General features: G+C 29.9%; 6 protein-coding genes across 6 annotated transcripts; 1 reads left to right on the top strand and 5 right to left on the bottom strand.

Annotated features, from left to right (window-relative positions):
• Window positions 1-7226: 7226 nt before the first annotated feature.
• Window positions 7227-9910, bottom strand: LOC114189554 (cyclin-dependent kinase inhibitor 4-like). The gene is made up of 3 exons (XM_028078149.1): window positions 9336-9910; window positions 7793-7996; window positions 7227-7716 (listed from the first exon to the last, which is right to left on the bottom strand). Exons 1-3 carry the CDS (start codon window positions 9740-9742, stop codon window positions 7647-7649), a joined length of 681 nt encoding a protein of 226 aa, XP_027933950.1. The 5' UTR covers window positions 9743-9910; the 3' UTR covers window positions 7227-7646.
• A 23411-nt stretch (window positions 9911-33321) lies between these two features.
• Window positions 33322-39557, top strand: LOC114192821 (polyadenylate-binding protein 1). Its single transcript, XM_028082643.1, has 6 exons — window positions 33322-33539; window positions 33634-33736; window positions 33838-33908; window positions 37930-38121; window positions 38209-38327; window positions 39087-39557. The coding sequence occupies exons 1-6, from the start codon at window positions 33426-33428 to the stop codon at window positions 39130-39132; spliced, it is 645 nt and encodes a 214-aa protein (XP_027938444.1). The 5' UTR covers window positions 33322-33425; the 3' UTR covers window positions 39133-39557.
• A 1775-nt stretch (window positions 39558-41332) lies between these two features.
• LOC114189976 (carboxyl-terminal-processing peptidase 2, chloroplastic) lies at window positions 41333-48988 on the bottom strand. The gene is made up of 12 exons (XM_028078707.1): window positions 48828-48988; window positions 48258-48591; window positions 47986-48135; window positions 46347-46429; window positions 45994-46202; window positions 45558-45626; window positions 45160-45278; window positions 43578-43653; window positions 43463-43504; window positions 42995-43103; window positions 41877-41974; window positions 41333-41796 (listed from the first exon to the last, which is right to left on the bottom strand). Exons 1-12 carry the CDS (start codon window positions 48912-48914, stop codon window positions 41577-41579), a joined length of 1596 nt encoding a protein of 531 aa, XP_027934508.1. The 5' UTR covers window positions 48915-48988; the 3' UTR covers window positions 41333-41576.
• A 2972-nt stretch (window positions 48989-51960) lies between these two features.
• On the bottom strand, window positions 51961-55884 carry LOC114190196 (haloacid dehalogenase-like hydrolase domain-containing protein At2g33255). The gene is made up of 5 exons (XM_028078993.1): window positions 55445-55884; window positions 55332-55374; window positions 54194-54254; window positions 53535-53669; window positions 51961-52464 (listed from the first exon to the last, which is right to left on the bottom strand). Exons 1-5 carry the CDS (start codon window positions 55764-55766, stop codon window positions 52300-52302), a joined length of 726 nt encoding a protein of 241 aa, XP_027934794.1. The 5' UTR covers window positions 55767-55884; the 3' UTR covers window positions 51961-52299.
• A 2335-nt stretch (window positions 55885-58219) lies between these two features.
• On the bottom strand, window positions 58220-60643 carry LOC114190645 (pentatricopeptide repeat-containing protein At3g57430, chloroplastic-like). The gene has a single exon (XM_028079605.1). The coding sequence runs from the start codon at window positions 60641-60643 to the stop codon at window positions 58679-58681; it is 1965 nt and encodes a 654-aa protein (XP_027935406.1). The 3' UTR covers window positions 58220-58678.
• A 5466-nt stretch (window positions 60644-66109) lies between these two features.
• LOC114190754 (myb-related protein 305-like) lies at window positions 66110-67659 on the bottom strand. The gene is made up of 3 exons (XM_028079760.1): window positions 67385-67659; window positions 67068-67197; window positions 66110-66806 (listed from the first exon to the last, which is right to left on the bottom strand). Exons 1-3 carry the CDS (start codon window positions 67539-67541, stop codon window positions 66314-66316), a joined length of 780 nt encoding a protein of 259 aa, XP_027935561.1. The 5' UTR covers window positions 67542-67659; the 3' UTR covers window positions 66110-66313.
• Between the last annotated feature and the right edge of the window lie 4430 nt (window positions 67660-72089).

Here is a 72089-nt window from a genome sequence, read left to right as displayed (position 1 = left end):
CAAATGGCTCAAACGATAATTAATCATTATATCAAATAAGTAAAAAAATATAAACAATTCACATTCATCAAATAAAATGCTAGGCATTAACCAACATAGCTCAACCAAATATAAGTTCCAAGCAGCTCAAACAACACAATGAATCTAGATTTTACTTCCGGATAACTAGTGTATTCAACATACTCGTGAAACTCTTCATTTGTCATTAATACCTTTAGGGTTATCTCATACATATCCCTAGAGAAAAAAATTCATCTTCATCCCCATAGTCAAACTCAACAAGTATCAAGTTTTAATTTCATCTGATCCCCATAGGGTAACATGTATTTACTTGTACTCACATCCATACTCGCTATCTTATTGTTTCAATATCAATTAATTAATTTTTTATAAAAATAATAAAAAATCACGGTAAATATAACATTATTATTAAATATTCAATATTGAAAGGAGTGTTATTTCTTCAATATCAAATATTTATAAATAAATTATATTGTAATTATAAACATTTTAAATTAGAATACCAAGTAAAATTTCATAAGAACCATAACATTTATTAAATTTACAAACATTGATGAAATCTAGTAGATAAAATTTTAAAATATTTGAAAAAAATACAAAAGGAAAATAAATATTCAAAAATTATTTTAAATGTTTATTTACTTTATTTTTTATTAGATTCTAATGAAATATCTTTTTTATATACTAATAAAAGTTATATTACATCACTTGATCAAAATCATACAAACAACAAATATTAAACTAATAATAATAATATTTTAACATAGATATTTCACCCTTTGAACTTCAATATATGTTGGATGGTGATAAAAAATATGCATGACGATTAAATTAAATTATTATATTATAGTAAATCAAATTTATTTATAAAATTATAATGATAAAATTACACATATGATAATGAGTTAGAAAATAAAAATAATTATATAAAAAATATCAAAATAGTATTTTGTATTATAAAAACAAACAACAAATAAAAATATTAACAAAATTATCAAATATGTGTCTTATAAACAATTTGAGAAACCATTGTATGAAATCGCACAAAGAAAAACAAATGTATAATTAAGGGTGTGATAAGATGAAAAATACCTTAGGAATCTAAGAAAAAATTTCAAATATCAACTTAATCGATGATTGATATATAACGAAAATGATTTTAACAAAATACAAGAGTTCTTCAAATAAAATAAAAATTAATAATAATAGAATAAAGAAGATAATTTTTTTTACATTACCTAATAAATGAATGGTTTATATTATGGAACACTTAAATTTATAGCCTTAAACATTCTCAGGTGAAAATAAAATATAAAATAAATAAAAATATTTAAAAAAAGTAAAAGTATTCAAATGTGAGACACAAAAAATATTTAATTGACATACATCATTTTAACATAATTACAATGCAAGAAAAGTTGTGATAAGACGGGAAATATATTGGAGATAAGAATAAATTTCATGATAAACCAAATAATAATATAAATAAATAAATGGATATAAGATTACTTCATAGAAAATGAGTATTTTAATAATTTAAATGAGGACATGTATTATGGTGGATATGGAAACGGAGACGGGGACGGGGACGAGGCGGATATGTACATCCCCATCCCCAATTGTAAAAGTCGGATATTCCCATACTAATGCACATACACATACTCATACTCAGTCAATGCGAGGATTTCTCATTGAAACGGGAACGAATTTTGACAATACACACGAGGGCGGGTTATTTGTCATCTTTAGAAATATAAATGTTAAAATTCTATTATTATTAGTTTAATCTTAGTTTTTTTTTTGTGATTTTAGTAAAATGATGTATTATAACTTTAGTTAGTGTATAAAAAAATGGATTTCACTAGAATTTAAAAATTTTAAATAAACATACATTTAAAATATTTTTTAATTTGAATATTTGTTTTTTATATTTTTTAACAAATATTTTTAAATTTTATCAACTCGATTTTATTAACGTTTGCAAATTTAATGAATGTTTTAGTTTTCATTCAATTTTATTTGGTATTATAATTTAAAATGTATACAATTATAATTTACTTCCAAATATTTAAAATTGAAGAATCAACCATTTTAATAATGAATAGTTGATAATATTATGTTTCTTTTATCATAATTTTGTATTATTTTATAAAAATTAATTAATTGATATTGAAACGATAAGAAAATGGGTACAGGTACTAGTACGAGTATATACTTGTTACCCTGTGGAGATGAGAATGAGACACAAATTTGATACCCGTTAGGTTTTGGTGCAAGGATGGTGATAAAATTGTTCTATATGGATGATAATGGGATAGGAAACTTGTCCCTGTCCTGTTGCTACACATGTGGTTGCTCAACGCGTTTGCTTTGTGGTGTGTGATGTTGGTGTTGTGTTGTGGGTAAACAAACAAAAACTAAGGTTTTTAATTACTCACAGGTTTACGGACTAACCCATTATGCCCCATCTTGCAACCCGATGGGTTAGATGAGTTGGACCATGCTAGGATGGTGGGTTCAAAAATCTAACTCAGCCTATTTAAATATAGTCAGGTTGGCGGACTAGTCTATCAGACTCAACTCACTTTATCAACTATCAGTGACGAATCTTCATCAAATGTTTTAGAAGTGTCAAAATCATTATATAAATGTATAATTTTTTTCTTTAAAAATAGTTTAAATAATATATAAATTTATATAAATATAAAAAAATTATGGACTGGGGCTCCCTATGTCTATATTAAAGTTCGTCCTTGCCATCTATAAATGACAGGTTAAAAATTCCAAATTGATCCATCCTATTTAAATAGAATGACAGACTAATATGCAGACCGCATTTTGTTACCCCTAATTGTGCATTCTATGTAGTTGTAAGAGTAATCACGCACTATATTATATTTATACTATATTGAAGTGGGAGTTCATTGTTTGGCCTCAATGTTATACAATGGAACAATACAATAACCAAGCATACTTTAAAAAGTGTAAGCACATCCATTCTTCCTACAAATAATAGAATCATTCAACTTTTTTTCTTTATAAAAAGACTTTTACATATTTATTTTCCCCATGAAATATATAGAATTCAACTAGCTTTCAATTCAATATCCATCTCTCACCATCAAATGAAATGTAAATGACTATTATCCCTCTTTGAAATAAGGGCACTTCCAATGATGGTACTTGATTTTTTTTTTTCTTCTTCTCCACTTAGAGAGAGTCTTGAACTCTGTGTCTATATATCATATATACCCTACAAAATATAACAATGATGCAAATGCTTCTTACTTTCCACCCTTACAAGGAATGAAGATTTGAAAGTAAGCCAAACAAGTACCCTTTCTGGATCCAAATGTCATAAAAAGGTTCGGTTTGATCCGTGACAATAAAAACGTTGAAGCAAGAAATTAAATTTAAATGTTTCCATCATAAGTCGTTCAGATAATATCATCATGTATGTTGTATGTGAGATATTATCCATTTTGATTTTTATCATGATTTAATCCTTAAAAATATTTCAAAGAAAATATTTAAACTGTTATTAACATTTACTCCTTAATTATACAACAAGACTACTAAAAATATAAAATCAAAACTATTCTTTCTTTTTTCTTCTCATCAATACCCAAATAAAAATACACCCAGAGGATATCTAGGGCAAGGCATGTCTTGAAAAGCTTTTACAGTATCATAATTCTCTCCTTTTGTCCACTTTTCATGTTACACTTGAAAACTAATTTTCAAAACCAAAAGATTCGCCAGTGTTTTTTTCTTGTTATAGAGATATTGGCAAAGAAAATTACACATTACCCAATGTCTCAATGCTGTTAGTGTTTCTATTTTTCACTCTTATTTTGACGTTAAAGAGGGTATTATTGACAATTTATTTTAACAGAAACGTGTGATCATTATTAAATTATGAACAGGGTCCTCCATTTAGGTCCCCAGTGTGTGAGTCCCCATAGAGTCAAAGCAGAAATGATATAAGAGTTTGTTTGTTTGTGAAGTGTTTTCCCGTGGGTGAACAAATAATGAATACACATTTGAATTTACACTTAGGGAATAATAATATTTGCAAAAGGAGCAAGAGATTTCATTGGGAACTGCAGATTCCTCAGTCACCACTAGTACTACACAGATCCATCATCCATAATAACAGCAACAACCACCCACTATTCCAATCACAACACTGCTCAAGTGTGAACCACATTTTCTTAAGGATATGCACCAATAATCGCTTCACTCTTTTTGTGTCTGTTTAACACTGTTAATTAAAAAGTGACAACTTTTTATATTGCAAACAATGCATCTAACTTTTTTTTATTTTATTTGACTATTGGTATGTTTAAGTCCAGATTTTCAACTTGATTTTTTATGGTTTTTCTGCTATACTTTTAGTCCAGACTTTTAACTAAAATTTTTTATCGTTTTTCTGCTGAATTTTGAAAGGTTAAATCATTTCTTTCATTCCATTTTTATAAGAAAATCTTAAATCTATCTCTTTGTTTTTAAGCGTCTGAACTTAATCTTTATTTTTGAAAATTTCATACAATCATGTTATTTTTGTTTATATTGTATAAACAACATGTATTATTTCGTGATTTTTTTATTTAATTTTTTTAATTAAAAAAATTGTCTTAGAGTTAAATTGACGGTGTGACATATCACAATATAACAGTTACAATATCACGTAACAATATTGCATGTCATTGACAAACGGAAAAAATTTAAGTGTATAATTTCTTTTTAAAATATGAATCAAATTGAAATATATGTAAAAAAACCGATATGAGATTTTCTTAAAAAAATATAAATGAATAGAATGGTTTAACCATTTAAAAAAAAACACTTATATTGATATATTAAAAAAATAATATATTTTAAATTATTAAAACCGGTGTTCATGAACATATTTTGAAGATAAAATATAAGAGCACTGAGGAAAACTTGGGTAGAATCTAAATTTACAGTGTTTCAACCTCAAGTTTAATCATTACATTTAAAATCTTATCTGCTTTAGAAATTCGAATCACGAAAAATAAATTAAAAATTTATTTTAATTGTTTGCAGTCTCAACTTCTAAATAATAAGGCAAAATTGGGTATTATCAGTATAATTCGGAATAAAGATTTAGAGAGAACCAGAAATGGTCTGTTAAATTGAATGTCATAACTACTTTCTTGGCGTTCCTGATTCTTTCTGTTCGGTGACTGAGTGGAGAACTTTTGTGTTTGTTTTGGTTTGATTTTGTTCAACCTTTCATTCGATAACGTACTTGAAAAATTATAGCATTCAGTAGATAAGAAAAGTTTGATTCCGCCGTGACCAAAACATCATGAAAACTTTTGTTGGCACTCATTGACATGTCTTCGGTAAAACAATGAATAATGATAATCTAAATCTGCTTATATTAGAAAAAAATTGTTAGAAATTTTTATATCATACATGACCTTGCATATGTGAACCCAAAAAAGTTTTTAAATACTTTCATATTATAAGGTAATTAAATTACATTTTTTTATTCAAAAATGTATATGAATAAAATGCTATTTTTTAACATTTTTAAATTCTTCACATATAAAGGTGATAAATTTTATGTTTTTATTCTATTTGATAAAATTTACTTATTATTTTGGTTATACTTTGAATGTTAGGAGAAAAGCAACAAAACAAGACAATAGAAAAAGGAAAGGTCACATGATCCTATGTCTATTATAGGAGTATATGACTTTGGCATATTTAAAAGTTTTACAATATTTTTCTCATAGCAATATAGAATACAATATTCTTTAATATTATATAATGTGAAACTAAAACTAAACTAGAGCATACTAACGTCGAAGATATAAGTTTTATTTAAATTTATATTATTAGAATTAAAGATGATTTATTTATATTTAATCGCACTGCAAAAACTTCATATTATGTTTCCCTCAAATAGATATAGTATAAAATTGGTATAATATACTCTTAAATTAACTGATAAGTATAAAAGGATATAAAAGGAAATGTTTACATATGTATGCACAATATATCTTATTTTACAGATAACTTATATAACTTATATTCAGTTAAATATAGCTTTTAATTATTTTTTAAACACGTACGGTTTTTATTTAATTGTCAATTGTTAACTAAAAAATAGAAATAGATTTAAGTACACAATTTAGTAAAATAGATTATATGCAGGTAATGTAAGGTAACTGTTAGTAAAAACGAAACAAACATTGTCTGGATGTGAATTAGAATGCTAACAAAAACTAACTTATTAACACTAATATTAATGAATAAAAAATAATTATATTTATTAAATTATAAAAATATAAAGTTAATAGACACTATAAATTATTAATGTTCTCATTCTTCTTAAGTAAAGAATAAGGAATGATAGACACTATAATGCTTATATTCTCTGCTAATATTACTAAAGGAGAAAATAAACATATTAAAGCAAGCAGCAAGCAGATTTATAAAATGTCTGTTTCGATCCCATAAATGCAAACTCTAAAACTAATAATACTAGTTTTTCGGTAAAATCGAATTGAACTTGATTTTTGAATATAATTGATGCTCTATTCAAATTATTTTTTGACAAACTTTTGACACTCTTAACATGACAGCTCCCCACTGGATAGAAGAAAAGTTTTGTGTGACTTGAAAAAAAGAAAAGAAAGATTTGGTGTGACTTAAAAAGAAAACTTCAAAATTTGTCAAAAATATTTTTGTCAAAATATTATGATCTCTTGATGAACTTGCGAAAGTCGCTCTAGTCAAAGTCACCACGACCAAATCTTCAAATCTACAGAAAGAATTACTAACACTTTCCAAAAAATAGTAAAATGAATTATAAGAGACTGTGAGGACTTGAAGAGCTACGCTGTAATTCCATAAGAGAGGATGGTATTATGCTTGGATACTGAATCCGGTCATGCATCATTTTCCAGTGTGTAAATGTCTCCCACAATGTCAGGTTATTAAATGTTATAAAGTGATTCATGGTTATATGATAAGAGAGAAGACAAAACATTCCATGTTAGCTTTGCCCCACCACTTTAGGGCGATTAAAAGACCACAAGATTTAAGCAATATTGGTAAGGGCCACAGAAAGAAACAGCTAGTGTCATCTAAAAACAAATGAAAGATTCAGTGTCCTGATCCAAATAAGAGCAATATATTATAAAGCAGAAGACGAATGACAAAGGAAGTGACAGAAATTTAGGTGGGGGAATCGGGTCTTTATTTCTAAAAGTTTGTTGAAGTTCCATCAGTACAAGTATAGACAAAGATAAAGATAAGTAAAATACAAGAACAAGAGAAAACCTAAGTAAATTCCTGTACCTCATACTGACCTAATTTGACTTATCCCTAATCCTACGCGCTACGGTCCCTTCCCTTTCCTTGCCCCCTTAAAATGATCTGTTAGACAAAGGACTTTGATTTGTATTGTTGTGTAATCATCACCTCTGTAAAGTTACAGATCATTAGTCTACACAGTTTAAGAGTCCTACTTTCTTTACATGTAAATAGAAGGTGATGGAAAAGGGAAATATCGCCACCACCGCTTCAACAAATTCTACCCCTGCTGCTACTTCAAACATGTCTTGATGGAACACTACACCCTCCTTCTAGGGTTTCAACTTTTCCCATTCAAAACGCCCTGGGAGTGGCTTCTCATTCACAGGATCAAAGTTGTACCTGCAAAATGAACTCACGTTATATATTGTAATGAAAACAATGAACCAAGAAAAACAACAAAACCGCTAAAGCATACTTCTCAATGAACTTCCTTTGCTGGGCCTCTTCAACTTCAGCAAAGAATTCATCCATTTCGCGTGAAGTTGGGATTTGCCTTCTATTTGCATGCTCGGTTCTTCGATTAGCATCAGTTGAGCAAGTAGGCCTTGTAGTTGAACCGGGAGTCCTGACAGTATCAGGGTCCCTTATCAAACTGCAAGGTGTGGATTCCCGAGTGCTTCTACACCAAATAATAAACATAAAATTAAACATTGCAAATTCCAATAAATAGCAATTTCAACCAAACTACTGCATAAGAATCACTAAAAAAATAAAAGCGTTTTAATGGCAAAGAATAAGGTAATACCATAACAATATTTCAGGTAAGACTAAGTCAGCCTTCTAACGGAAAAAGAATATTGCTCATAAATTGAAGGCTGACCAGTACAACATTTAAAGCCAAAGAACTCAGTTACAATTTACAAATTCATTGTACATATAACGATTCAGTTATGAGAATATTCAACATAAATAAAATATGCAGGGAGTTCGCAGAGAGTTTGGAGGAAAATGGACATTGCGTAATGACTATCCCCCTTCTCTCCATAGTTTGTGCATGTCCCCTCATTCTCAGTTGATAAAAAGGAAAACTGAATGAGAATGGAGTATTTTTTTTTCTCCATCTACACAGTTGTTATTAATATAATAATAAGAATAATAGTATACAAAATTGATGTCTCATGACAAGAGAAATTAGTGAAATATTTCAATAGATAGTTGATGAAACGAGTAAAAACACCACATTGAAAAAAAAAAAAAAAAGGGGTAACCTTTCTGACATATTATTATCAAATACCAACATTTCCTGTCAATAAAAACAAGCGGGTATATAAAAAACGAAGTATTATGGTGGAATAAATTTTGTAGACTATTTTCTAATTAACATCTTCAAATATGAAGCGTTTTCAGTGGATACCAACAGAACATGTACACTGAAAATGGTTAGGAAGAGAAAACAAGACATATTTCTCCCTTGAAACCCTGAATTGAGGGGAATATCATACAAGATAATAAAGAAAACACTTCAACAAAAAAAAATACAGCCAAAAAAATTCACAGAAATTACACGCATAACTGAAAAAACTGTGAAAAAATCCTCATACCACAAAAAAAGGAACACAACACAACCGTTGGACGAGAAGACAAAATTCCAGCATTCAATCATCTTTAGGGCACATATTCCGGAAAGAAATATTACATTGCGGCGGACAAGGCCATGAAGCTTAATAAATTGCTAAAAAAACCTTTGCCTTTCAAAACACCGTCAACTCAACCGAACAATCCACCTCAAAACCAGAGGGAAAGCAAAAATTGCCCCCTCACACTCCTTCCAACCAAGACAAATCCCAAAAATGAACAATACCCCAAAATATAGGGCATTCACACGCTCTTCGAAATTTCCCCCCCAAACAAATCGCGAAATGGTAACAAAAATTAAGAAAAAAAACCGTAGACATCTTTAATAGTCCAGAAATTGAAACAAATTCAAGTTAAATTTGAAAAATGGAACGAATACTCACCTCTCTCTACCTTCAAAATCCAAAACATTTTCCCCAAACGATGCTTCCTGAACCTCAGCATTCTCATGCAAAGTACTCTCCTCCTTGTGGCTGCGCGCTGTGAGCGTAGCGTCCTGCTCCGAAGCGAGTCCAAGCCTGGCAGGTTCAGGGATGGGAGATTTAGGGTTCGGTTGTTTGTTCCGCCTGGGAGAGTGCAGCAAAATTGGAGGCTTCTGGAGGCGACGACTCCGGAGCTGGAGGTAGGAATCGGAGGAGGGAGCTAGCTCGGGCTGAGGGTGTGATTTCTGAAGCGCTAGGGTTTTGGCGCGGGTTCGAACTCCCATGTAGGAGGTGGTGGCGTTGGTGGTGGTGGATTCCACAAGCGCCAGCTCTCCCTTTGGCTTCGCCTTCTTCATGTACTTCCCCATCTGATACTCAACCGCCGCCAAATCGCACCGCGGAGCGACGGCGACAGCAGCGGAAAACAACGGCGGAAGCTGAAGGAGAGGGAGAGAGTGGTTTGGTTTGTTTTCCGGTTGTTTTTGTTTTGTTTGGAGTGAGAGAGAAAGGAAATAATGGTGAAAGCCGTGGGAAAAGGAATAAGGGAATATTTTTGGTATTTATATTATTATTTTATTATGTATTTGTATTTATTATACTTTACTTAATGCTTAATTAACGTTCTGTAGAGTATAGAGTACGCTGTGCAAGATGGGGATAGATGATTCCTTTTTTATTTATATTTTCCGACAAACGTTCATGTCCCATAATAATTAATGTAAAAAATGTAAATGGAAAATTTGAAATTTCTTTATTTTGTTTGAATTTTCCAAATTAAAAAAAAAAAAAGTTTTTAGGTGGGTGGGTCAAGGGTAGGCATTATTGGAATTTCGCTTGCACAACAAGTTGGACTCACCTTATTCTTTTCTTCTTTTTTTCTTTTTCAATTATTTGAGATAATAATTTTCGCCGAAAAGAGAACTAAGTATATTCAATACTGACTAAAAAGGTGTCTAAATTTGTTTGTGTTATATATTTACAAAAAAAATTCTTAAAGTAAGTTAAACAAAATTAAAATATCTTATAAAAGTTATAAGAATTCTTCATGTATTCAAATAAACTCGATAAAAGCTCCCTCTTAGCGCTCTCCAGAATTTATTTGTTTTTAGTTCTTTTTTGTTATAACAAAAAAAAATGTTCAGATTTCACAGTCAACTAATTTTTATTCTGCCTAGTTAGCGTTAGCTCCACTGAGGATAAATTGTAACTTCATTCACGAACTATAGATGGAACTTCTGGTGTTAAGAAAGATAAGTATTTAATTATTAGTGCTAATGAAATTTAGTATAATTATGTTCTGATTTTAGTGCGCCATAATGATAAAATTGATGATAGTAATTGTTATTATTATAGTCATCATTACTTTAATGAAAAATTAATACAGTCATGTTAAGTCAAATTGGTGTCAAACATTTAAAATTGATGGTTTAATCAAAAATCAGTATAATAAAATAATAAATCATAATTTTATTTTTTTAAATTATTATTTATCATAATATTTTGATAATTTTATCTTGTATAACATCTTTTAAGCGTTTTAGAATACAGAAGAAAATAAAAAAAAATAGAAATTATTTAAAATATGTCATATTAGAATGTTGAAGAAATTTGTCCAAAATTTAATCGTTAAAAAATTATTATTTTTTCGTTATAAAGTATTAATATTTTTATTTTGTATATAAATATTTTATTTAAATATTTAATTACATGTTTTTAAATATTAATTTATATATTTTAATTAAAAAAATTTCATTAATATCGTTCAACTTCAATTCACTTCCGATTAAAACCGGAACCTTCAGATGACAACATGTCCAATTCTAAAAATATTGTCTTAAACACGCAAAAATAACATCAATTGCAGTAATTATTTTAGTAATATTTCGGTTTTTTTGTTTTTTTTTTGTTTTCTTTTACATTTTTTTTATCGTTATCCTTGTTAGAAATCAAATAAAAATTGCAATAACTGATCACTTTTTTAAGGGTGCAATAGACATCAAACTTTTAAATAAATTTCCCTTTTATATATTAATTTTCTTAAATTTAAGATAACAATAATTTTTAAAATGTTATGGCTAAAGGAAATGAGAGCTTCATCAAATTCACTTAATTTTACAATGACGTTTAATACTTTTCATCAAATTAACCCATATTAAAATGAAAATTTAATTAAACATTGTAATAAATCATTTTTATTTAGTCTAATAGTGATGATCATGTAAAATTTTAAATAGTTTTACACTATTATTTAATAATAAAAAATATACAGTCGGATCGGATGGTAATTTTTTGAACATGATATCTTAACTTCAGATAAAATAATATTGTTTTACTTATATGTATTCTTTATAGCAATATAATATATAATAGAATTTTCTTTAAAATGATTTACTCTTTTAATGAATATTAAATTTTTCAAAGAGTTATTGCATCTACAAAATTAGCATACATTAAAAAAAATTATCTTATATTTTATAAATTAACCATGCATTTTATTTCTTTAATGATGAAATCTTTACTAACTAATAAACCAATTAACAAACATAATTGGGCTAATGGGTATGTTTTTCTTAATTGAATTGATTTTTAATGTTGCATTATGATTTGTGTTATAAAACATTTAAAAGGTGTGAAATATAAATGCCCAAAAATCAAATATACCTTTCAAAACAACAAAATTAAACAAAATAACATAAATATTTATAATTTTTTTTTCGTAACCCATACATCTCATATAAGTATTACAAATTTTAATATTTTATGAAGTATATTTAAAAATTATTTTAAATTAATTCAATTAACTATTATCAGATTTTAAAATTTGTGATATTTTTTAATTCAATGTGTATCAATTCAATATTTTTTGAATTTCTATGACTGTCAAGTAGTTTATATTGGTAATCCATAATATCATAATATTTTTTTTAAGGTTGTTAAATGATTGAACAAAGTAAAAATAAATAAATAAATATTTAATTCTTTTTAAGGAAACTTTATCTTTTACTGCTCAAAAGGCTCATAAACTTCATTTTAGATAACTAGGTAGATATAGTGTGGTCTGCAATAGAAAAAGTTAGTAATTTTCATAAAATTGTATTGCTCTAGCAAGCTAGTGAGCTACAAATTTTGTTTGTATCCACGCAAAACTTATCTCAAAGTTGGGAAATAATTGAGATTTTATATATACCTAATTCATAAATAATAAAAAAATGGTGAATCTACATTGATTATCATATACATCAACATCATAATCAAGTTTAATAATTACTGTTATAATTCATTTTTTTTCTACTTTAAAATTCACTATTAAAAAATTATACATATATCCGCATGTTTACGTGAATTTACGAGTACAATGATTTGATTATTAAGCAATGAAAGTGAAAATTTTAGCAATTATATACCATTTAATGCCATTTTATCATAATTCAAGATAATATTTAATGATTTTAATCATATTTATTCACAATTTAAATAAACGTTTAATGAATTTAAATTTGTATTTGATGAAATTTTCTTAAAATGTAAATACATATTAATGAGAAGAAAGTTTAGTTTCTAATGGTGTTTTCGTATTAAATATATTTTTAATTGCAATAAATGTGATCCTAGGTTTACTTTTAGTCCTTGAGGAAAGGTGTTACTTTTAATTTAGTTGTTTATGAATTTATTTAGTCTGCATCGTTAATAATTAGTTCAACAATAAAAATAAAAATATTAGTGATATTTATATTTAAAAATAATTATCATTATTTTTTTAAATATTACTTTTTATGACATAATTTTGAATTCCAGAAATTTTTTTAAGTAAAAAATAATAAATAAATAAATATGTCTAATGAAAAAATCAATACTCGTTTGTTTTACTATCGTTGATACAAAACTAATATAAAACAATATTTTCTTAATATATAAACATTTTTTTGCTACTAATCATTATTTTCTGTAAAATAAAAATTCAATTTAATTAGCTTTTTAAAACGATATTTACAATAAAAAACGCTATTATTTAATAAAATTAATGACAAAATTACATCCAAAATGTATTAAAAAGAAAGAATAAACCATTATAATATTTACATTAAATCGTAATATATTAAATATGAAAATAATTTTGATATAGGTGGTTTAATGATTGATTTTCGTTGTTTGTTTAGATTTTTTTCGTAATATTTATAGTTCTTTTTATGTCATGTGAAATATAAATTTTAGATTTAAATATTACTTTGGTGTTTATTTTTATCGAGTTTGTTTAATGTAATTATTATTTTTGTTCGTGGTCAATAACATCCCAATTTTTATTAATTTTATTTAATTTGGTCATTACTTGGTAATGGTGTATAGATTGTTAACAGAATATGAACAATATAAATGCTGATCACGCATCAATTCGTGTTTTTTTTTTTATATTTCTCTAATTAAAAAAAATGTCAACGTGTCAATTCAATATCATGTCACTAGTTAGTGTAAGTGTCACATGTCAGTGTTTTATATTCAATTTAGTTATAATTTTTGTTAATTTTTTTTAATTCAGTTTACATTTTTTTTTAAATTAAACAATTTTGTCCACCTCCAAATTGAGACCAAATATAATTTTTAAATAAATATTATACTGAAATTTTCATTAAAGTTAACATTTTTGTTAATTTTTTTTCCATATTTTTATACCAACGCTAAATATATTACTATAATATAATTATTAGATTTATATTTAATTTTTGCTACATGTAAAAAATAGGGTTAGAAGACAAGTAGGAAAAATATGATCACATTAAACAAACTCGAAGAGAATAGGAACAAAAGGAATATCTAAACCTAAATTTAATCATGAATTTATGTTTTGTATTCTTTTATTTATTTTTTCTTTTTAAGAAATTTTCATCTGATGATAAATGACCGATGGACTTTGCTTTATGAGTATAGTTGAGATACTAAAAATAGTAATGATTTTTAACAATTTAAAAATGCATTTATATATTATGAGGAATCAAATGACACTTAAAAAATGTTAAATATAAATTGATCACAATGGGAGTTTAATAGAAAAAAAAAAGTAATGTAAATTGTTTATTAATTAATTTAATGTTTAATATTTAACATAATATATATATATATATATATATATATATGTATAATTGTTTTTACTAGATTTGGGATTAGAAGTTTGCAAGACACGTGATGGAATCCCAATAGTGTTTTTGTTTAGTAGGTTATCTTTAATAGAAGAAGATCGCCAATCGTGTTTTTATTTGGTAGGTTGTCCTTGATAGAAAGATCCACATACAATAAATTATTTGATGTTTAAGTAAGTAAGAGCTTATGAATTTGTTTAAAGTATAAGTAAAGTATCAATAATGAATAAGAGTTGCACTTCCTCTTCAAATTGCTTATATGGAATTGTGAGGATATGACCGTTGTGATTGAACGTTTTGACAATAATGGTGAATAATAATCTCATAAACGAGGTCACAACGACTATATGCATATTAAATGTCCGGTTACTAATAAAAATTATATAATTTGTAATGAACATTGAAGCTTTTAATTTGGGATTCGAAATGCACAAGTATAATTCAAGAACATATTCATCAATGTATATAGCAAATATATTCTTAATTATACTTGTGAGTAAAAATAAAGATATCTTTTAACGATATTTTTATAAGTCTCAATTCAAATTTTGTTAATGAAATGTCAAAATCCTTAATCACATATCCAACATATTCAATATACATCAATATCAAACAAGTTTTATTAGAAACTAACATTTATCCTATATGAGTTGGTTCTTACATTTACTTATTTACTTATCAAAGTGTGATGCATAAACTTTATTATTTTTTTATTGTTTGATGTCTTAGTTTATGAGATTAGATCATTAATAAAGTTATAGTATCTTACTTACTTAATTAGTTAACATGTTTACTATTGTCATACAAACTACATGTTATACAAGTTACTCACCACACAAATTAATACCATCCTGAGTATCAATACATCAAATTGTATCATCAAACATATATGTCTTACATCCATATACATATATCTCAATAATGATTTTATCTTTATAATGTTCACAACATGCATATCATACATAATTAATTTTATGGACATATATGTAAGACCCGTAAAAATTAATTAATTAATTAATAAATGTGGGTAGAAAGAGTCTTTATGACATTAAATGTTGATTGGTGTGACGTGGAAAAGTACTAGCTCAAGTGGTTGAGAGTACTTGATTGTATTGAAGGGACTTGGGTTTGAGTCTTATGTATGTCAATTATATGTTGTTTGATTATTTAAATTTTAATATTATGCATGATCATGTTGTGTGATAATAAGATTATAGAATTATAATAGTTATTACTAAATATGAATTAGCATAGTGGTTCAGACCTTAATAGATAGAAATTAACCTTTATTTTTGCCAAAGTTAGTTTGGAGTGAATGTGAAAAGGTAATTACCTTGTAATATGTGCATATGAATTATGTTGTGATTCTGTGTCTGTGTTATTTCCCATTTGATTATGCATGATGCTAAATTCGTATTATAGGCACTATGATTGAAAATGGGTGGAATTGATATTGTGCACCTAGTTTATGGTGAATTATATGGATTGTATAAGGGTTTTTAAGTTGTAATGGTTAATTATGGTCAAACCTTTCTTTTTGGTGATTTAAACTTGTTTAAAACCTGTTTTTGTGGTTGCCTGATCAAATGGAGTGTTTGGTATTGAATGATTTGGTTTTTGGGTATGGTCTTGGCGATTTTAGAGCATGAACATAGGCGAAACTCGGCATGTTTTGCCCAAGCGACTCCTTCTTGCCTAGGCAAGATTTGCAGGAGTTCATCCAGGGTTTAGGCTCGAGAAATTCGCTCAGGCGACCAAGGTTGGGGTTGAGCGAAACATAGTCTCACTCAGGCGAGAGAGGCTCGCCTAAGCGAGGTCGCGACATGACATGTGTGTTCTGAGCGTGAAACCTCGTCCAGGCGAGGAGTTGGGTGGGTTTGAGCGAACCAAGGTCTCGCTCAGGCGAGAAGGTCTCGCCTAAGCGAGATATCGTGATAAATATTGGTGTGTTACTTGCATTGTAGCTCAGGCGAGAAAGAATTGTGAGTTTGGGCGAGAGATGACCTCGCCTAAGCGAGATATTATGGTGAGGCCACTGTTTCACACTCGCTCAGGCGAGGTGAATCAGCTTGGGCGAGACAGATGCACTCACTTGGGCGAACAAGCATGGCTTAAGCGAGAATGGCGAGGAGCCAGGTTCTTATGCACTGTTTGGACTGTTGCTTGGTATTTCCTAACTTATAGGAAGTTATATGAATGTGTTTGTGGTGAGTGGGCTTGAAGGACTAAGTCCATAGGATTCTGGGATGTGCTTGGAATGAGTCGTGAACGAGGAGTTCGTGATGGGGAGGACCGCATGCGGAACGTGAACAGTTAGTTCACCGGAGGTACTCTTGTTGGGATGAATGAGCGAGGAAGTTCATTTCATGCTCAACTTGAGAATGCTATGAGCGAGGGAGTTCATAGTAGGAAAGGCAGTTATGCGGTCCGGGTCCGAGCGAGGAGTTCGGATGACAGGCGAAGAACTCCGTGAAGCAGGACTACAAGCGGGATAAGCTTGTAGGTTGGACCACAAGCGAGGAGGGTCGTGGAAGCACATGAAATCCCAGAGTTAGAGTACATGCATGAACTCATATCGGTTATGAGTGTGGAAATGTAGGTGTTTTTGGAAAATAAACAAATGATTACTTATGAATGGATTGGGGGTTTAATTTCATATTTAATTATGTTTATGTGTATAGCTCATCCTATCTGTTTGTGTGTGGCGATGATTAGGTAATTTATTATCCGGGAGTAGATGATGTTTCAGGTAAGCCAGGAGACGCTTAATGGCGGAGAGGGGGCTCAGCGCACGAGGGGATTTTTGTTATATAACTATTTTTATTTGATTTCCATGTAATTGGATTACAGTTTTTATGGTTTTGGTTTATTAATGTTTTAAAGTTTTAAATTTTCCATATTTTTGGGAAATGGACTATTTAATAAATGAGGTATTACATTTGCCTGTTTATTTTATATTATTTTATTTTATTTTTAAGTAATATCCTACCGGGATGTTACAATATACATCATAAATATTAATAGTTTTCCTCACAACACATGCATAACGATACATGTACACATTTTTACAAACATACGTCACTTGAACTACTTTATCTCTCTTAAACCACCATAACACACACTAAAATTCCACCAAACAATCCATAGACACAATGTTCATTCTAACATTTTCTTTGGGTTTCTTAGAGCCTGAGTGGAAAATATCCACCATTTTCCAAACCTTCAACAAATATTTACATAAAAATTCTAAACGTTACAAAGAAGATTCTCATAGGAAGAAAAAAGGGAGAGACGAAGTTTGTATGAGTGGAATTATTGTGTCTACAAAAGGGCACTGGGCCTCGGGAACTAAAGCGAGAAAAATAGAATAAGTCACCATGGGTCAAGGTTTTGCATGAAAAAAATAGGGTAAGTATCATGGTAGACAAAAAAATTGTATAAAAAGAGCTGTTATGGTGGAAGAATTTGGGAAGAATATTTTAGAGTGTGTTCACTTGTGAATATTGATTTGAAGGAGATGAAGATGATGAATTTGGATGGATTAGATGATGAAGTTTGTATTGTTCACTTTAAAGAGATTTGAAGGTGAAAGTGAATGAGTTTGGGAGTAAAATTTGTGAACGATTTGATTGATGTGATAGATTAAAAATTAAGTTTAATTGAAATAAAAACAAAATTATCAAATTGTCATTAATGTTGAAAGTATTATGAAATTACAGTCAGACAAGTTAGATTTGTTTTATAAAAAATAATTTAATAAAAACATAATAAAATACAATATATGTACATATTAAGATTTTGTTGGTAAATAGTTTATAACTTTAGGATATTAATTATTGTTGTAAGCACAATTTTAAAAGTCATATTTTTACATTATTATCATAATCATGTAACATTATCAGTGATGATTTGTGTTATTAATTCACATAAATTAAGAAAATATGTTCATGAATCAACTTAAATTAAGAAAACAAATAAAGAATGGAAGACATTACGATAATCTTATGCAATTCACCTTCAAATCTCTACATACGAGAGAAGATGGGAAAACAATAGAATCTCTCAACTTCTTCCTTCCCCTCTCTCTCAAATCTTTAGAAATGAACACCTCAATCACTTTTAAAATTATTCCTCTCTCATCCTTCTAAATAGTAAATATCATTCATCAAGTGTGTTAGGTTTACAGAGGAGGAGGTTTCATTGGGGAGATACAACACCAATGAGACCTGAGTCCAACCACATAAGACATTGACACCACTTTCAACCCAAAACCTTAAGACAATGGGTTTATGGGTCTTTATCCTTATATAGTGCTCTATTTTCTCATTTTTAGCCAATGTAAGACTTAGACTCATACTTAGATTCATAACCATCTCTTTCTCAATGGTGAGTCCCTTCAACCACATTGGTATACTTCCTCTCCAACAAAAATATTCCAACCACGAGTATTCCTTTTTTGTCCTTCTCTTTTAACTTTGTATTTTCATTCTTAATCTTTTTGTCATTATTTGCAATTTTAGTCTTTAAATTTTTGATTAAATAATCAACTTTTGATGTGTTTTATTTATTTCATCTTATTATGAAATCATAAATATAATATGTCTGTTTAAGATATTATCATTAAATAATCTAATAATTTAAACTTTCTTTTTGGTGATTTAAACTTGTTTAAAACCTGTTTTTGTGGTTGCCTGATCAAATGGAGTGTTTGGTATTGAATGATTTGGTTTTTGGGTATGGTCTTGGCGATTTTAGAGCATGAACATAGGCGAAACTCGGCATGTTTTGCCCAAGCGACTCCTTCTTGCCTAGGCAAGATTTGCAGGAGTTCATCCAGGGTTTAGGCTCGAGAAATTCGCTCAGGCGACCAAGGTTGGGGTTGAGCGAAACATAGTCTCACTCAGGCGAGAGAGGCTCGCCTAAGCGAGGTCGCGACATGACATGTGTGTTCTGAGCGTGAAACCTCGTCCAGGCGAGGAGTTGGGTGGGTTTGAGCGAACCAAGGTCTCGCTCAGGCGAGAAGGTCTCGCCTAAGCGAGATATCGTGATAAATATTGGTGTGTTACTTGCATTGTAGCTCAGGCGAGAAAGAATTGTGAGTTTGGGCGAGAGATGACCTCGCCTAAGCGAGATATTATGGTGAGGCCACTGTTTCACACTCGCTCAGGCGAGGTGAATCAGCTTGGGCGAGACAGATGCACTCACTTGGGCGAACAAGCATGGCTTAAGCGAGAATGGCGAGGAGCCAGGTTCTTATGCACTGTTTGGACTGTTGCTTGGTATTTCCTAACTTATAGGAAGTTATATGAATGTGTTTGTGGTGAGTGGGCTTGAAGGACTAAGTCCATAGGATTCTGGGATGTGCTTGGAATGAGTCGTGAACGAGGAGTTCGTGATGGGGAGGACCGCATGCGGAACGTGAACAGTTAGTTCACCGGAGGTACTCTTGTTGGGATGAATGAGCGAGGAAGTTCATTTCATGCTCAACTTGAGAATGCTATGAGCGAGGGAGTTCATAGTAGGAAAGGCAGTTATGCGGTCCGGGTCCGAGCGAGGAGTTCGGATGACAGGCGAAGAACTCCGTGAAGCAGGACTACAAGCGGGATAAGCTTGTAGGTTGGACCACAAGCGAGGAGGGTCGTGGAAGCACATGAAATCCCAGAGTTAGAGTACATGCATGAACTCATATCGGTTATGAGTGTGGAAATGTAGGTGTTTTTGGAAAATAAACAAATGATTACTTATGAATGGATTGGGGGTTTAATTTCATATTTAATTATGTTTATGTGTATAGCTCATCCTATCTGTTTGTGTGTGGCGATGATTAGGTAATTTATTATCCGGGAGTAGATGATGTTTCAGGTAAGCCAGGAGACGCTTAATGGCGGAGAGGGGGCTCAGCGCACGAGGGGATTTTTGTTATATAACTATTTTTATTTGATTTCCATGTAATTGGATTACAGTTTTTATGGTTTTGGTTTATTAATGTTTTAAAGTTTTAAATTTTCCATATTTTTGGGAAATGGACTATTTAATAAATGAGGTATTACATTTGCCTGTTTATTTTATATTATTTTATTTTATTTTTAAGTAATATCCTACCGGGATGTTACAATATACATCATAAATATTAATAGTTTTCCTCACAACACATGCATAACGATACATGTACACATTTTTACAAACATACGTCACTTGAACTACTTTATCTCTCTTAAACCACCATAACACACACTAAAATTCCACCAAACAATCCATAGACACAATGTTCATTCTAACATTTTCTTTGGGTTTCTTAGAGCCTGAGTGGAAAATATCCACCATTTTCCAAACCTTCAACAAATATTTACATAAAAATTCTAAACGTTACAAAGAAGATTCTCATAGGAAGAAAAAAGGGAGAGACGAAGTTTGTATGAGTGGAATTATTGTGTCTACAAAAGGGCACTGGGCCTCGGGAACTAAAGCGAGAAAAATAGAATAAGTCACCATGGGTCAAGGTTTTGCATGAAAAAAATAGGGTAAGTATCATGGTAGACAAAAAAATTGTATAAAAAGAGCTGTTATGGTGGAAGAATTTGGGAAGAATATTTTAGAGTGTGTTCACTTGTGAATATTGATTTGAAGGAGATGAAGATGATGAATTTGGATGGATTAGATGATGAAGTTTGTATTGTTCACTTTAAAGAGATTTGAAGGTGAAAGTGAATGAGTTTGGGAGTAAAATTTGTGAACGATTTGATTGATGTGATAGATTAAAAATTAAGTTTAATTGAAATAAAAACAAAATTATCAAATTGTCATTAATGTTGAAAGTATTATGAAATTACAGTCAGACAAGTTAGATTTGTTTTATAAAAAATAATTTAATAAAAACATAATAAAATACAATATATGTACATATTAAGATTTTGTTGGTAAATAGTTTATAACTTTAGGATATTAATTATTGTTGTAAGCACAATTTTAAAAGTCATATTTTTACATTATTATCATAATCATGTAACATTATCAGTGATGATTTGTGTTATTAATTCACATAAATTAAGAAAATATGTTCATGAATCAACTTAAATTAAGAAAACAAATAAAGAATGGAAGACATTACGATAATCTTATGCAATTCACCTTCAAATCTCTACATACGAGAGAAGATGGGAAAACAATAGAATCTCTCAACTTCTTCCTTCCCCTCTCTCTCAAATCTTTAGAAATGAACACCTCAATCACTTTTAAAATTATTCCTCTCTCATCCTTCTAAATAGTAAATATCATTCATCAAGTGTGTTAGGTTTACAGAGGAGGAGGTTTCATTGGGGAGATACAACACCAATGAGACCTGAGTCCAACCACATAAGACATTGACACCACTTTCAACCCAAAACCTTAAGACAATGGGTTTATGGGTCTTTATCCTTATATAGTGCTCTATTTTCTCATTTTTAGCCAATGTAAGACTTAGACTCATACTTAGATTCATAACCATCTCTTTCTCAATGGTGAGTCCCTTCAACCACATTGGTATACTTCCTCTCCAACAAAAATATTCCAACCACGAGTATTCCTTTTTTGTCCTTCTCTTTTAACTTTGTATTTTCATTCTTAATCTTTTTGTCATTATTTGCAATTTTAGTCTTTAAATTTTTGATTAAATAATCAACTTTTGATGTGTTTTATTTATTTCATCTTATTATGAAATCATAAATATAATATGTCTGTTTAAGATATTATCATTAAATAATCTAATAATTTAAACTTTCTTTTTGGTGATTTAAACTTGTTTAAAACCTGTTTTTGTGGTTGCCTGATCAAATGGAGTGTTTGGTATTGAATGATTTGGTTTTTGGGTATGGTCTTGGCGATTTTAGAGCATGAACATAGGCGAAACTCGGCATGTTTTGCCCAAGCGACTCCTTCTTGCCTAGGCAAGATTTGCAGGAGTTCATCCAGGGTTTAGGCTCGAGAAATTCGCTCAGGCGACCAAGGTTGGGGTTGAGCGAAACATAGTCTCACTCAGGCGAGAGAGGCTCGCCTAAGCGAGGTCGCGACATGACATGTGTGTTCTGAGCGTGAAACCTCGTCCAGGCGAGGAGTTGGGTGGGTTTGAGCGAACCAAGGTCTCGCTCAGGCGAGAAGGTCTCGCCTAAGCGAGATATCGTGATAAATATTGGTGTGTTACTTGCATTGTAGCTCAGGCGAGAAAGAATTGTGAGTTTGGGCGAGAGATGACCTCGCCTAAGCGAGATATTATGGTGAGGCCACTGTTTCACACTCGCTCAGGCGAGGTGAATCAGCTTGGGCGAGACAGATGCACTCACTTGGGCGAACAAGCATGGCTTAAGCGAGAATGGCGAGGAGCCAGGTTCTTATGCACTGTTTGGACTGTTGCTTGGTATTTCCTAACTTATAGGAAGTTATATGAATGTGTTTGTGGTGAGTGGGCTTGAAGGACTAAGTCCATAGGATTCTGGGATGTGCTTGGAATGAGTCGTGAACGAGGAGTTCGTGATGGGGAGGACCGCATGCGGAACGTGAACAGTTAGTTCACCGGAGGTACTCTTGTTGGGATGAATGAGCGAGGAAGTTCATTTCATGCTCAACTTGAGAATGCTATGAGCGAGGGAGTTCATAGTAGGAAAGGCAGTTATGCGGTCCGGGTCCGAGCGAGGAGTTCGGATGACAGGCGAAGAACTCCGTGAAGCAGGACTACAAGCGGGATAAGCTTGTAGGTTGGACCACAAGCGAGGAGGGTCGTGGAAGCACATGAAATCCCAGAGTTAGAGTACATGCATGAACTCATATCGGTTATGAGTGTGGAAATGTAGGTGTTTTTGGAAAATAAACAAATGATTACTTATGAATGGATTGGGGGTTTAATTTCATATTTAATTATGTTTATGTGTATAGCTCATCCTATCTGTTTGTGTGTGGCGATGATTAGGTAATTTATTATCCGGGAGTAGATGATGTTTCAGGTAAGCCAGGAGACGCTTAATGGCGGAGAGGGGGCTCAGCGCACGAGGGGATTTTTGTTATATAACTATTTTTATTTGATTTCCATGTAATTGGATTACAGTTTTTATGGTTTTGGTTTATTAATGTTTTAAAGTTTTAAATTTTCCATATTTTTGGGAAATGGACTATTTAATAAATGAGGTATTACATTTGCCTGTTTATTTTATATTATTTTATTTTATTTTTAAGTAATATCCTACCGGGATGTTACAATATACATCATAAATATTAATAGTTTTCCTCACAACACATGCATAACGATACATGTACACATTTTTACAAACATACGTCACTTGAACTACTTTATCTCTCTTAAACCACCATAACACACACTAAAATTCCACCAAACAATCCATAGACACAATGTTCATTCTAACATTTTCTTTGGGTTTCTTAGAGCCTGAGTGGAAAATATCCACCATTTTCCAAACCTTCAACAAATATTTACATAAAAATTCTAAACGTTACAAAGAAGATTCTCATAGGAAGAAAAAAGGGAGAGACGAAGTTTGTATGAGTGGAATTATTGTGTCTACAAAAGGGCACTGGGCCTCGGGAACTAAAGCGAGAAAAATAGAATAAGTCACCATGGGTCAAGGTTTTGCATGAAAAAATAGGGTAAGTATCATGGTAGACAAAAAAATTGTATAAAAAGAGCTGTTATGGTGGAAGAATTTGGGAAGAATATTTTAGAGTGTGTTCACTTGTGAATATTGATTTGAAGGAGATGAAGATGATGAATTTGGATGGATTAGATGATGAAGTTTGTATTGTTCACTTTAAAGAGATTTGAAGGTGAAAGTGAATGAGTTTGGGAGTAAAATTTGTGAACGATTTGATTGATGTGATAGATTAAAAATTAAGTTTAATTGAAATAAAAACAAAATTATCAAATTGTCATTAATGTTGAAAGTATTATGAAATTACAGTCAGACAAGTTAGATTTGTTTTATAAAAAATAATTTAATAAAAACATAATAAAATACAATATATGTACATATTAAGATTTTGTTGGTAAATAGTTTATAACTTTAGGATATTAATTATTGTTGTAAGCACAATTTTAAAAGTCATATTTTTACATTATTATCATAATCATGTAACATTATCAGTGATGATTTGTGTTATTAATTCACATAAATTAAGAAAATATGTTCATGAATCAACTTAAATTAAGAAAACAAATAAAGAATGGAAGACATTACGATAATCTTATGCAATTCACCTTCAAATCTCTACATACGAGAGAAGATGGGAAAACAATAGAATCTCTCAACTTCTTCCTTCCCCTCTCTCTCAAATCTTTAGAAATGAACACCTCAATCACTTTTAAAATTATTCCTCTCTCATCCTTCTAAATAGTAAATATCATTCATCAAGTGTGTTAGGTTTACAGAGGAGGAGGTTTCATTGGGGAGATACAACACCAATGAGACCTGAGTCCAACCACATAAGACATTGACACCACTTTCAACCCAAAACCTTAAGACAATGGGTTTATGGGTCTTTATCCTTATATAGTGCTCTATTTTCTCATTTTTAGCCAATGTAAGACTTAGACTCATACTTAGATTCATAACCATCTCTTTCTCAATGGTGAGTCCCTTCAACCACATTGGTATACTTCCTCTCCAACAAAAATATTCCAACCACGAGTATTCCTTTTTTGTCCTTCTCTTTTAACTTTGTATTTTCATTCTTAATCTTTTTGTCATTATTTGCAATTTTAGTCTTTAAATTTTTGATTAAATAATCAACTTTTGATGTGTTTTATTTATTTCATCTTATTATGAAATCATAAATATAATATGTCTGTTTAAGATATTATCATTAAATAATCTAATAATTAAAATATATATAAAACTTTAGGTTTAATTTATAATGCATTTATACTTTAATTTGATTAAAATTTTTTGTCAAATACTTTATCAATTTTTATTAATAAAATATATAATTTATAAAGTAATAATACTTTTATAATAATTTATAGTTTATTTTGTTAATATTTAATACATGTCATTTGAATTTAAATTTATATAATAACAAATATATATTTATCATTTTTTTTAAATTATAATTTTTTCAAAATATATATATATATATATATATATATAATATATATATATAATGATATTTTACCATTTTTAAAACGAACGTATTATCTTATTAAATACTTATCGTATTCGATACATATCTTACATAATACATATATTACATCAATGGTAATTTACCCATTATAACTCCTTTTAAAAAATTACAATCTATGGGAGAATAATAGCTCGTCCATAGCTTAATTATTAACATAATGATTTGCTTTCTTTACTTTTTATTTATTTTTTATTTTTGTACTTTCCTTCCCATCTTCTTTGGTGTGAAGTTTACCTAATGTCTGCCATGAAAATAAGAGATACTTATAAAAATAACAAAGATTGTGCGAAGATTGTTCATGAAAAGAGAAATTAAAAAAAAATTATAGACAAGATGGAACTAATTATGTAATTGGTATCTAAAGACAAAAAACATAATAGCGTTAAAAAAATAGTATAAAATTTGTAATTGCATGAAATTTGTTCAGTAGTGAAATATTAAACAATGAATTATAAGTGATAATATGATTTTGTCTTCTTTTGTTTCTATTCACCTTTTGCTCAATATGCTAATAAAAATGAATTAGGGTATAGTGACTGACATATGAGTTAATAGGTCCAGTCTACCTTCATAAATATCAAAATATGGGTTTGTGGACCTGTTTTGCATAAATTGAAAAAATATAAACAATTTTTTTTTATAATGTTTTAATTCTAAATTTAAGTATATTATCTAAAGAATGCTTTAATGAAAGTATATAGCAATTAAAAAAACAAATAAAAATGATTATTTATTTATTATCTACTACATGTAATTAAACACATATTATGAAATAAAATTAAAATAAACTATAATAAAATTTAAATTTACACTTGATAATATAGGATATTAATGAAATAAATAAAAAATTTAGTCCTATATAACGTCATATAGCATAACAATAAGAAGTGAAAAGAAATAATGTGAATTGTAAAATCAATATATAAAGTAGACTTAGCGTGTGTTTGGTATCACGTTCAAAACTTTGAATCCATTTTTGAATGTTGCTTCTTGAAACTTTTAATTAATTTGACGTGAATTTTATTTCTGAAATCAATTACACATCCAAATTGATGCGAGACCAAACACACCGTTAAAGAAAAGACAACGTCTTTCATTTGTTATACACTTTTCTTGGAACAAAACAGAAGAAGAGGATTTACCGCCATAAGAGGAAGATAAAATTTCAATGATGCAGAGTAAAATTTTAACGATGCAGAGCAACAATCGTGGCAAAGACGTGCCGGAAGGGGTGGTCCACCTTTTTTTTTTTTAATCCAACCATGACATAAATAATGTTATGATATATTTGTGTTTTTAAAGTATAAATATTAGCTTAAGATAAGTTAGTATAACTTCTGTTGATGAAATACATTTAAATGTTTATTTGTAATTAGTTACATTTAACTAGACTTTGATATTTTTTCATTTTATATGTTAATTAAACTATTTATAAACTTTTTTTATCTATTTTTATAATTTAAATAATTAAACTTTTCACCCCATTTCTTTTTTTTTTACACTCCTTCACTCCTTGATACTATATTAATTATTTGATAACATTAACTAAAATTTCCAACAAATATAATAATACATATACACATAAAATAAATATAAAAATTAATCTTTAAAACCTTGCATATGGATAGTTTTTTTTTTTAAAAAAATGATTTAAAAATAATATAATAATAATTATATTTAAATAAATATTTTATTTACATAATTATATTTACAGGTTATGATAATGTAAATTATATATAACCTTTAAATAATAAATTAGATAATATAAAATATAAAATAATTAATTAGCATTATTTTTTCAAACAAATTAATTAAAAACAAATATTATTATTTTAGTATTCTTTTCTTTAATGGATTATAGAAAATAGAGTTAATAATACCAATAATAATAATAATAATATCAATAATAATAAGAAGAATAAAAATAATATGTAGATATAGATATTTTTTTAAATTATAAATTTGACACTGATTAGTGATGCTGTATAATTAAAATTTATAATGAATTTTTAAGTTATATACTATATTAGAATGAGGTGATAAAGTAAAATGTATATATTTATAATAAACTTATCAATTATATATTATATTAAAATAAAATGTGTGTTGTATAATCGATAATAAAGTAAGATATACGTATATTAGGTATAAAATAAATAAAATATAAAATTGATGTTAACATTTTTCAAATTGATACAAATAGCTTAAAAACTATTAATACTATTGTTAATAGATGAGTTAAGAGAATAATTAATTTTTATTATATTTGGAAAAAGTTGTACTTTTTATTTTAATTTGTTTTAAAAATTAATGTAATTATTCTTATATTTATATAAATAAATTATTTATACAATTATGAGTAATCGTCATAATTATATATATAATTATAAATATAAAATTTAAATAAACAGTATAACGATACGAGAAAAAGATAAATAGTTAATTATGAATATATTTTTATATAGGAGATAAAATAAAATGATTCAATAAGTTTATTATGTTAAAATAATATATTTTAAAAGTATAATTAATAATACCAATATAATAAGATTAAAAAATAATATTTGGACATGTTTTTTTAATTATAAAATGACATAATAACTAGTTGGTGATGTGTATGAAAAAATTATCGTTATATGATTAAAATTTAGAATTAAATGTTTGAGGTATATATTATACTAGAATGAAACGTATATTTTGTAATAAGATCTCGTATAAAATAAATATAACACGTTGATATAAACAGTTTAAAACACAAAGAAATATTAATCTCATACAAATATAAATATACGCATAATAATAGTAATAATAATAATAACAATAGATAACTAGAATAATCATTGTTAAGGGTTAATCCATAGTTGTAGAAAAATAAAATTACTTGCATCTATTCATAATCAATATCCAAGAAATCTGGCTCTGATACCATGTGAGCAAACTGGAATGAAGAGAAAGAGAAGAAAGATGAATAGTTTAGTATATTCCAATCACAATCAAGGATACAAGAAATGCTTAAATATAAAGGTATCCAAGTCAAGGAAAACAAAAAAAACAAAAACATATTGTACATCAGAAATACAAAAACAAAAGAGATATTCTATAACTATCTCTATCAATAAAGGAATAAAATCACAAACTAAAATAGAGAATGTTGGAGATCCTACATTGACTAGAGATAAGACAATTTCATAGTATATAAATTGATATAAATCTTACTTTACAAGTTGGTTTTGTGGGATTCAATTAGGCTTAAAGTCTATTTCTTAACATGATATTAGAGTCATGAGTTAGAGTTTATCCTAACCATGTTTGTTGTTTGTTTGACCTTGTACCACCCGCCATCGAAAGATCATTATTCATTATTTGTTGGACTTGTTGTGTCACCCATTATTGGGTCGCTATCGGATTACTCATTAATGTCTAGTTTCACGCTCAATATATATATATATATATATATATATATATCAATGTGAGAAGAGTGTATTGAAGATTTTACGTTGTCAATAAGCCAATTTCATCGACTTCTTAACATACAAAATAAACAACTAATTCTTAGCTCTTGGTACCTTGTTAGAAATGTATCATTTACTATATAAGCTTTTTTTTTCATAGACAAGCTAAAACTTGTTCAAGTCCGAATGCAAAAAGCAATGAAAAAAAAATCATATTTTAAAAGTGGCAAAAAAGAAACAACCGGTGGAGATTAAAATATGATAATATGGTTGTTCATTGCATAACAATGGAAAGAAAACTTATGAAGGCTTTTGAATAATCTATGTACATTAATAAAATGAAATATGTATATTTTGTAGATAATATGATTATTTACATTAAAAGTAAAAAATAGCTGAAAGACTTAGTTATGATTCAACATTGATGAGCTCAATAATATTTGAAAACAATGAACAATCTTTTATAATATATGTAATTTTTTTATAGTTATAACTATATTAGATTATGTGTTTATTTTTATTGAAGTAATGTTAATAATTAAATATACAAATTTTAAATATATTATTTTGACTCCCCACACATTTTGGTCAATATCCGTATACTATTACGTGATAATAGGACAATAGGAATATTATATATATATATATATATATATATATATATATATATATATATATATAAATAATTAAATAAATGAAATAAAGTTATGATCTCTTGAACATACTCACTATTTGACCAAATTTTCATCATTGAACCACATTTATTTCTTGATTGCATTTTGAAATTATATGTCTATGTCCATTCGTAGACATTCAAATTGAATTTAATTGGAGTAGCAAGAGGTACACAATATACTTCCTATCAAGATTAACCAAAAACACATGTCATCCTAGATAGATATCATTTGCTGAAAAAGTTATTTTCTGCATACTAACATCTTTTAGACTTGTAACATAAATCTCTTTTATTCGATATATTATGATGAACCATCTACTTTGAATCTTGAATCTGACTCGACTCATTTAAAGACATTATACAAATGAAGTCATTATTAACTAAATTTCATAAGAAATAACTTAAAGTGTTTAATTACATGTAAAGACTAAATATTTATAAGAACTAAACAAAGATTTGACAAAGTGACATACTATGTGAATTTTTTCTTCATTTCTTTTATATTTGGTATGTCATCATCCACCCAACAACTTTGAACCGAGTCATGAGATGGATAAGGAAACTCGTTGTGATCTTAACAAATTAAGCAAGTTAACAAAATAGATAAATACGTAAAATATACACTTGAAAGAGGTTTTATTTTGGCTTGACTCAAAATAATGACTATCATATAAAAATTTTGTTTACAGTTACAATTACTCAAATCTCGTGCCATAACCATCCCACAATGTACAACTTATTCTACCAACATTACATATTAACAATTATATGCAATTAAAACAATCCAATAGTAGAGCCTGTAAGACCCGGGAAAAATTAATTAATTAAATAATTAATTAATAAATAAATGTAGGTAGAAGGCGCCTTTATGGAATTAATTGTTGTTTAATATAATGTGGAAAAGTACTAGCTCATGTGGTTGAGAGTGCTTGGTCTGTGTGAGAGGACTTGGGTTTGAGTGCTAATTATGTGTTGTTGTTTTATGATTTATTTTAATAATACGAGAGTGTGGAATTTGAAATGTAAACTTGTGATGATGGTTTATGTCACTAAATGTGATTTGGCATAGTGGTTGTGCTTTGGCCTTATGAGGGATAGCATGAGATATTTTGTAGATTCATTTGAGAATATTATGTAAACCTGGCAGGAGCCATTGACTTTTGTCTGATTTTATGGCTTTATGAACGAAAGTTTTAAATTTCCTGTGTTTTTGGGAAATGGTTTTATTAAATGCGTTCTTTATTTTATTTTGAATTTTATTTATTAAATATCAGTAATATTCCTTAGGGATGTTACAGAGCCCTAATAAAAAAAATAGATATAAATCAACGTACTTACTTTTGATTTGTGACATTAAAGACAATATTTCACAAATGTGGCTTGTTTTAACATTGTCCAACACTCAAATTTTATTTGACCATAATATCATAACAATTACTTAGTATAATATGCAAACAATAATGTACAAGGATGATAACATACCTAACATTGTTATCGATTCTTTAAGATTTTAAAATTATGCATGATCTTAGTGTCATTCTTTACAACTTATCCTTCTACAAAGCTAAATCTTTCTTTTTAACTATAACAAATATCATACCACCATACAAATCATGCATATATAATAAGTTATGCAAAGTTGACTATTAAGATCATTGTTATTATCATGTACATGTGAAAATATATTTTGAAATATATATTGTATATACCTTATTGTCTATAAAAATCATCTGAACATGCCCATTGTAATTGTGATTTTCAAACAAACCACACATAAGTGATTATAAAACTAAGTTTCAACATCTCCCTCTTGCCATAAATATCTTTTATGCCAAATAATCCCTCTTACCATAAATATTTTTTATGCCATATAACTTATTGGTCATGTTGTACAATGTATATCAATGAAACAAAAATACAAAAATGAGAGTGAATAAATACCTCTCGAGTTCCACCTAATTTTAATTTAAGATAAAATAATAATAGGTAGATTTAATTACAATGTAATATAAAAAAGAAGACTGAAATGCAACAACCACAAATTGACCTATTTTGACAAGTTTGACATATTTAGAAAACAAATTGAACATCAAAAGTCACAACATGCTAAGATACATAATAAAATAAATAATTAGTAAAATGCAATAATTAACATATGTAAATAAAATATTATGTCAATCTAAATACAACTGTAAACTAAATAAAGTTTGACAAAATATATACAAACATGTTTTGAGACATAACTTAACCTATAGAGTGAAGCAGCACAAGTTGACAATGTCAATAACACACTGAGAAACATATTTTCTGATATAGAATGAAAATAAATTTAATTTATTTTACAATACTCATGACAACACGAATACTAAATTCTGTCAAAAGATAACACAGTTATTTTAACCTGCACTAAAAGCACTGAAACAAATTAGCTCAAGAGTTAAAGATATTCAATAACCATATATAAAACCACAATATAATAAAGCAATAACATGCATAAAAAAGAAGCTTAATTAATAAGAAAAATACATATTGTAAAACATAACCTCGATACATAATTAAAGCAACTTTAATATTAGATCAAAATTTTAAAATAGAATCACATCCAAATATAAACATCTAAAAGAAAATATATATTGAAAAGTATTGACATATAGATCAATAAACAACTTAAAATAATATTTAAATTGTGAAACTTAATTTCGATACAAAATTACAACCACATTAAGTTGAGTTTAATTTTCTTAAACAAAAGCATATTTATAGAAAGCTAAAAAGACATATATATCAAAAGATATTGACATATAAAAAGAGAATACCAAATTAAATTTAAAACATTATAAACAAAAATAACATACTCATATAAATAATCATCTTAAAATAAAATATAAAAGTGAAAGCAATATACTAACAATATAGAACAACATAAATTTATTTATTTATTTTTTGTTTTTTAAACACGTTACAAATTATGCTGATAAATTGACTAAAACATGTTCTCTTATATTATGGATTTAGAATATTCTGTCTTAATTTCAATAAATTAATTATTAATATTTTTATCATCTAACAATTTATAAATTAGTTTAAATAAAAATTTTGTATTTAAAAATGAAACTAATGTAACATTAATTAAATTAAAATAGACATTTTTTTCATAAAATAAAAAGTTTATTTGTTAAATATACTAATTTACATAAAATAACTTATTCAAATTAGAAAATAAAAATATTACAAAATTCAATTAAAATGACTTACTTTTTGAATAATTTTAAATTAAAACTAAATAATAATAATAATAGCATATATTTTTCTTAAAAATACAATTTTTTATTTATATAATGAAAATGATATCATTTTATTAATTTATATTTGTTGACTAATTTATACCATATATTTATAATTGACGAACTAATTAATGTTTTAAAGTTATGAATATTTCCTCTTCCTTTAACATGGTAATTTGTATACACATATAATGGATACTTTTGAGAGATTTTTTTTTTTTTTCACTGCATTCCTATAAAAGGCGATAAGATAGAATGTTTGAATAAGATGAGAGTTAGGGTGTAGAAAAAAAGGAAAACAAAAAAATCAGTTGGGCGTGAGAGAGAGCAGAACAGAAGAGGGAATGGAGCAAGAAGAGCATGAAGTATACGGTGCAGACATTCCCGAGGAGGAGGTTGACATGGACGCCGACGCCGACCAACAAGACGACCAACTTCCCTCCAATCACACAACCAAGGTTAGTTAGGGTTCGCAGTTAGGTTACGCTGCTTTTCTTCTTTCTCTCTTTCGCCATAGCAACGTTACATCAACTACTTTCGTCAAATTTTCAGGAATTGGAGGACATGAGGAAGAGGCTGAAGGAGATCGAGGAAGAAGCTAGCGCCCTTCGAGAAATGCAGGCCAAGGTTGAGAAAGAGATGGGAGCTGTTCAAGGTAGGTTTCGTTGTTTTATTCTTTCAGATCTCTCTGTTATTTGGCGGTATTTTTGTGTCTTGACTTCAATTTTTGTAATTTTTGTGGTATTTCGTTTACAGATTCGTCTGGTCCATCTGCAACTCAAGCTGAAAAGGAAGAAGTGGATGCTCGGTCAATCTATGTTGGTAATGTGAGGGTTGCTTATCTTTGTTTGTTGTTCCGCTTTTTTATTTCTTCGGACACTGTATTAGTTGGTTGATTTGGCTGTTTGTTGGTCTGTGCTCTACCATGTTGTGCTTGCTAGTTGTTGGTCCTTTGTTGTTCCAGTGCTTTGATAAATTTAGGGTTTTAAGGATTTTGCGTTTTTTTTTCTTACAAATTGGCCTTGTTGATTAAATTCTTAGACATTTGTCATGTTGGTGACGGATTATTAAATTTGGATCTATGAAGTCTGGTGAAGATACATGTTGCCTAACTTGTGGCAGCTGTTCCCAAAGCTTGATTCTGTGGATCTATTCAGCGAGTACATTAATCCCCCTTCATAAGTTTTTGTTCTCAGTTACCAATGAGTCATATTATGCTCTTTGCCTCTCTCTACTAAGTTTTCTCTATTCTCAGTTATGACAAAAACTGATAAATTTGGTTTTCTGGTGGAGTAAGGCATAGTATTTCGAACTTGTAATAGTGTTTATAATTTATCCCATCTCTTTGTTCTATAGACATGCTGTCAGAAAAGGGACTTTAAGCTTAATTTGTCTAAACAAAATCGACTTGTTAGATTAGGTTTCCTCTCATTTATTTACTATAATTTGATCATATCTATGATTAATGTGGGATCTTCAATACACCTCTTCATGTTGATGACTGGAAATCTCAAGTGCAGAGCTTGGTATTTGTGGATAGTTTGATAGCTGCCTAATGGCAGGTGATACTAGAATATGATATGATATCATATTATAAAGTGAGCTTTAAGTCTAACTTAGTCTTACAAAATGAGGTTTGTGTGAGGCTTGCACCCTCTTGTCTTGTATATTATAATTTGACTATATCTCTAATAGATGTGAAATCTTCAACACTAACAAAAAAGAAACAAACAGGACAAGTTGCAGAAGACATGATTAACTTAATAATAACCATTACTAGAGTAATGTATAGTCATGAGGCACAACCTTTTCATGAATGGAATGCACTACGTTTTTGTTGAGGAGTAATAGCTGCGTGAATTATGAGCAGGTAATGGGAAAATCCTGACCATGCAGTCACCATGTTAACAGACCATTAATATTTTTTTGGCCACCAACATTACATTGGTTTGAGTGGAACTGGACCTGAATTTTGTAAGTGATGTTTTGGGTTCGAGTCTTCCAATGTAATAAACATGGTTGGGACGAGTTATTTCATTAAAGCTGGCTAATTAGGTTTTTGGGCAGAGATTAATTATTTGTAAAACTGGTTAATATTTCTTCATATAATGTGGAAACAACTAAAATATCCCGTTTTCCCATCATTTTGTTTGATCATACTTAATATTTCTTTGGAACTTTTTTTGAAATTTCATAGTTTTCTTCATCAGAGTGAAAAGTGAGTTCAAAACCCTTCAGTCCTTAAAGAATGGTTCAATACGCCGCTGCTCTGTTCCTTGAACTACTTCTCTTTGGCTGATGACTGATTTTCCAGCAAAGCTTTTGCTTTATTACTTTTGGAAGACCCTTGACTGTATGATGTTTGTTCCTTCTCGCATACTATATTCATAGTTCATACACATCTGTTTTGCCATCATTTTGTTTGATCATACTTCAGGTTTCTTTAGAATTGTTTTGAAATTTCGTAATTTTTCTGCATCATATAGAAAAGTGATTTCAAAACCCTTTAGTATTCAAAGAATGACGCAGTAGGTCACTGCATTGTTCCCTCACCAATTGTCTTTGATAAATGACTTATTTTCCAGCAAATACTTTGCTTTTCCATTCTGAGACCCTTAACTTTGTCAATTCCACTTCTCCTTGTATCTCTATTCATAGTTTATACATGCATGTGCTTCCCCCCTTCTATTTTCTCTAATATCTTTTCCATGATTCATATCACACTATAAAGATAATGAGAAGCATTGAACTGAAATCTTGTGTTTTTGTGACATGAGTGGCTTATTTATATTGACAAAAGGAAATCGATTCAATAAATATTAGGATATTTGATATCCTCTAATAATAATATATGATCCTAAGATAATATAGATTTGATATCCTCTAATAATAATAATTTCTTATTATAAAGATATGTTCCTTATTTATATAACTATAACACTTTTCCTCAAACTGTAAGTCATGTGTTCAGCTTGCTTCAAATGTGATTGATCCTGGCCCTTTTAGAGATTTAGTTAATGCCTGCGAACTGCATATTAGAATTGACAATTGTAGTAGTGATATCTTCAAACATCAGTGGGTATCTCTAAATCACTCATTAGGGCCATGCAAACCAGCTAATCAGGTCACCCATCTAGGGCCAAACATTATGTACACATGTACTGATGCATATACATGGTATATAAGCAATATATCTAGGATCCACCACCCAGAAGAGTCACCAAAGGACATATGTCATGCATCTCAACATTAATCATATATCTATCTAGAGAATATATAATTAATCTCACCTTTTATACATCATACCATCAATAAAATATGTATAAAAGCATACACCATATATGCAAACATCAAGCATGACAACGTTATCGTCACTATTATCGCAGCATACTTGAGCGACCTTAGCAACATACATAAAGCATTAACCATTTCTATCGAGCAACAATCTAGCCAATTGAGCGAAATGCAATTTTAGAGCAACACCCTCCCGAAGCTCTCCTCGTTCCAAATGATTGTGCCATCACTTAAGTGTCCATAACTTGAGTGTTGCAGTTAATGCTTGAATGTCAATCATGTGTTGAAACATCATCCAACCAGTTCGAGAAGGCTCATTCACTGTCTTGCAATGTTTGAGTGTCCAACCAATGCTTGAGGACCGAGGCTACGTGTCATGTAGTACTTTATGCTATGACATGTTTACTCTGTCTCATGCCACATTTAAGCAGTAAAAAACAACGCTTGAGCCACATGCCACATCGCATAAGTGACTAGCCTAACGCTTGAGCGATGTGCTTCCAAAGTAGAGAAAATTGTCTTGATATCTCTTTTGCTCATTCGACAAGCCCTCGCTTTTATATCTACCACATTGCTCGAATGACTGACCCATCACTTGAGTAACTTAAGGGTGTTAGTCCAATTAATGCACAATGTTTGGCCTCGTTCAAGTGAGAACATGACTTAAGGCTGTTAGTCCAATTAATGCACAATGTTTGGCCTCGCTCAAGTGAGAACACGTCACCGTAGCGATACTCTGCCCCAGAGCAACCCAAACCCAAATTTCACGTGAATTCCCTAATGTAGAGAGAATGTAGTGTGAGGAGTTTTGGAAAACTTAGATTTCAGAATGGACTAAGAAATAAATGTCTAACTTTTATTAATAGATGTCACATCTAATTCATTATAAAATCTAACATTAAAATATTACTGGGTCTTACGGTATATTCCTTTTTGAACAACAATAGAATGGTCAATGTCAGAAGTGGGTGACAAACAATTATAATGCATGTGAGTAGTATAAATTTAATATGTATATTTTCTATTATCTTCAGTATAGCGACCATATCTGCCTTGTTGTTACTGTGTTGTTGAAGTCAGCTACTATTCAGTGTTTACAACTCTGTCCCTCGTAGCTGAAATGTGGTGACCCTAGAAATCTCTGAAAAAATTTAGACCCTTTGTTAGAAAGTTTTAAGGCTGCAAGATTTACTGAAACCTATATTGTGCAGATTTACTGAAATACTTAGTAAATTAAAAAAAATACAAATTTATGCATCTTCTTAAGGCTGCAAGACCTATTATTTGCAATTCTTATGGAAATCTTATGAATTATAATGGGACCTCATACGGACTTCATGTTGATGCTAATCTTAAAAACTTAATCCGTTTACTACTTTCCACAAAATAACATTAATGTATCTGGTGACCTGAATGTGATAGGAACTAGTGCTTCTCATGGTCACTTGTCTACCGCATGTGTATTTTTCTGTTGGATGCTTTGATTTAATTATGATCTTATATAGCTTTAATAATGCTTTAATTTATTTGTCTGGTTTCAAAATTACGTTTCAGGTTGACTATGCATGTACGCCTGAAGAAGTCCAGCAGCATTTTCAGTCCTGTGGAACTGTGAACAGGGTGACCATACTGACAGACAAATTTGGTCAACCAAAAGGATTTGCTTATGTAGAATTTGTGGAGATTGATGCTGTTCAGAATGCTCTCCTGTTAAATGAATCGGAATTGCATGGTCGACAACTGAAGGTCTTATACCATCAATTAATCTTTGTAAATTCAAATTAATCATTCCGTGTCCCTTTGGCTATACTTGAAATCTGGTTTTCCCTTCAGGTGTCAGCCAAGCGTACAAACGTTCCTGGAATGAAGCAGTATTATGGAAGAAGACCTACTGGTTTCCGGTCTAGGAGGCCTTTCATGCCTGCTCCATTCTTTCCACCGTATAGTTATGGGTAAGCAATTATTAGAAGCTGGATAAAATGAAGAATTTATCTTGGATACATTTTGTCTTTTCCGTCTTTGTTTTGTGAATTTTGATGACTCAGTAATTTTTTTTTTCATTGAAATGGTTCCTTATTACTGGGGTATTTCAAAGTGAGGAATATATGTACGTAATACATCTCATGATAGGTGTCGTTAACTTTGAGGAAATGACGCCTACACACATGTTGGGGCAAATTATAATTGTGATTCTTTCTCAACATTAAGTTGACGTATTTCTTACACGAGAGGCTGTAAATCCAATTTAAAACCGAGAGGATGTAACTCCAATTTAAAACTACATAGATTTAAGTTCCGTATCGGTGAGCTTTACCACTCAGTACTAGAGTTTGAATACTGCCGACAGCATTTTGGCCAGGATAAGGCCATCAGATGCTAAGTGGGGACTAGCTCTGCACCCAAAAGATGTAGCAATACCATGTGAGAGAACACCGCACTCCCCACCCACAAAAAAAAAAAAACGAAGAAAACCATAGATGCACTTTATTGAGTCAAATCTGTTCTCATATTTGGAGGAAAATAAATCATCATCAAGTGAGAACAGTTATCGCTTGATTTGAACACGATAATGTGAAAAAGTTTAATTTAATGACAATGTATGAAACTATGTTTTGATTTCTCTGATTTGTCATTCTTTCTGATTTTTTGATAGAATGTTATTCTTTGTTCCCCGGACTTTACCTTGTATAATTATTATTTTTTGCCTGCAGAAGGGTTCCAAGGTATAGAAGACCCACACGATACAGGCCATACTAGTGCAGGTTCACGGTTTGATAGGTGATCACATTTATTTATGAGACAAGGCGTTGTTAATTTGCCATTGTAATAATTTTCGTTGGTGAAGCAAGAACATAAAGCTTCCTTTTCACAGAAGTTTGATGCCCTCGCCAGTTAACGCTGTAGAATGTATGATGCGGATAGTTTGATCACTTCATTACCCCTGTTGAATGTTAAAGCTGTAGAATTTCGCACTCAAGGTTTCACTTATACAGTGATGAAGGCAAAATTTCAGTAGTATATTAGATTGAACGTCAAAATTAGATTTAGTGATGGATTTTTGGAAGACTTGATGTTAACTGTGTTGGAATTGGTTATAGCTAGCTTGAAGTATGTGTACTGTTGCGTGAAATATCCTTATCATGAAATTGAGTTATTAGAAAATGATATTGTTTATGAACTTCCATAGGTTGTGTCCTTCTAATGTGTCTGGTTATTGTTGTGATGGCTTCAATTTTAAGACTTATAATGATCGTCAAATGTGAATATTAGCGATCACAAAATGGCTTCAACGATAATTGAGTGAACATTTTTTTTTTTGGAGAAACTAATCTTGTGTTTGGATGGAGCATTTCAACATGTTTAGAAATTGAAATACTTTGTATTTGAATTGCTTACAATTAAATTTCATTCATTTTTTAAATAACTTGTTTTGATAAAGAAATTAAAATACCTTACATTTTAATTTCTTGTTTGGAAAAAAATTTGAATTTATTATGAGATAAAATTTAATTTTAAGAATATTTATATTAGGTTTAATTATGTTTTGAGTTCATGATAAATTTAGAAATGGACTCGACAACCTAGATGGACCGGGTTGACTCGATGACCCACCCGGACTGGACCGGCTGGGAAATCTAGATAGGCTGGGTCGGTCCAATGATTCAGAGGCCCGACGACCCATACTAGATGATTGTGCAGTCAAGTTCGTCAATATGACCCGGTCTAGCACGTCTAGGTCATTGGCCTAGCTTGGCCCCACTAGGTCGTCAAGCCTGCTTGGTCTATTTGGTTCGTTGAGCCCGTTTGTGTTGTAAGCCTGCCCTACCAGTTTGTGTCGTTGGGTTGGCCCGACCTAATAAGTCGTTGGGTCGGTCGGGCATGCCTAAGTCGTTTGGGGTCATCGGGTCTGCCTGACATGTCTAGGTCTTCGAGCCTGTCCACACATCTAGGTCGTCTGACCCGTCCAGTCCATGTGGATCGTCAAGTCCGCCTGGCCTGGTTGGGTCATCAGACCCGCTTGACCCGTTTTGGTTGTTAGACCCGCCTGACCCATCTTGGTCGTTGAGCCCACTCAACCCGTCTAGGTCGTCATACCCGTTTGACAACTCTATCAGAGAGTCTAGAATGTGGAGTTGAGTGAAAAGAATTTCAAATTCCACCTATTTTAGGGGTATTTGAATTTATACTAATTTAGCTAATTGAAATCCTTTAAAAAAAATGCTTGCATTTGAAATGCTTTTTAATTTATCTATCCAAACAAAATATTTTATTACAAAGAAATCTAAATTCTTCAAAGAAATGAATTGCTTCATTAAAATACTCTGTCCAAACACACTCTAAGGATGTGTTCCGGATAATTGCAAAAAGGTGATTTTTAGATAAAAAAAATGTATAGAAGTGAAAAGAAAAAGGAACTGTTAATGAGCTATAATATTTTAATGCATCAAAAGTTATTTAAAGAAAACCTTTCGTAACATAACCACAGATGTTTCGAACATTCAGCTTATTTTTATAATGATTGTTTCAATTAAATCAACGGAAAATAATATATATTTATTCAACGTGTATTTCATTTTACACATTTCATCTTCAAATTTAGTATTTCAGATTTTCTTATAACTCCAAATAGTTCATTTCAAAATAAATGGATGATCTGAGAATACATTTAGTTGCAGGAAATTGAATTATCCTCCATTTCGTTAGTGACAGCCATTTTTCTTGTCATAAGTGGTATCTACGTGGACAAAATAATTTGTATCTACGTATTTACACAACATATCAATACAGTTTAATAATGAACTCAGTACGCAATTAAAAAGCTCATTTTTTAGAAGTTTGAAGATTATTGAAACCTAAGTAAATATTCTTTGTACACTTATTATTTAATATTTCATGTTTGACGGATAAAAATATTCATAAACTTCCAGTAATATTCACCCCCTAATAACATCTACACTTCAATTTAATCACAACATCTCACATTGCGAGCAATTATATAATTCAGGTACACTCATTTGTTTTTGCCCTTCCTTACTCAGTTGATATCAGGAACAAAATCCCTAGTCTTCGGTTTTCATATACATCGTCATATTTGAGGCGACAATGTCCGCTCAATAAAATAATAAGCCCCTAAAACGTTATGTTCTGTCAAAGAGTTGTAATGCTTCACAAGAACTAATGTACAACAATCTTCCAAAAAATCATTCTGAAAACAGCTGGACCCTGTTAACATAGCAAGAAGATGCAGGATCTTGGAGGCAACTACAAAATGCATCCTCATCCTTAGGAAATGACAAAGGCAGAGGATGGTCAGGAATGACGCCAACCTTGTCAATATCTGTATGTGCAGGTGTCTCGTAGCGAGCAACTGTAACAACTAATCCAGAGCCATCTGAGAGCTCAAAAACCGATTGGATCTTCCTGCAATGTGTATAGCTCTCATTAGAAAAAATGACAAAAAATTTAGTTTGTTGGGTTTGAGCTTAACCAAAAGTAAGTACCCTTTTCCATATGTTGGCTCTCCAAACAATATGGCCCGTTTATTGTCTTTCAATGCACCAGCTAATATTTCGCTTGCACTTGCAGTTCCCTTGTTTACCTGAAACAGGCACCAGATATTTAATTTCTCTTAACTATACAAATGAGTGAATAGCAAGTTAGAATTCTGGAGGAATGAACCATGAACACGGAATAAACAAATTTTTTAGACAATTACGTAATAACTGCATTATGTTTACTCCCTACTTTGACATCTTCATAACATTTATAAACCTAGCTGACATCCAGTAGTGTCGGAAGTCTTACATCAACTAGAGATCAAGTCAATTTACAGTATATAAGTGGGTGCAAATCTCACCTTACAAGTTAATTTTGTAAATTGAGTTAAATTTAAAATTCACTTCTTAATAGAACAACTCCCTAAAAATTTCCATGACGGAAAACAATAATCAATCCAGACTTCACAGTGTAGTCTACAAATAATCCTGACAACTATTCACCATCTTCAAATTCAAACCACTGACATCCCTAGAATTCCCGATTATCTGGACCTCGTACTTTTCTAAAACGATCCTTAAACTAGTATATTGAATTCTGACAAGAAGCACTCTCAACTTGTACCAAAGCACATGTGAGTACAGCACAAGCTCCTAAGTAATTATGCAACAGGTAGGAACCGTCCAATGTCTCAATTATGGATGAATCAAGCCTAATGCATGGAAAACTAGTGTGAAATATAGATGCATATTGTTAATGATAGAGTTCCAGATGTTGTGCATATCATGTTACAGAAAAAAAAAAATACAAACAAAACTCAGATGGTTTGAAAAGTTGTCTGTTGACCACAATGACATGAGAGAGTATTTTAACTGTGATATAATGAGTCAATGGAATTCTCAAACACCCCCAACTAATTAATAGCCCTGCATCTCTGTTCAATGCCACTTGACTCTCGAAATCTGCTTCTCATGCCAAACACAACTTGCAATTCTGTAAAATCATGTTTAAGGAACTTGCACACGAAAACCTACGAGACCATAAGAACTATCATATCTCTCTAGTATGCATTTGGGCCTACTCTTTACTCGATGTTGATGCAGCAGAGGAAAGCAAGACTTACCAGTACAGCCAGGGGTTCTGATGTTGCCAGTGCACTACTTCCATCTGTATCAAGTATATCTCGAACACCACGACTATCACAAATATACACAATTACTCCTTTGTCCAACCTGGTTGATAATATCCATTAGAATTTAGCTTTCTTAATTTAACTAGAACTCAAAGCTGCATGCAAGATAGTTACGTAAAAGAAAATTTAAAGATGATACTGTTGGATCTACTGGATTATTGATTGTTGAAAGAATTTCACAACCTATTTTAGTTAGGCAAATAATTTTAAATATTACGAGGTGTTTCTGATGATATGGTTTGAACACTTCTGACATAAAAGATAAGAATGATGGAGTGACCTATGCAGACATGGAATGACTATAAGCTGTACTATCAAGCATATTTTCAAGTGCCACCAAAGAAAAATGATACATAATACAAGGTGTAAATTTGCCAATAGTTGATAATCCTATCTTACCAAATTTTGGCAATCTCAATTCCTTCTGGGAAAAGACCACCACTGCAACAAATAAAAGGCTTCAGAAAACTAGTAATTGAAAGTACATAATGGGAAATGTTCATTGCCTAATCACCTATTATCTCTTAGGTCCAAAACAAATGCATTAACATTATTGCTCCTTAATGTATTGATTGCTTCTTTGATAGCACCTGCAGGGAGGCACATCCACCAGAAAGTAAGGAAAAGATAGATACATAAACTTTTTACATCATCAAAGAAAACAAAGAACCAATTATGGAAATGACAAACAATTATCAATATATTCGATAACATAAATCATACTTAATCTAAATTGAAAGTGAAGTACAAATTCCTATCCAACGATTTCTTTTATGTGTCAAATGATTTGGTGTATATAAATGGAAATTAGAATGTGAGCATAGTTTGAGTTGATGAATTGAATGTAATGTTTAAGGAAATAACGTAGTCAAGAGATCATTTTCTTGATCATGAAGAATGTAAAATTCAAAGCGAAACAAAACAATAAGTACAAAGATAACATAGAATATGAATACAGCACAGACCCAGAAACGGTAGTGTCTGTATAGGAGGTTTACTAGGGATAAATGTGGAAGAGGAGATAAAAGATGGAAGAAACAAAAAAAAAATTACGTGGATGATGAGGTGCAATATCACTGCTCCTCTCCTTGTCTTCAATGTCTTTGGAATTGGGGTATTTACAGGAAAGACAAAGCCCTATGATACACTTCTGTGAAGAAAGTTCTGCTATGCAAATGCATGATTAGGTGAAATTCTACTGGTCAAGGTTGTACTGGCCAAGGCTGAGCTGCTTATGCTTCCTAATCAGACATGGTCAGTGACTGTCCCAGGGTATTGTGAGCTGAAAATGACAACAAAAAGGAATAGGGTGCTTCTACACCATTCCAACTTCATGGTACCTTGCAGGCCACTAGAAGTAAATTTTTCTACAGCAAAGGAAGTGAGGCTTCCTTTGGGAACAATGCTTCCATGGGTTATGAGCCTTCCTTGAGTATGGCTTCTTTTGCAAGTACAAAGCTGGTATCCTACAGGACCTACACTGATACTTTAGTGGTACTGTATTTTGGACAAATTAATGGTAAAGCTATCCTAATGACTGAATTTAATACCATAAAGTTTATTAAAATATATTTAATAAAGTGTGATTGAAATCTATTACTCAATAAAATCTCATAAACACTTAAACTTCTTTAGCATTATATTTTTTTTTTGGGGGTGAGAGGGGGGGTCATTATTGGTTACAGTAGCAGCTTTATAACATATCAGACAAAAAACAATGCAGACAGGACAATGAAAAGCATTCATAGAATGCTCAAGAAGACTCGTTTTGGATATCTTCACATTTCTTGCTTCAGTCTTTTAAGTATACACCATAAAATAGTGAAAATTCTTATTGATGTTAATTTATGAAAAAAAAATAGTAATTGGTCAAACAGCATATTCCTGGAGAAGGGGAGGAGTACAAATGGTCCACTAGAGACACTTTGCAACTCTTATCCAGACCAAACTGCTGAGCGTAGTAAGAACTATGCCTTGAAATATTAGGTTCAAACAAATGTCACATGAGGAAAGCATATATTAGTTAAGAAATTATCCTTTTCCATAGCAGTATAGAAGCAAGACAAATCGTGCTTAACCCTCCAATTAGTACTTACTTGAAGCCTTCTGGTTGAAAGACGTTAGTTTGATATAACCAACTGTTGGGGGATCATTTCCTGAAGCAGGTAGCTTGCACAGTCTTGACTTCACTGGATTCACAGAAACTTTCTCACGCCTTATATGCAGAAACTCTGGCGTTAGTTCTTTTAATTAGAAATAATATTGAAATTTTGGAAGAAAAAGCAAACATAATTTAAGCCTACCACCAGGTACGATACTACAACAAAAACAAAAGAATTTAGGAGGGCTAACAATGGTAACAAAAAAGAGTTAACAATATAAATGTGGCTAAACGTAATAAATCATTATCAAACTACAAGCCTTCATCACAAAAAACAAAATATGCTCAAAGGCCTAAACTTCGAATTTACTTCTGTTTGGAAATGAAACTAACGTTAATTCCAGATGTTTTACGTCCAAACCACTCCGAATAGTCAAAGCTATAGAGGTTCCTTCTGGTCCCCTGCAATTAATTTTAAAAGGTAAGGCAATCAATTGATAAGTTCAAGGCAAATAGTGAAAGCTTAAATTTGCATTTTTGTTTGAAAACAAGTATCTAAAACCTTACAACTGGCTCCCATATTAGAGTAACAATAAAAAGACAGACAATAAATGAGGGACAATCTTGTAAAACTAAGATGGGTCAACAAATAAAGAAACAAAATACAGTACTACAATATGCAGTTTTAACTTGTTGGAAAATTTTTAAGAACTAAATGCAGTCCTAATTCTCGCTCTTTCTCCACAATATTCACAATAATTTTTTTATCTTTTTATCTCCCCCTCTCCCAAAGGAAAATGCAAAAGTGAAATGTAGAAGAAAAACCCACTGTAGGCGCTCAGCTGCATCATACAGCCCCATGTTTTGTGTGCTTGTATCATCAATTTCCAGAATAACATCTCCAGATGAAACACCAGCTCTATATGCAGGACCTCCTGGAGAAGCTGAAATGACAACAAGTCCACCAGTTTGTACATCAGCTTTTGATGGGTAGCCTATTGATATCCCCACTCCAGTTAAAGCGCCTTGAGTTCCAGACTGCCTTCAATAAAACATTAGTGCTAGAGATTAATGTGTAGGGAAACATATATTCTGCTAGGTTGGTCAAACGCATTATGCAACATGCGGCCAGGACAATGAGTAAAATAAGTAAAAAGAAAACTTAAAACGAGAGAATTCTACCCTCAAACTTCTAAGCTTTTCAGGCTCCAAAAATCTGGTGAATGGATCATCCAATGTGGCAAGCATCTTTTTTATTGCCTTATCTGTGTGCAAATGCAATGACATCAATTTATGATAAACTGGTGTACTTTCTACTACAACGATTGGTGCAATCCTACTGGATTTAAGATATATATCATAACCATGCATGCAACTTATTAAGAAACAGTGCAACCTTCGTTTATTGAAGATATAAATCAACATTGAATTGTTAACAAAAATTTCCACAGTTATGTTGATCCATCTGGACAATGAAGGCAAGTCAATTTTAAAAGTAAGAAATATAAGTTGTTTACCATAATTCACATATAAATGGATTATCCACAATTAGTTCTTAGCATTCAAGAAAATTTTAGTGATATTACTTTTCATCACTGTGTCCAGGAACCATTTATTGGAATCAATGGTTAAGCATTCTACCACTCTTTCTGTTACTTTGTTGGATATATGTGTATAAATTAGAGTTACAAACCTACTTTGCAGACACCAAGTAATACAATTTACTGAATTTAGTAATGTAGGAATCAAAACTTGAGGGATAACATCAGAAAACATAGATACACATTGTAGACACTCACAAAAATATAACTTACCAGAGGAGAGAAAAGCAGGAACTTGAGTAAAATTCCAGATGAATGTATTCAATATCCATGTTATATAAAACTTCAATTACTCTATTCTAGGTCAAGTTCAAATAAACATCTCATTAAGTACTAACGAGAACAAAAAAAGGAAAATGTTTTTCTGACACCAGATGCTCCATTTCACAACCCACTTAGGGTATTTTGGTCATTAAAAAAGTTAGCTTTTGTGTTTGTAAAGAAAGAGATTGAAGGGTAGAATAGATGTAAAGTGTGTGTAAAAGTTTGTTGGGTGTCAAAATAATAGTACCCGAAAAAAAAAATAGGGAGGTGAATTAAACTTCTCCTATAATTTAAAATCAAGTTACACACCTCATGTTTTGGAAAAGTTAAATCAAGTTTGCAAGACTTCTAGACCTGGGAAAAGAAGGAGATGGAGACCAAGAAGGACATGGAAGGAAGTTGTCAAGAGAGATTTCATGGTATATACTATCCTTGAAGCCTTGGCCTTTAACAATAATAAATGACATCATGTGAACCATGTAGTTGACCCTTACCTAATGAGATAAAACTTTATTGTTGCCGCTGGTGTAATGGACTAGTTTGATTTATTAAATTTTCTTATTTTTTTCTCACTAATTGATTATGAATGAGTATACTATCAGAGCAAAAGTAATTCAGAGCAGTTTATTTGGAGGTTAAATCATCAGATATCAAGTGCAATTCAAAACATGATGTTTATTGATAACTATAATTTGTTTAACTTGAAAACATTTTCAATCAAATTTTCATTGTCTCAGCTAAAATTTCGCCCAAGTTCAATTAAAACCTTGTACTACTTATAAAGTAAACACAAAGTTATTCGAAGAAGAAATAATAACGTGATTCCACTCCTCGAAAACTAACAGGAAAGCATGGCTAATTTTCTATGTCGAAAACACAAAATATACCATCACAGAATGTTGTCATTATGCAGCAAGTTGAAAAATATGAAAAAAGATTGAGAATAAAAGATATACATGTTTCTTCTCGATTGTTCATTGGTTCATTGCGAAGTGCATCTTCTCTATACCTAAACCAACTCTGTCCATTAAAACTTTTATCAATATACGCTCGGTCAATTGTTCTCCACGCCTCCAGAAAGAGAAGATTCTCTTCAGACAGCCCCCCTATAAGAAAGAACCAAAAATGAAAATACAACGTTAAGACAAAATTAAAAAAATTCTATAAAAAATTCACTGTCCAGATATATTTTAAATTTGAACCGTAGCTCAAAATCAAGGTGTCTCACAGGCTTGCTCACTGGAAGCCAGAGAAACAGACATGACCAACATCACTCCAGTAACCAGCCGCACAAATAGAATAGAAGCATGCTGTCTTATGTTTTCTGAACAATCCTTCAGTCGTAGAAGACTATTACATTTCGTCCTTTTAGAAAAGAAACCCCAACTTGATGGAAAATAGCTACACTTAGGATAACAGATGCAGCTTATCCGTGACACAACTCCAACTGAAAAATCTCTTCTAGAATCCCTATCTCTATAACCAACACATTTGTTTCTGCTATGTGCCAACGGAAACCGAGATTCCAAAACCCTTAATGAAAAACATTTCCACTGTGACACCTGCAGATAGTGCAAATTACAATTCAGTGAAAACTTATATTACTCAATTCAAAATAACCATGTCCTTTTCATTGATCATATATCTTTAAATTGGTTTATTACAGAGACAACTAAATAAAGAGTAGCTTTAAAAAACACTTTTTTTATTCTCAGAAACCAAACAGAATGTGGGAATGAAACGGGGAAATGGATTAGAAAAAGTAGTGAAAGTGATGAGAAGATAGTGAGAAAAGAACCTTAGTAATGGAGATAGCAGGAAAAGGGGTATTGTGACAGCATCGAAGAGAAGAAGAAGCATTCACAGAGCTTGCAACGAACTCCATGGAAGAGTGAAGGGTGAGTCCCACACCTCTGGTTCGGCCCTTCACTTTTTCTTCCTTACATTATCGTTCATTTTGAAATAAAAAATAAATAAATATTAAAAATAAACAGTTCCTTTTAATAAAAAAAATTATCTATTTTTTAAAAATAAATCTTATTAATTTTATTTCTGGAAATAATAATAATAATAATAATAAATAAATTATTCGATAAACACATAGTAACGATTTATATCTTAAACATTTTTTATTCATAAAGAAATGACAATTTCTATTGTGAGCTTTTTAATACAATTTTTTATATATAAATAAGTAAATTTTTATTTTTATGTGTTTGTTAAATAGGTTTCCTTTAAAAATATGTACAACTTGTTAATAAATAAATCTTATTTAAATAGTAAAAGCATTTTAAAAATCACTTAGTGTAAAAACACCTATTTTAAGTTAATCAAACTAGCTCGTAATGGTAAAATGAATAAATAAAAATTATAGCTTTCGATAATTTTACTAAATTGTAATAATTTTCTCTATTACATTCGATTAGTTAAAGGAATGTGATCATTTCAGCTGAAAGCAACATTTTGAAATGGTTGTCTTTATTTATTAAAATTATAAGTTAAAAATTATTTTTTGAAAGTGACAAATGCATAACTTTTTTATTTCATGCATACTGTTTATAATGCTGTGCAATTTTTTTATCTTCAATAGTTTATATAAAGTTTACAATATATATATATATATATATATATATATATATATATATATATATATATATATATATATATATATATATATAATATCTTTATCTTCTTAACTTCAAATATAACTTTAATTTCTTTTAGTAACATTAGATTCATTCGATTATGTGAACTAGAAATTTAATGGATAAAAAATTATGCTTTTTCTCCTGTTACTTTTACGGTATATATATATATATATATATATATATTCCTTTTATTCTAATTAAGATTGCTTTATAATATATTTACGTTATGTTTGGATAAATATAAAAAAAATAAAATGTATTCTATTTGAATTATTTGTAATTAATTTCTTTTATTTTTTAAATAATTTGTTTGAATAAAAAAATTAAAATATTTTATATTTCAATTTCACGTTTAGATAAATCAATTGATTTTCGTACTAGATAAAATTTTATTTTCAAATTATTTATTTGAGGCTTAGTTATGTTTGAAGTTTTGATAAATTTATAAATTTTTAATTGAGTCATTAATAATTTGTGATGTGACACTTATATTATTACTTTTAGTTGGATGTGACAAAAATATTTATGTCCATGAGTATATATGAATAAAATCTGTGACGGATAATTGGTACTTACGGGTATTTGCTACCTACTGGTAACGGGTATTTTAATATCCGGATCAGGTGTGAGTATTATATTGTACTCGGTATCTGTTACTTGTAAAAAAATTAAAATTAATAATTGTTTTATTAAGTTAAATTTAATTAAAATTGAATTTTAATTTATATTTTATTAGATTAAATTAAATTAAATTAAATTAATATTTAATTTTACATTTTTTTGTAATTTTATATAAATTTAATTGGGTATTTTTTAAATGGGTACCCGCTTGGGTAGCAGGAGGAGTAACAGACAGATTTTTTTGTTACATGTCGGATTGCAGGTAGGCACTATGCTTCCCGACTCACCTATTGTCATCCCTACTTACTCTCCATGAATGTCGTCACATAATATTTTGTTATAAGAGACTCTCATTAGGAGATATTGTTCGAATATTTATTATATTTAACGAAAATAGTTATTAAATTTAAGTAAATTATGAAATTAAAAAAATTACAAAAATATAAAACATGTAACTAAAAATTATGAAAATAAAATTATAAAATTTAAAAATATAAAATTACAAAAATTAACAAATTACAAAATTATAAAAATATATAATTTCATAATTACGAATTTACAAAATATACAAATATAATTTTTATTTTTTTTAATTTTATAGTTTTATAATGTATAATTGAGAGTTTTCAAAGTTATCAAGGACTTAAAACATAATTAAGCCTTTATATTAATGTATAAAATTTGTAAGTTAAATTTAAAAAATATTGGTCAACTTAAAATATTTAAATAATTTATATTATTTAAGGTTTGGCGTGTGAGGTTGTGAGGGAAAAGAAATTTAAATTCCACCTATTTTGAAAATATCTGAATTTCTACTACTTTAGCTAATTAGAATACTTTACAAAAATGTTTGAATTTTAATTTTTTTTAATTTTTCTATCCAAACAAAACATTTCATTACAAAAAAAAAAATCTAAATTCTTAAAAAAAGAAAAGAAAAATTACTTCATTAAAATACTTTATCCAAACACACCATTCAAATTTTTGGTTTATTTATAAGTTTTTGTTCTTTTATATTTTTGTTGTAGAGTTAACTATAATTTTAGTTCTCCAAATCTAATATAAAACTAAATTATTTAATATAAAATTAAATTTATTTTTGATTGAAACATTGATCTCAAATTCATTTTGATCTCAAATATAAAGTATATGTATATAATCATTTTAATTTAATTATATTAAACTTTTTTGACGTATCATACGTGTTTTCAAGTTAATATATATAATTGGATTAAAATAATTATATATATATATATATATATATATTTTAAATTTGAAAACTAAAATATTTTAAAGTTTTAAAGAGTCAAATTCTAATTTTTATGTACTTTAATTACTAACAATATATTTAACCATTTTTTATTTAAGTAATATTTTTAAATGAGGTATTAAAAATAGACATAAGTAAGCTTTTAAATTTTGTAAAATAAGGTTTGAGTTTGATGAACTTGATTGAAATTAATTCGTTTTTAATGTGATATACCACAAATCACAAGACCAAAAGATTGAAAAGGTTGACAAAGTATATATATATATATATATATATATATATATATATATATATATATATATATATATATATATATATATATATATATATATATATATATATTTCAGAATAAATAGAGCTCCTACACGTAATATCGTGTCAAAACCCATGGGTCAAAGAAGCTGAAGTAACATCTACAGAACTTGCAAGTCCAAAGAGAGGCAACATGTACAGCACAATCCAATGGATCTTGTTACTGACGCTAACTTTCAGAACAATAATTTTGGATGGCATTCATGCGCATGCAAGACAATGAAAATGATCCAAGCTAAGTTACAATATTATTATTAAAGTGGCACCTATTAAATCCTCCAAACCTAAATATTTCAATGATATTTTTGTTTCATGACCTTACCAAGGTAAGATATAAAACTACCCTAATATATATGCCATCTCCATATCTCTTCTTAGCATAAACCGCAATAATTGGCTCGCGTGAACAATCCTTGACATCAAGATGTCAGATCAAAATTTACATCTAGAATTGAGTAAACATCAGCAAGGGAAGACACCTTGAAATCTGGTTTGAATTCAACATCAGCATACTCGGGAGAATCATATATTCCTTTTTGATCAAGCAAGCATGTAAAGGCTCCTGCTCGCTTCCCACAAGCCACCTGTAAAAGGGTTAAATAAGCAATTAAGCATAAATCAATTACCAGCCAATTTCAAATATGATAAATATACTAGGAAAATACAGCATAAATGGAAAGGAATTTGTTTGCAGCCATGTTGGAAATAATAATCCGTTTTACAAATATAAAACAACTCTCAATTAAATTTGGCAGGCTTTCGCATAAAACAAAGACTACTTTGCCTCCCACATGAACAGATTGCCACTATTAAATTTAACAGTAAATACAATTTCCTCTATTCATCATAGTTTTGGGGGACTATGAACATGGGTAAATCATATGGCCCTGAATAGTCAAGGAAATGTGATTTACCATATAACTTATTGTGTTTACCTTAAACGAAAATCTGTTAGGTCTCTCACCATAGTTAAGGAAATGTTAAAAGCATGTAATTTATCATTTTGTTATACAGAGCTTATTCCCCTTGTGGTCCACTTATTAATGCAGCACAATCTTCAATCTTTGACTGATCAAATGCAGATATTTGTAGTGGCATAAAACTTACAGACAAAATAATGATAAAATTAAAATACCACTAGGTAAATAAAATAAGGACACGAGTCACAGTATATATATATATATATATATATATATATATATATATATATATATATATATATATATATATATATATATATATATATATATATATATATATATATATATATATATATATATATATATATATATATATATATATATATATTGCAAGCAAACACAGACTGGTTTGCATACTGATGCTCAATTTTTTTTTACTATAAAGTTTACCGGTCATCATCACAGAACCAACTCTGAGAAAGATTTGAAATGCACTCTTATTTCTCTAGATTCAGGATTTTATTACTACAATATTTAATGTTCTGCTTTTGATTTTGCAATTATTACTATTATGTATTTGTAATCAAATGTGAAAAGAGAAACCAAGAAGAGCCGTAAGCATTTTTCCCAAATAGTGATGATGATAAGAATCAATGCACTTGAAATTGTACATTGCACAGCTACAATGAAAAGTGTGGCATTTGAATACTCACGTTAGGAAAAGAATCACTTACATCATCTTTAAGGCTATCCCCAATCATTATTACTTCATTCGGTTGAACTTCCCAAAGAGAACAGATATGCAATAGTGGAGCTGGATCAGGTTTATAAGGAAGAAATTCCCTGCTTAATGCTGGAGAAAATGTAATCTGCAGCAATGAGAGATAATATATAGTAGTTCAGCATTTTAAAAGAATGAAGAGTTAGAGGTTTAACCTTACACTAAAAATTCACAGTCTTCAAGTCACAATCAATAATGGTGACTTTATGAAGTATGCAACCACCATAGATAGCACATTTTAGAAAGGAGTTTTTTTATAACTGTCTTTATAAGGTTACACCAACTTTTCTTGAAAATAATGGAAATGTAATGTAATAAGATTCCATTCTATACAAGCATCCATCCAGCAACTATATAACTTCATTTTCAAACTGATGTATGTCATACCTACGGACAAAAGAAAGCAGCAGGGCAAAATCCCTTACTCTGTCACGCTTTTCTAGTTTATATTGGCACAATATCAGAGCAAAGCCAAAAACAAAGATCAAATAGGAGAAAAGTGAACAACCTAATTTCACAAACAATTTCCCATATCAATCCAATCCAACAGTCCGAGATAAATAAATTTAGTATATATACATACACACAGTTGCATTTTGTTGACAAACTCACCCCAAATCGTTCATGGAATAAATCAACTGCTGTCTTCATGTTCCTAGTGATCAAACCCCTCCTATTAAAAAAAAGCTATAGATCATGAGTAATTTATTCACATTTTATAACAAACAATACCAAAATGTCTACTGTAAAAAAAAAAATCATACTATCGTTATCTTCTTGGGACAAACAACTTCAAACAAATGGAATCACAGTTAGCTAACGAATACTATTTTCACATAATAAACTTCATATTCTAGAGCATGTTATAGATATGTGCTACAGTAAAAAAAAAATCAATTGATTTTAACAACTCATTGCCATTGGTGTCTAGATGTTAACAAAATCTTAGCATAGACATAGAATATGTATAAATAAAAGAGCACAACTTAAGTGTAGTTCCTAAAATGCTTATGGTAATATTTTTTTGGGTAAGAATTAGAGTTTTACCTCACATAGTAATAAAGATTCGCATAGGATTCTGAGATAAAGTTTTAATTTCAATAGGAAAGCATTACCAAAAGTACATACACATAAGAAACTAAATGTAAGTCTGTCCTAAGAAAAGATAGAACAAAACTGATTGCTTAAATGTTTTGAGCATTGTTCTCTTGTCATAACTGAGAAAGCAACACGGTAATCTGTTTTGACCTTTAGTACAAACATTTATCACAGATACTAAGCTGAACTTTAACTATTTATTGGAAACCGTGTAAAGTAAGTTTCATCACATAAATACGTTAGTTGTCCAAATTAAACAATGTGCCTAAGTTCACATGTATTTAGAGTTGCTTCCAGCAACTTTACCATTAGAGATTGAAGGCTAAAATAAGTTTGAGCTGCTTGTAGAAATAATTATTGTTTACAATAAAAAAAAAATATTATCTTCATAAATATTATTATATATTATAATCAAGTTTAAATAAAATATATATAAAATAATGAGTTGGTTGGAGTTAACGACGATGCTTCTTCTAATAGAATTTAGTTGATATGCTAATGTGGGACCCACTTTTATGCCAGAAACTCCTAGATTGCTCCTGTTTGAGATGCCCTAAGAACCAGGACCAATAACCAATACCGCGTTTAACTGAATCTCAATTTGCAAAGAGCAGAGAACAGAAGAAGAAGAAGAAAATGCGCTTAACTGGACCTTATTTTCTTGGAATCAAGAATAGCACAAAGCTCCGAAGCACCTGCAGAACGAGCATGAAAACTATGCACACTTCATGAGAAAGAGAGAAAGAGAGAGAAATGGATGCAAACCAGGCATGATTTGGAGGCGTTGGAGACCCTGACGCTCGACCTCGGCGATGGCGTCGTAGGCTTGGTGCTTTTTATGAGGAGGCCAAGTCTCGATGTGAGCCAAAATGTCGATGCCGGAAGGGTTTTCCGCCTTCAGCCTGAGGTACTCCGCATCGCCGAGCACCGCCCTGTACATGGCCGGAAAATCGATGACCGGGACGGTGAGGGTGCCGTCCATGTCGAAAACGACGCCTCTTAGGCGCGTTTTGAGTGCGGGAGGATGAGAGGACATTCGCCTGGAGAAGCTAAACGCTTTGGCGGAATTGGATATGAGCAATGGCATTCCCGATCTCTGCTTTCTTCTTCGCGCATCGCATTTTTTGTCCCACTCTTCTAAAATCTTCTTATACACCCACTCTGCACTACACTATTTCGTTAGCTACCGTTAATTCACAATTTTTTCATTTTTTTAAGTTAATCTCTTTCAGAAAACCTTTGGAAGCGCTTCAAAACATGTGATTAACAATTAAAAAAAAAACTACGAAAATTAAAATTAATAGTAAAGACGAAAACCCGAATGAAAATTAACATTTTTTCTAAAAAATATATTCAAATAAAAAATTATTGATATTTAATTTATATCACTTCTATTAACTTGTTGGCTAGATTATAAGAAGCATTTTATTTAACAGTTAGGTGGGACAGTGGAGTATAGCGAGATATTTTCTGAAATGACCTTCGTCCACCGCAAAAGGATATTGGATTTTTTTAAACCAATTTAATTTTCAGACTTTGGTTTATTTATCTTTTCATATTCTATTTTTTTTATTATAGATGATTTTTTTTATTGACAAGTTGTTAGTTTTGTTAATAGAAAGTTAAACTCAAAATTAGACCACCTTCTCCAAATTAGAGTTCATTTTGTTTATGTTAGTTATGCACCTTTTTACTTTCCATTTATCGGAACACAAATTATTTAACTCTATTATGAATAATGTTACTATCTTTTGAGTTTTTATCATGCTTTTAATTTATCGAAGTCATTTTTGCTTAAGTATTTTTAGATGTTAAAAAGTAAAGTTTTCTTATTAATATCAAATAATAATATTATAGTTATATATTAAGTAATTTTTTTTATTTTGTGTTGAATAGCGATAGATTGTTATTATGACTTACAGCAATGACAAAAATGATACTTAATTTTTAGTTTTTTTTTGTTTGGTTTCACTTTAAACACACCCATTCATTGTTTGGTTTAGCATTGATTATGAATTTTCAAATCAAAATGTATGTTTGGTTTTAAAATCAATTTAAAATTAAAAAATTTATTTTCAAAGAGAAGTTATAAATATCAATTTATTTTAGTGTATATGAGATGCATCCTGAATTGATTTTAGTATATATGAAATCATTAAAATAATGTTGTTGTTTGGTTGGTTTTCCAAAATCAATTTATAGGTAAAAAATTCACCTCCAAAAGTAAGTTACCAATTGTAACTTCTCCGACTAAGAAGATCAATTCATTCACTCACGTCAACTAAAATAGCATGTCACAAAAATCATGACCATCTTATTATTTAATAGTATCATTTTAATCAATAAAAATTCTTTTTTAATACAGAAAAAAATATAAATAATATTTTAATCATTATATTCAAACAATTAAAAATTATAAAAAATTTCAAGTATTCAATAAAAAAAACTAATAAAATTTATATTTATAAAAAATTTAAAAATGAATTAAGAGTAAAATATCTTATAATAATTTTTTATATCTTATATATTATGGAGTGTTTAAAAATAATGATTTATTTGCATTTGGGGGGATTTCATTCCAAAATAAATAAAGATTATTAAAAAAAGGTCTTGCTAACCAGTGCTCTATGGGCACTGGTTAAGGATAATTAATATACATTGGATCTTACAAAAGTACATAGATAAGTATAATATTAAATAAATCTTGACCTAATAACCATTAATGCAACTTTATATTTTTTAAAGACAAAAATGCCCATAAATATTGTACATGTGTATTTAATATTTTATTTAATGTTCACAAATAAAATTTAAAACTAATTAAATAATAAAATACTATATTTTAATGTTGCTAAAAATTAGATATAAGAAAATTTTAAAAAATAGTGTTAAACATCTAAAACTTAAAAAAAAAATAAGAAAGTATAAATTAACAGAAAAACCAACAAAAAAAATAGTGTTAAACATCTAAAAATGTTACAAAAAGGAATAATTAAAGTGTCAATTTAAGACTTAATTGATTTTTTTAGTAAAAACCTTAAAAATTTCAAAATCTTGTTTTGTAACAGTAAGTTATTGTCTACACATTTAAAAGGATATTTTTGTCTTTATAAAATTTATTATGTGCATTTATACTATTTTAATTACTGTATTTAATTATTTCAGCTTTCAATGTAAAAATAATGATATCAAAACACATTTATTATTCCTTAACAAATGTACTTAGGACACTAGTTAGCATTCTCCTTATTGTATGATTAAGACTTACTAAACAGTCAGGTTAATAAGGAGATTCCTGAAAAAAATTAATATTTATTTTTGAAATAATTTGTAGAATTTAGCTAAGTGTAACTATTTCTTCCCAATCAATGCCCACGGGTTCGTATTAGAAAATTTGTCTGTCAATTTGGACGGTTTAAAGTTAATAATGACTATCAATTATTTAACCCTACTCGGCTTTTCGTGTGCTTGGACTGCGTATGGAATGCAAGAAAGACCAGGTTGCTGAAGCAGTATCACTCCAGTGAAAATACAAATATTCCTTATATCCTGTATCCACTTTCATTTATCCTCCTAAACACCATTTCATGATCCTGTATTTGACGGAATATAATTATCATTCACCCAGATAATTATGGTAAACTATCGAAAAAAGCATTCAAACTAACAACCCTGAGAAACTAAAGAATTTGAAACAGTTGATTCACATAATTTTTTTTCCGTGGTGGCATGGATTGTTGTTGAATCAATCCTAATGCTATTATATTTGAAATGGAGATCTTTGCCATCCAGGTCGTAAATCAGAATGTGGATCTTTGCTATCTTTTGACACCAATGCTGTAAAATGGGCTTGTTTTGAAGGAAATGTTTTTCCTCCCCTCCCGTTTTCTTCTTCACGATGGTAAGGCTGCATGTGAACCTCCATGCATCTCATCTGCATATAGAATGCTTGGCCTGGCCAGTTTTCAGTGTTCACCAGACACTTTAAGATTTGCAGATTCAAATCAGGATATCACTTTCAGCACAACCATCTGACATTATTGATACGAGGTCATCAAGCATTCCATATATTAAACTAGACGAAGGATGTGCTTTGTCAGCAACACAAAAAGAATGAGTCTTACCACCAACAATTATCCAACTGCAACCTGGAATCTTTTTTAAACCTCTTTCTTTCATCCTTGTTCTCACCTCACTTACCACATCCCATCTTCTAGAGGAAGCGTATGTATTTGAAAGGGATATATAATTTGAAGGGTTTTCAGGTTCCAGCTCTAAAAGGTGCCTATAAGCCAGGTCTCTTGTCCTTGAATTCCCATGCATTACAGAGGCAGTTAAAAGAGATCCCCAAACACTTGGACCAGGATCTATAGGCATTTCTACAATGAATTCCAAGGCTTGATCAAGCTGGCCTGATCTGCCTAACATATCCACAACACAAGCACAAATTTCAACTGTTGGTTTTATATCATACTTAGTCATCAGCGACTTATATATACTAATGCCTTCATCTACCAATCCTGACTTGCTACAAGCAGAAAGAACACCAACCACTGTTATCATGTCTGGTTTGAACCCTTCCTGAAGCATTTTGTGATACGTAACTACAGCTTCTTCTCCTCTCCCGTGTAATCCATACGCAGAGATCATTGAACTCCAGCTAATACCATCTTTGAAGTAGGAATCAGATTCAAATGCCCTTTTTGCATAATCCAAACTCCCACTTTTGGAATACATGTCAATTAAAGAATTGCATAGGCTAACATCATCGTTTAACTCCATTTTGATAGAAAACCCATGTATTTGTTTCCCTCCTGTTAATCCAGCAAGCGAGGCACAAGCGGGAAGCACACTAACAAGTGATACTTTATTGGGTCGTATACCATCCTTCATTTGCATCTCACGAAGAAGAACCAATGCATCCTCAGGTGCTCCATTCTGCACATAACCATTGATCATTGCCGTCCAAACATATACATTTCTGTTTCTCATTTGGTCAAACACTTTCCTTCCGATAACAACTCTCTTACTCCTGGAATACATATCAATCAAAGAAGACCCCATATGCACATCTAAACCCATCTTCAAATCAAACCCATTCTTCACCACGAAACAGTGAAGCTCCCTCCCATAATCCCACTTACCAGAATCGCTACAACACAGAGGCAGCAAACTCGCAACAGTAAAAGCATCGGCCATAAACCCCTCACATTGCATTCGTACAAAAAACTTCCACAAATCGTCATGAGAGGGAGAATTACAAATTCCCAAGGCAGCACACCCAGAAATTACAACATTGAACGAACCCACATTCCTCTGAGGCATTTCCTCAAACACTTTCACCGCTTGAGCAAACTCCCCACACCTACAATACATTGCCATCAGAGAATTCGCAACAACAACATCCGACACAAACCCAACCCTTACACTCTTCCCATGAATCAATCTCCCGGAAACCAAGTCCTCAAGTTCACCGGAAACCTTGAAAACCGTCGCGAGAGTGTAGTCATCGGGCAACACACCATTGCGACCCATTTCTCCGAACAAAGCAAAGGCTTGGTGAAAGTTGTGGTTTTTAACGTATCCATTAATCAGTGAGTTCCAGAGGTAAACGTTCTTGGCCTCAACGGACTCAAAGACGAACCTTGACGATCTCAACCCGCCACACGTGGCGTATGCAGAGACGAGCCTTGTGGCGAGGAAAACGTTTTGCGCATACCCATTGGCGAGGATCTGAGCGTGAGATTGTTGAGCGAGTTTCTGAGCTCGAAGGTCGATGCAGAGTTGAAGCAGATGGAGGAGACTGTGCTCTGTACGGGGGAGAGAGACAATGGCAGAAGTGTAATAACGACAAGTTATTAGGGCAAATGTAAATGCCCTCCTCATAACCATAAGAACCAGAAGTTGCGTTGAGTTTGAATTTGGCGGTTTAAGTTGAAACAGATATTTGAGATGTGTTTCCATGTGCACAACACAACAACAGCGCAACATTGTCTTGTACTAGGGTTCCACACTGCTCCATTTAAATCACGATAAATTCGTATAATTATAAATATTTTTCATGTTTGATCTATTAAATTTATCAACTTGAAACTATAGCGTTCCAGTATTTTCTCATTGTTTCTTCCTTCTCTAACTTTCTTCCTCCCTGAAAGAAAATTGGGGCAAATATATCATACTATTTGTACACATAGAAATCACCTTCACTCGTGTAATAAAACATGTTTTTGCAAGCATGTACCTAGGATAAAGATATGTCTGTTTTTATATTATTTTTTAGTACAAAACGAAGGTGTGCTTTAATCATGTATGTTTTACAAAACTACTAGTATTCTCTTACAAAATACTTTGGTACATTATACTTTAATTACTTAGACACTCTGATATAAGGTTTTATCTGCCATTCGCTATTATTTTCTTGGTTAAATTATACTTTTAATTCCCATTTTCGTAGCAAAATTTGAATTTGGTCCCTCAATTATTTTTTATCTCAATTTGGTCCCTATTTTGGGAAATTTGACTCAATCAAGTCCTTTCCGTTAGTGGTGGAGTAACGGTGTTAAATGGGGTGCCACGTGTCAGCTTCTGGATTTTTTGAATTTCTTTTTGATTTTTTTTTTATTTTTTATTAATTTTTTTAAAATTTTTAAAAAAATTAAAATTTTGCCACGTGTCAAGCTGAAATCGTGCCACGTGGCAGTGACAGTGCCACGTGGCAGTGACAGTGCCACGTGTCACTATTTGGGAGGTGTCATTTTCTCATTCTCAATTTGATCCTTGTATTTGATCTTTTGTCTCAATTTAGTCCCAATTTTTGTAAAAATTGTGCAATTTCGTCCCTCCAAATTGAAACAAAAATTATAAAATGTTATACAAATATTTTTATTAAATTTGATTTTTTTATTCAAATTGATATTTTTATTATATATTTTCAATAAAACCAAGTTTCTTTAAATTTGTTTCACATTAAATTTTACTTAAAATTGTTTTCAAATTTTAAATTTATTTGTTTTTTATTGTTACATAAACTAGTTAATTTTTCTTAAATTATATAATTTTTATTTTTATACTAACTAAAATATTTGTATAGAAATTATTGAATTTTACACATTTTAAAAATATGCAATTATTTAAAATATAAATTCAAATAAAAAACAATATTAAAGTATAATGTAATAAAATATCAATATAATTTATGAATTTTTTTATTGATATTATTTTCTATTAACAACTTTAAAACAATTTTAAATAAAGTTTAACGTAAAATATAAATTAAAATAAACTTAATCTTGTTAAAAATATTTACTTGAAATATCAATTTTGATAGAAATATCTTTGCATATTTATATAGAAATTAAATTTGGTTTCAATTTGGAGAGGGACAAAATTGCACAATTTTTACAAAAATTGGGACTAAATTGAGACAAAAAATAAAATACAGAGACCAAATTGAGAATGAGAAAATGACAACTCCCAAATACTGCCACGTGGCACTGTCACTGCCACGTGGCACGATGTCCGCTTGACACGTGGCAAAAATTTTAATTTTTAAAAAAATTTTAAAAAAATTAATAAAAAATAAAAAAAATTTCAAAATAAAATTTCAAAAAAAAAATAAAAGAATTTCAAAAAATCCAGAAGCTGACACGTGGCACCCCATTTAACACCGTTACTCTACCACTAACGGAAAGGACTTGATTGGGTCAAATTTCCCAAAATAGGGACCAGATTGAGATAAAAAATAATTGAGGGACCAAATTCAAATTTTGTTACGAAAATGGGGACTAAAAATATAATTTAACCTATTTTCTTTCTCTCATTCCTCAAGAGCATTCCTTTAGATTTTGCCTTGAATCAAAAGTGAGTCAAATTTAAAAATTTAAGTGTTAGAATATTATTTCTTTAATTTGAGAATATCACAAACTGTAGATGTACGCAACATTATCATCAATGTATAAAAAATGATGTAATTGAATTATTTTTATAAACCAAAGAATTTAATTGCTTTAGATAAGAATTGGGAGTTTATTTGAGAAAAAAAAATTAAGCCTTTATTTTAAATTGAGATTGAAGTTATTACTGATGAACACGACTTCTACCACGTAAAGTCATACGTGCGAAGCATAATTTACCCATAAATGATAAATTTTTTGAAATGTGTTCATTCTCCTAATTTGGTACAAAACTGTACTGTCTATGGTACACATTGTTAAGATTAAATATATTTTTATCTTTTAATTTTTTATATAAAATTGAAATTAGTTCATTTTCGAAACTTTAATCAAATTAGTTTTCTAATTCTAGAAATGTTTAGAATCAGTTTTTTTAGTCAAATTTTGTTAAGTATATTTGACGTTTTAAACACTTTTTTCGGTTAACATTTAACTGAAATTATATCAAACAATATAAACAACTCAACTCAAATGTTATGCTAACATAGAATGCGTATGAAACATAAAATAAAGTTAACAAAATTTTGTTAAAAATACTAAATTCAAACCGTTCTAAAATTGAAATACTAAATTGGACCAAAATTTCGAAGATAGACTAATTATAATTTTCATTGAAAGTTAAAGAGCTAAAAAGATATTTAACTCACCTTTAATATATGCACCATCTTTGTACTTAATATTACTTTAGGAATAACTCTTTTAAGATGCAATCTTTAATAAAGCTTCACGTATCATTAGATTAACCTAATTTAATCATTAAATATTTTAATCTTAATGAACGAGAGCCTAGGATCCTCACTCTTAATAAAAAAAATAATGTATGTCAAAATCTAAACAAACATGACATTTATAGTTGTATATTTGGATGTGTTTTTTAAAAAAGTATATACATTAAATTAATTTAACTATTTAGTAGAATTTTAAATATATAATTATACAAAATTGACCGTAAATATGAATTGATGATATATTATATTTATTTATATGCATTCAGTTACTTTCACAGCGTAGAAAAAGTAGCAGGGGTATAATTTTAGGTTCGAGTGAGTGGGGCTTATGCATTAATATTCTCCCTTTAATTAAAAAACTGAGATTATTGTGCCATTCTTATGTTTTTAATAGGTACAGGTGTAGAGAATAATAATTTGCATTCATTTTTAAATTTATAATAGATATTTAAAAGTTCGTTAAGAAATTGTTTTATAAATTATCGCTACGCACTTTAAAAAAGATTAGAAAAAAAAAGTTATCTAGTTGAATTTCGGTTCCTATCTTATGTCTCTTCGGTTGCTTTAGTTAATTTATTTTGGCATTCATATATTTTAGTCTCTCTTTTGATAAGAATTAAAATATCATTTAAATACGTGAAGAAGAAGAAAGAAAATAATAATACATAAACAACATTTTCCCTTATATTAATAATATTTGAAAATTATTTTGAAGCTTATAGCTTATTAAGCTATTTGCCACTGAAACTAATAATTAGATTCAGTTACCATAAAAAAAATTGCGGTCAAAATTTAATTCTCGACACTTATTTGTAGAATGGACAAAATTGACTAAAGTATTACTACTAATTGAAATTGACTCATTTATGTGTACTCTTTCCTTTTATTTTAACGAACAATGTTTATTCTTATGTCTTATTTTAGTAATCTTTTCTAGAATTATTATCAAAGTTCAAACTTCATAGATAATTTTTTTTAATTTTTGTAAAAAGAATTGATTTAACCGACGCTAATTTTTTCAAAAAAAAAAACACATAATACACTATTTATTATTTTTCACGCCATTCATAAATAAAGACAAAAAATAATAATTTTAAAAATATATACAGTAACTAAGTTTAGACCGTGAACTATTTTCAAATCTAAGTCAACCTTCAGAACTAAAAATTCTTTTTTCATTTTATTTAACATGCAATCTCAGAAACTGTTTTGAAAACAAACGAAATGCTGCAGAAATTAATTATTGAATGGAGTAAAAGTGCTTAAGAATGTAAATAGAAATTAACACCTAAAATAAATTCTCATTCATAAAATAATTATTTCAGTCTTGATTCTTTTATCATCATTTCTTTATCGTCAATATAATCAACCTGAACCGTACGAAAACAAAAAAATTCTTAACGTTTCAGGTAGTATCTTTCCCTCTGTAATTCAAGATTCTGAGATACTTGCAGAATGTCAGAACTAGAGATACTTCTTCAAACATGTTCAGGGTGTAATCAACACGTAAAAAGATTATTTGTTAAATAAATGAAATATATACTGCGTAAGATGTGTGAGAATTAAAGCATCAAATTCTATCTTGGTTTAAGAAATTTATTCATCAATAAATGAAAAACAAAAGGGAATTTGTAGTATGTGTTGGTTAAATAGACAAAAAGAATAAGGTGAGAAAAGACGTGTTAAGAAGCTTCATGTTGAGTGTTACCAATAATACCAAAAGTATCTCACAATCTATGTTTAAAATTTGTTTATGCAGTAATGAAGGGCATGTCTTAGCTTAATGAAATTTGTTGTTTTCTTATTTATCGGTGGTTAAAAAACACCGATAGACAAAAATAAAAGTAACAAATTTTATAAGTTCTAATTCAATATATTATTATTATATTAAAAATAAATTTTAAGTCTATTTTGATGTCATTAACAAAAGTTTATAACGTGAGATTTAATTCACATAAATATTGTAAATTGATTTTTTTTTAATTGATTTGTTATTTTAAAAAGAATTTAAATTTTTATTTCCACTAAGGTTTCAGACTATATTGTAAGAGGAGAAAATTAATGAGAAATGAGAATGATTAGAGATATCAAAATGAGTTTCAATCCGTGAGCTAACCCGGCTCACCACGGATTCGAGCCGGATTGGGTTGAGAAAAATTTAGTTTTTTCAAAAGTGGGTTGAACTCAACCGGTTCACTTAAACCACGGGTTAAACGGGTTCGAGCCGGGTTGAAGAATGTATATTTTTTTTATTTATATTTTGTTGAATAGCATGACAGAAAATTTGTAATATTAGTCATGCTTTCTTAAACTAATGAATACTTTCTTGGAAATAATTCTTCATATATTGGTGGTGAGCATGATCAAAACATTGGTTCTTGATTTTACTATGATTGTCATCTCATGGGTTACTTAAAAATTTATTTAAATATTTGAATAATAAAAAAAATAAATAAATAATTTTTTTAGGTGGGTTGGTGAGCCAATCCACTTAACCCACCAACCCGTGGTGGGTTGAGCCGAGTTACAAAATTTCTGATTCACCAGAAAGTGAACTGGGTTGAATTCACTCATTTTGAACCCAGCTCATGGTAAGCCAACCCGTGTGAGCCGTCATTTTGACATGTCTAAGAATGATTAAGAAAATGTAAAGGGAAATCTAGTTAATTTTTTCCCCATTTCTTGCGCTTTCCTACGGCAACAAAAAGCTGTTACTTCAAAGCAAAAAAGCAAACACTTTATGAGCAAAATTGAGACACTTTTTATTAAAGGGGTTATACAATAACTCGCCTTCAGAAAATCACTCACTAGTCACTACACTGACTTGCACACTTTCAAGAAACAATTAATCCTAACTCTGAGCTCCTTATTTAGGAGCCTTATCAAGCCGTGACTCATATTTGTAGTACAAATCTTTCTAACACTTTTCAAAGCTAAATAGATAAGAAAAAACTTTAACTGAAAGGAGTGACTAAATTGTGTAAACTAGCTTTGCTGGTAGCATTGAAATTGCAAAGAACATCGTCCAAGTTCCAGAGTCCATCCCAGAGAATTTCTTCGTTTGAGGAGTCTGGTGCAGAGACATTGTCACTCACATTGAACATGGAGTAGAAATAGCCCTGCTGCTCTGAACTGTTTGGACACATGTTAGCCATTTCTTGTGTCTCTTGAGATGTAGAAGGCACTCTGTGATCATTTTCTTCAAGCAAGTTTATGATCCCTTTTATGTCCAAGTTGAATTGGAATTGTTGCTGCTGCTGCTGAACCTGCTGCTGATGCTTCAACTGCAGTTGTTGCTGTTGAAACTGCTGCCTCCTTGAGGAACGGATTCTAGCCTTCTCAGCAGCATCAGAAGGACTCTTAGTCTTTTTCTTGAAATGAGTCCTCCAATAATTCTTTATCTCATTGTCAGTTCTTCCCGGTAAGCTTCTTGCGATTGTTGACCACCTGAAATGTTCTTGATTTAGTTTCACAAGCTTTACCATAAGAAAAACATTTTTTTAATGACTAAATTTTAACAATTTTATTTTGTTATAAATGATATTTTTTAAGTACTTTCTCATTTTTTTTTCTATTTTATCACCTCGTGTTATAAGAAAAAGTTATTAAAATTTAATTGATAAAATATCATTATCCTTATCATAAATAAATATTAATATTTATGTTGAGAAAACATGCAAGTATAAGGGATTCAGATTCAAAATTTACCTGTTTCCCCACCTAGCATGCAGTTCCTGAATTATGCTTTCTTCTTGTGGTGTTATCTGGCCCTTCTTTAGGTCTGGTCTCAGGTAATTCACCCATCTCAGTCTGCAGCTCTTTCCATTTCTTTTCAGTCCTGTTCAGAGAATAGGTGTAAATTAAGTATGTGAGAGCAATTAACAAGAAAAAAAATAGTGCATAAAGCTATGATAAAAGAAGTGAGAAGAGTGTAAAAAAGATTGCGAGTTCAACTTTTCAATAACAAAATAGTAACAAATAACATTTGTGAATGAAAAATGACAAAAAAAGGTTGTGGTAGGGACCTGCAAGTCTTGCAACAGAGTTCCATCTGCCTTCACCATGCAATCTGACATACTGAATGAGCAATCTGTCTTCTTCAGCAGTCCAAGGACCCTTCCTCCATCCTTGTTCCTCCATCACACCCCACCCCATGTTCCCTGCCATAACTCCCCAATACATACAAAAAGTTTTCTAAAGTTTTTTGTCTCTTTGGGAAAGGTTTTGTGTTGTAAATTCTATGGCACTGATTTGTGTTCAATGTTTGCTGCATATTTATACCTGCAGCTGGACCTCAACTTGATTATGTCAGTCAACCAATGTTATTTTCTTGTAATCCTTGTCCATGTCACTGTTAGAAGGAAAAGACAACATTTTTTTACAACAAATCACATGCTATAGTTTAATAAAGTTGTTATGAATGACAAAGTTTCTTTAAGTATTCTTGTGAAATAATATAAAAGATAAAACATACTCTATTAAAAATATCAATTTAACCATAATTTGCTTTAATAATTAACAGTATATATAACTAATTATTATTATATATGTTAGACGAAATGTGGTTTAATTAAATTTAATCATCATTTTTATATACATTTGTAATGATTTTATATAGTTATGTAAATGGAAAAACATGTGTAGGTAAAATTTTGATAATTGACGAAAATACCCTCAGGCTTTATTATTTACGTCAGGTTGATGTTAGTGAGTGTTTGGGGTTTGAAACGTGATTGTCTAAGAAAAATCGACTTCCTCACCAACAAAATCTTGAGCCGCTGAAAGAGCTTGGAAAATTGCAATCAGCCAATGATGAAATAACATACAAGAGAAGGGTATATTAGAAAATTGAAGACTATGTTAAACTATTAGGTGACAAGATAAAATTAAAGAGAAATTAAAATTTTTTATGGTTATGAAAAGTTGTTGTGGTGACACGTGTTATGTAGGGTGATGGATCTGGACACAAAATTTTACTGCTTGAGAAGCATAATCTAAGGAATGAAAGATAAAATAATAACGTTAGTGATGTTTTTTTTAAAGTGAAAAGTACAAGATCCCCAATGGGCATTCCCCAGGTGTTGGACTGCTTGCCTCTTTCGGGGATCAATACAGATAATTGTGATTTTTCATTAAAATATTATTTAATTGGATACTATTTTTGGGTATTGGGGCCAATTAAATATTATGGCTATGATGGGTCCAACGTCATCTTGGGACAGCTGGTGTTTCTTGCTTTTTTTTTTCTTCCAACCATGGTGCTTCGTGAACTGATGCTGGACATGTGAATTTTCCATTTTTCTTTGGTACAGAAAAAAACAAAACACATTTGATTTTGAAAATATTGATGTTCAATTTCACATGTGAGGTTTTAGCTAAATTAGTTGTCACTTGCCTATGTTTAATTTAGAGTTTGTTTTTTTCTTTTGAGTTTTGTTATATTGTCTTATGTTAAACATTAAAAATATATTATTTTGATATTTTAAAAATAATTTTAATATATTTTAAAATTTTAAAATTAATGACCATCAATATATTTTGATGTTAGAAAAAAACAGCAGAATAAAATTAGTAAAAAATTTAAACTCTTTTATTTATTTGCATTTTTAGTAAAGAAAAATATTTTGAGCATTAATTTGTTATTCGTAGAAGTTATATATCTTATATTAATTTTTTTTCTTAGAGATATTTACTGAAATTCATCTTAATATATTATTATTCAAAAGAAAATGAAAACAAATTCATATTTTTGTTTTTCTTCTTTTAATTACATTACTTTAGTTTAATGAAAACTATTAAACTTTAAAGGTGAGAGTCAATAAGTAGAAATATATATTAGATTTTATATCATTCTAATAGTGAATTTATATTTAATTCAATCTAATAAAAATGAATTTAAAAAGGATTTGATGGATCTTCTGAAGAAATATTTACAAAAAAAGACATGAATTCAAATTCATATAAAAATTAACACAATTTTTAACTTAAAATGTTAAAACAATAAATTTGTGAATTTTCATTGTTATAACATGTTTAATTTTTGTATTTTTAATTAATGTAAGATTTAGACTTATATTTGAATTCTTAATATGATTGAATTATATTTATATATATTCTAACTCGTTCTTATTCTTAATTGATGTGAGATGTCTAACAAATTTAATAAACTAAACTTTATAGTTTAAGGTTATTTCTTTTAAAACAAAATAAAAATGGAAAAATGGACTTTCGTTGTTAGAGAGAGATCTCTTGAGCTCTTTAATTTGTTCCTTATCTATCGAAAACAAGGCTCTTTACTCTTTATTCCACATTCCTATATAGCACTTTTTGGTATTTTAATCTCAAAAGGATGTTATGTGGATTGTTGATGAAGTGTTAGAACCCCAGACATTACATTGAAAGCCATAGTCATAATTATCAAATTGGCTTCGTCACTGAAACTCGCACACTAATTTCAAACGTTCACTTGCTGCACCATACATAGGTGAATCATTTTGAAACACTCATCACTGGAAAAAAGAAGCACGAACACCACCAAACATAATAATAATGTTCCGTTCTTTTAATTCAAATAATAACATTAAAAATGTGTATATGTGTAGATACTGCAAGCAATATCCGTGTATGGTACGGATCGATCATGATCTAATAAAGTAAACAACATATTATAAATATACTTGTACTACTAAAACACTTTGTTTAACAGCTAAGCATGTGTGCGCACTCAAACCAAATTTTTAAAAACTAAAGGTGAAAAAAGAGGATCGTTTGTGATTTCTTGTGTTTAACATTATTTTTTTGTGTGGATACACATGTAATTTGTTCTTTCTTTGGTTGTCCTTTCAACACAGATTAGGATCAAGGTTTTGCCATTGTCGTTGCGGGGACACTTGAGAGTATTTAAATCGAACCATTATTCTATCGAATCTAATTGTTTAACACGACCCACATATATTAATTGTGCTGTGTCTTCTGGAAATCCATTTGTTAATGAGATCAAACTTTGACACTCGCCAATTAACTTTGCAATTTGATAAAATTTAAAAGTTGTGATACTGTTTTTCATATCGACCAAGGCTTTTAGAAGATTGTGTACTCATCATCAACGTAACGTGACTTGAATACTTAATTGCAAGAAGATTAATTAAGTCAAGAGTTAAACATGCTTTTAGATTGTTAATTGTAAGATGGTTTTATAGACGATTTGCTTGAACGGAAAATTATGAGAATTGGATCTTAAAAAGCAAGACGTTAAAAAGGCCTAATCATGATCGATTTGTGTTTGAAGGAATTACTTACCAGAAAATAAAGCAAGAAAGTGGAGAAAGAGAGATATGAATATTAATTAATTGTAGTAAAATATTAGACTCACAATTAATATAGCTAATAGAGTTGGAAACTTGGGAATAGAAAAGTGATATCGTTTTTTAATTGAATACCAACATACCAATCTAGAGAACTTGGTAGTGTCCTCAAATCATGAACACAAAGTTAACAATTTTAGAATGATATTATGATCTCTAACAATCGCATAAGCATTAGCTTAACCATAAATAGTATATGCATCAACTTATTTAAACCCTTTTGCACATCCACTCACGGTACCCAACCTTAAGCATAACGTGACAAAACATCAAACTATGGACACTTTTTACCAATAGATTTGATAAATTCTACGAATATTTTCTCTAATATTTTAAAATTCCGTAGCTAATGTGTGTTTTGCCATCTTCAATTCTATTAAATGCAAATTCTGCTGAAAAGGAAGAATTAAAAACTTGTAAGGATATAAAGAACATCTTAACCACCGCTAAATTAACCCAAATAAAATGCAGCAGATAGAACTTGAGAAAGGAATAAAAGTAATATATATATATATATATATATATATATATATATATATATATATATATATGCTCCCTCGTTCTTGGTTTGGGTTATTTATATACTAGGTTCAGCTTCAATCTTTTTCGATGATATGATTCGAATCTTTTATAGTTGATATGTTTTTCTTGTGTTTGTCTATTCCTTATTCCTCATTGGTCATTATGAGATGAGAAAGAATTTTGCTTGTAACCTTGACGTTTGTTATAAATGGGTTGGACATGTTCATGATTGTTGAGTATCCATGTCTAATAATAAAGAAATTAATCGAGAATATTGGAATGTATCAAGTAAATATTTAAATTAGTAAGAGATTACAATTATCAAAATTAGTCGTATAAAAATTTTGTAATATATTACAAAAAGAATGAATCCATTGAACTAATTGCACAGAAGCTATTAACTTGTACATTAACGAACCAATAATTTTCACACAACAGGCAAAAAATAATACTCCTCAAGCTGAAGAGTAAATGTAGAGGTTGGACAAAAAATTATATGAACTGTGACAAGTTATTGAAAAAATATATGCAAAATGGTCTGAGGAAGGAAAAAAAAAAGCAGTTAAAAGAGTCTAGCTTCAAGTTTTTTTTTTGGTTTTAACTATTCAACAATTATCTCCTCAACATGTTTTATATGAAAAGTAAGATCAAAAGCAATACACTGTGCAGATTAATTGACTGTCATAAAAAGAGAAGAGTTGGAGTGAAATCACAGGTAAAAAATAACTCTACCACTTGCAACTCACAAGTGATACAGTAGCCACGATGATACACTACTAGCCACGATTCAATATTCAGTTTCAGAAAGCACTGGGAAATTTGTCACTTGCATCTTCGATTTTCA

This window comes from Vigna unguiculata, chromosome 7 (genome assembly GCF_004118075.2).
Source record: "Vigna unguiculata cultivar IT97K-499-35 chromosome 7, ASM411807v1, whole genome shotgun sequence".
Lineage (NCBI taxonomy): Eukaryota > Viridiplantae > Streptophyta > Magnoliopsida > Fabales > Fabaceae > Vigna > Vigna unguiculata.
Note: the sequence above shows the minus strand (reverse complement) of the source record. Positions and strands in the feature narration are given on the sequence as shown.

Bases quoted from the DNA above. Each gene is read 5' to 3' on its own strand.
- LOC114189554 (XM_028078149.1), bottom strand. From the start codon at position 9,742: ATGGGGAAGTACATGAAGAAGGCGAAGCCAAAGGGAGAGCTGGCGCTT. The intron at 7,997-9,335 runs GTGAGTATTCGT...TATTTGGTGTAG, and splicing joins GATTTTGAAGGTAGAGAGAG to AAGCACTCGGGAATCCACAC. The intron at 7,717-7,792 runs GTATGCTTTAGC...TTCATTTTGCAG, and splicing joins CAAAGGAAGTTCATTGAGAA to GTACAACTTTGATCCTGTGA.
- LOC114192821 (XM_028082643.1), top strand. From the start codon at position 33,426: ATGGAGCAAGAAGAGCATGAAGTATACGGTGCAGACATTCCCGAGGAG. The intron at 33,909-37,929 runs GTGAGGGTTGCT...ATTACGTTTCAG, and splicing joins GGTCAATCTATGTTGGTAAT to GTTGACTATGCATGTACGCC. The intron at 38,328-39,086 runs GTAAGCAATTAT...TTTTGCCTGCAG, and splicing joins TTTCCACCGTATAGTTATGG to AAGGGTTCCAAGGTATAGAA.
- LOC114189976 (XM_028078707.1), bottom strand. From the start codon at position 48,914: ATGGAGTTCGTTGCAAGCTCTGTGAATGCTTCTTCTTCTCTTCGATGC. The intron at 46,203-46,346 runs GTAGAATTCTCT...TATTGAAGGCAG, and splicing joins AAAAGCTTAGAAGTTTGAGG to TCTGGAACTCAAGGCGCTTT. The intron at 41,975-42,994 runs GTAAGTCTTGCT...TGCCTGTTTCAG, and splicing joins CAGAACCCCTGGCTGTACTG to GTAAACAAGGGAACTGCAAG.
- LOC114190196 (XM_028078993.1), bottom strand. From the start codon at position 55,766: ATGCCATTGCTCATATCCAATTCCGCCAAAGCGTTTAGCTTCTCCAGG. The intron at 54,255-55,331 runs GTCCAGTTAAGC...TTTTTTTAATAG, and splicing joins CTTGATTCCAAGAAAATAAG to GAGGGGTTTGATCACTAGGA. The intron at 53,670-54,193 runs GTGAGTTTGTCA...TCATTGCTGCAG, and splicing joins TATTCCATGAACGATTTGGG to ATTACATTTTCTCCAGCATT.
- LOC114190645 (XM_028079605.1), bottom strand. From the start codon at position 60,643: ATGGAAACACATCTCAAATATCTGTTTCAACTTAAACCGCCAAATTCA.
- LOC114190754 (XM_028079760.1), bottom strand. From the start codon at position 67,541: ATGTATTGGGGAGTTATGGCAGGGAACATGGGGTGGGGTGTGATGGAG. The intron at 67,198-67,384 runs GTCCCTACCACA...TTCTCTGAACAG, and splicing joins CTCTGTTGCAAGACTTGCAG to GACTGAAAAGAAATGGAAAG. The intron at 66,807-67,067 runs GTAAATTTTGAA...AGAACATTTCAG, and splicing joins CATGCTAGGTGGGGAAACAG to GTGGTCAACAATCGCAAGAA.